This window comes from Bos mutus, chromosome 13 (genome assembly GCF_027580195.1).
Source record: "Bos mutus isolate GX-2022 chromosome 13, NWIPB_WYAK_1.1, whole genome shotgun sequence".
Lineage (NCBI taxonomy): Eukaryota > Metazoa > Chordata > Mammalia > Artiodactyla > Bovidae > Bos > Bos mutus.
Genome location: NC_091629.1, coordinates 13,548,481 through 13,620,569, shown reverse-complemented (window position 1 = coordinate 13,620,569; position 72,089 = coordinate 13,548,481). Strand labels below are relative to the sequence as shown.

General features: G+C 43.9%; 1 protein-coding gene and 1 long non-coding RNA gene across 3 annotated transcripts; one reads left to right on the top strand and one right to left on the bottom strand.

Moving 5' to 3' along the window:
* Positions 1-30,790: 30,790 nt before the first annotated feature.
* LOC138990386 (uncharacterized) lies at positions 30,791-53,782 on the top strand. Its single transcript, XR_011466446.1, has 3 exons — positions 30,791-30,926; positions 46,111-46,280; positions 53,188-53,782. It is a non-coding gene; the product is annotated as an uncharacterized lncRNA (long non-coding RNA).
* Positions 42,327-68,248, bottom strand: LOC138990385 (sickle tail protein homolog). Of its 2 annotated transcripts, none has more exons than XM_070380997.1 (3): positions 67,473-67,714; positions 56,967-57,250; positions 42,327-48,389 (listed from the first exon to the last, which is right to left on the bottom strand). In XM_070380997.1, the coding sequence occupies exons 1-3, from the start codon at positions 67,585-67,587 to the stop codon at positions 48,378-48,380; spliced, it is 411 nt and encodes a 136-aa protein (XP_070237098.1). In that variant the 5' UTR covers positions 67,588-67,714; the 3' UTR covers positions 42,327-48,377. The 2 variants fall into 2 exon arrangements, with proteins under 2 accessions (XP_070237098.1, XP_070237099.1); XM_070380998.1 differs by lacking the exon at positions 67,473-67,714 and adding an exon at positions 67,900-68,248 and having other exon boundaries at positions 42,352-48,389.
* Positions 68,249-72,089: the final 3,841 nt, after the last annotated feature.

Sequence of the window (72,089 nt, the reverse complement as noted above, 5' to 3'; positions counted from 1 at the left end):
TAAAAACAGACAAATCCTCTTAATACCAACGAAGTAAGACTATTTAACACAGTGTGAACACTTTGTAAACACTGTCATCTGATTTGAGTATCTCTTTGTTAAATTTATGTCCAAGTTTCTTAAAGTAAGCAATATTTGAATTTTCTTATCACCAAGTCCTAGAACATGTTCATTATTCCCCCAAATTACCCACTACTATTGAACCAATCTGAAAATAAGCACAATATCGGACTCAGGTCTTCCCCCTCACTCACATGTTTCTTATAATTTACATAAAATCAGTTCATATATATGTGTGCTGTTAGAACGACTCTGGTAGGATGTGGAACAGAAAACGTGACCTTATTATTTATGAGATTTCTACTGTTTTTTGTCTCCTTGTTTAAGGTACATATTTCTCACTCATTGGTACTGCACTGGAAAATCTGTGGCACTAACTGCTGGGATCCAGTAGTTGGGATCCAGATCTTCAATGCTTATGTCTGGGAGTATTATTCATGTTCTTAAATTGAGATAGGGAAGGGATGCCCCATGTCCTTCTCAAAGATAACCTGGGATTCTAATTAAGGATGAGGTGTGGGGTAGTTGCATATAAAAAGAAGCAAAAGGTCTTTTTGTGGGATCCCCACTGGGTTGGGACAGTGAGCTAGATGTGAGAGACACTGCCATGTCATTTGCTTCATGTACTCCAAAAGGGGGAACTCGGGAAAAAAAAAATCATGACACAAAAGTAACAAGGGTATATTTTGCTTCACAGAAATTTGTTAATGCCTAGCATAGACTCTTTAAGAATATCTCTAGAGAAAGGGGAACGAAGGAGAGGGTAATACTAATTTAATGTTTATTTTTCAAATGTTCCTGTTTTGCAGAAGTTAATAAGAGTTTGATCTCCTGATAGTAACCATAAGGAACTTTATCAGTTTCTAAACATAGTTCTTACTCTCTCCCCTGAGCTGGGGAAAGGAAAGAGGTGTCTCACATGGAAACTCACACTCTATTTAGTGTGGCTAAAATAACCCATAGAAAATGAAACACTTATTAATGCTTTTTTTCTTCCTAAAGGCTACTCTTCATAATAGTCAACGAGCCAGCTGTCTAAGGGGCAGAAGGGTGTGGACTTTTACACAGTGGAAGTCCCCTGACATTCCTCCCACAATCAGAGACCTCATTCTCAGAGCCCAGATTGCAGAGAAAGAATTGGGGTAGAAGATATTTCCATAATTTGCTCTTTTCATTAAGACTTTTCAAAGGACACTTTATTCTAGCATTCATTCAGAGGAAAAAGAAAGTCAAGAATTTTTTCTCCAGGCAAATAACTCATAAGAAGAAAAAAACCCTTCATTAAGATTTATTTCATAAGGATCATTAAATAATATGTGAAAACAGATTGCTGCTAAAATTTCAGGATGGCTGTTAATGGTTACCTTGAAAGAAATAAAGCGAAAATTTTCAAAGACAATTATGAAATAAATTTGTTACTATTTTCACAGCCATGTCAATTTGACTAGAAGATGGCTAAAATTTGTGTATGTACAGTCAATTCGCCTAGAATGTGACAGGCAACCTCCGTATTTTATTTTCAGCAATGAGAGTGGCTTGGTAGGGCTTCCGAGAATGTGAGTGCGGGAACTTACACTCTTCTTAATGGTCCCTCTCTAAGGACGCTTACAGCGGAAAGAAACCTCGATGTCATTTCTTCATCTATGCAACTCAAACAATTTTTCCAATAGATGAGATTATCGAAACCTTAAGACCAAGGTGACACATCGAGTTAGAATGAGGCTGGATCAGAGCCCTCCTGATTCCCGGTTGAGCCTCCATCACTAACCAGGGTCTACAGTAAGCATCCCTGTCAACCCTGACTTGTGATTTTCCTGATTGTTCCCTCTTTTCTAATTTTACTGACTAAACACATTGCCATCTGTTACAGGAATGGAACCTGACTGTGTGGTGAGAAGGGTAAAGGAGGCCCGAGGGACCTTCTAAAGTCATTGCTAGTGACATACAATGCAGGTAGAGAAATGCCAGGTTGCCTCCCCAGCCTAGAGCCCCACCCACAATATTTCTCGTTCTTCTGAGCATTTCCATGGACTTTGGTCTCTTTGGACTTCTTGGAATTACCCTAAAACAGAGTGAGTCTGCATGAACCTGACCACGAGTGCCATTTTATCTTGTATGGGGCCAGGTACTATTTTGAATGAAAAGATTTTCAAGTGAAGAGGCTGCAGGGTGAGGGATGGGGCAAAGAAAAATGTGTATCTTTAGAATGAGGTATGCGCAAGGGGAAAGTTTTTTCAAAGGCTTGTGTATGTATAATATCATTTCCCTATTCCCTACTTTCTTAGTAAAAGGCTAGTGTTCACTAGTGAAATGGCTTTTGTAAGAACTCAAATTAGCACTTTATGGTCTAGAATCTCAACCAAGTTTCTGATAGCTTGTTGGTTATACTGTGAGGTATTTCCAGTATCTACAGCCACTAAACTGCATCCCTAGGGAAGTGATTATAAAGCTCAATTTATCTGAGTTCCTTACCCCAAAATGTGTTAATATTTTCTCCTTCAGAATATGTCTTGTGTCAATCAAAATAGAAAATAATCCTAAAATGAACTGGCGTTTTAAAAAATAATGCTAATACCAAATTGGAAAAGAAAGTTTCAAGAGTGCTTTGAAAGTGGGACCAAAGTACCAATTAAAAGAAAAATTACAGGCAAATTAAGAGCATGCTTTTCCATAGACACTGAACCTCAGCAATTTTCTCCACAATGACTTGAAAACCCTATAATTCTCAGGGAAATCTGGCAATTGCACCCATTTTCTTTCAGCAGAACAGAGAACTATGTGTTGTGGTTTGTAGTTCAAAGAAATATTACTTTACAGTGGAAACGGCAGGGGGATGGGCACAGGGAGGAGGCCAGCACTACTCTTAAGTATCATCAAAAAGAAGAAATCTAAGCTTCACTTCACCGCCATGTAGTAGCTTACCTCATCACCTTTATTTTTCATGCTAGCTAATTGGTAAAAAGATTAAAAAAAAAAACAAAAAGGATGTATATTTCATGTAATTTAATGACAGTGTACTCTATTTCAACAGAGCATGTGCAAGAATTGCCTTTACAACGATGGAGGGATGCTCTGTAAGTTTTTTATCTAATACCCTCCTATAGCCAAAAGAGGAACATCCTGAGACCCAGTTGAGGGGATGAGCGTGAGCTGCCTAGGACAGAAGTCATACGAGTGTCATGACGCTGTAAGTGAGAGTGCTCTGTGACCGAACTTAAACTTACTCTTTACATCAATTGACAATCCTGGGTATTGGTCCAGGATCATCGTTCAAAATGTGAAAGATTTACCAACAGAGAGGAAGAAAATTGATTGCTCTCCTTTAGAAATCAAAGATCATATTGAGGATTTTCCATTGCCAACACCGTCCTTCTAAAGTTAGGGAAACAGGGGGACTTCCTCGGCGGTCTAGTGGTTAAGGCTTCACCTTCCAATGCAGGGTGTGTGGGTTCAATCCCTAACCAGGAAGTTAAGATCCCATGTGCCTCAAGGCCAAAATACCAAAACATAAAACAGAAGTAATATTGTAACAAATTCAATAAAGACTTTAAAAATGGCCCATATCAAAAAAAAAATCTTTGAGAAATAAAGTTAGGGAAACAGACCAGCTCAGTGACTTGGATTGACCCCAGAACTCAGCAATCTGGTTTGGGTTCTGGTTCCATTACCCACTGCTCTCTCCTGTGGTGGAGAAGACCCTTCCATATCTGTGCGGATTTAAGCATGAGCCTATGGCAGATGACATGTTGACAAGAGACGAGGGCCCTCTTCAAAACCACGGAATTGAGGTTTATTTAGGATTTTACATAGCATAGTGAGGGGGATCATTTGATACTTTACTATTTCTGAAAGTGCCCCTTGATAAGTATCTGCATTGTTTGAACATTATCACAGAATCAAACCTATTGTCTGGTGGCGGACTGTATTGAACAGAGACCAACGACTCTCTGTCCCAAAGCAACATTCCTTTGGGAGAAAACCAACCCCACTCCTTCTACCTTCAATGTGATAACCTGAGTGAGTGGCTGGTCAGATCCAAACATTAGCTTTCGTGTTGCTGCCGGAACACAATTTGCTCTAAGCTTCTTGATGACTGCTTAAAGCAATTATGTTTAAAATGGATAAATCTTACCAGGAGGTTAGCAAGTCAATTAAGGTGCAAGGAGAAAGCATGGTACAGTTTTACACCTCATTTTAAAGAGGAATTTCAAATATAACAGGTTGTTGACATTCTGGATACGGGAGACTGTTAGTTCACCCAGTTTTATGAAAATCCAATATAAGAAAACTGACCTTTCTACCCCAAAAAACTAGGGAGCAAAAGATTTGCACCAGAATCCTTTCCTGTTCACTGACAGTTTTTTGTTTTTGTTTTTTTTAAATAGCATCACCCCTAGTAACTTACTGTTAGTGTCAGGACACTGATGATTAAGTGCTGGAGTAGGGAGCTTTAGGGTAAGAAAACAGAGTTAAAGAGATAGCTACCACTGCCAATTACAGGGTAACCAGAAAGCACACCATCTCTTTAATTAAATGTAAGATAATTGGAAAAGCAATTTGATTTATGAAAATTCAACCCACACCCAAATTTCAGGCTCTGTTTATTGTGCAACGTCAGGCAAACCCTGCAGCAGTGAGCAAAACATGAAGTTGTTTCTAGACTAATACATGCCAAGTGTGACACCTAGATGAAAAGAAAACAGATTTGTTCAATTGGTGCTTTTTCTCTCTTTAAAGCATTATTACTCATATTAAGCCTTAACTACAAAAATAATTCGACTCTTTAAAAATGCCTGGCTAGCTGTATTAACAGGCTATGATTCTTTTTAAGATCAATTCAAATACCTCCTTCTCTCTGAAGTCCTTCCAAGTTCCCTCACCTGGGGAGAACTTTTTCATCCTCTGGGTTCCTCTAATGTCTTACTCATGTTCTCCACAGAAGATTTATTCCATCGGTTCTATAGATATGAGTCTCTGCCACCAGACTGAAGATCCTTGAGGACACAAATCATCTTTATTAATCTTTATGTTCCCACCAGCTACATGAATTCTTGGCTCTTAATGGATGCTTGATGAAAATGCATTTCATCATATTTATGGAGAAGAAGACAAACATAAAGTTATAAATAACTCAGTCTCATTGTAATCAAAGCCGACAAATTTCTACTCTACATTCTACACTTCACCCCCAGTGACGGCTAGTCACATGATCTTAGTAGCACACTGGCAGATTTGGGGGGAGGATAGGATTCCTGTCATCTACTCTCAGAGGACATTGTTGTTGACCAGCACAGTGATCAAAAGAAGTGTTATCTGAGAAAGAAACGATGAAGTATCTGGCAAACCAATACAAGTTTTCTAAGCTGCACAGACTTGGAAACTGAATACAATGTAGCCTCCAATGTTCTGTATTTAAAAAACAGCATTTGGGGGGAATTCCCTGGTGATCCAGTAGTTGCTGCTGCTAAGTCGCTTCAGTCGTGTCCGACTCTGTGCGACCCCATAGACGGCAGACCACCAGGCTCCACCGTCCTTGGGATTCTCCAGGCAAGAACACTGGAGTGGGTTGCCATTTCCTTCTCCAATGAATTAAAGTGAAAAGTGAAAGGGAAGTCGCTCAGTCGTGTCGGACTCTTAGCGACCCCATGGACTACAGCCCACCAGGCTCCTCCGTCCATGGGATTCTCCAGGCAAGAGTACTGGAGTGGGGTGCCATTGCCTTCTCCAGATCCAGTAGTTAAGACTCCCCTATCTCACCAAAGGGCCTGGGTTCGATCCCTGGTCCAGGAACTAAAATCCTATAAGCTGTGGAGTGCAACCAAAAAAAGAAAAGAAGAGAAAGTACCTTTTACCCTTTTCTTTCGAAATTGTACTGCTTTCTCCTTCCTCTCCTGTAAAGATAAATTTTAGAGGTCTTTGATTTCCTCTCTGGCTCGACTTATTCAGAGTTCCCCAACTCCCTGATCCCACTCACAGATGTGTCAGTCCCCTCATTTGACATTCCTTCCTTTAAACACTCACCGTCTTTATGTTATTTTTTGTCACGTGGCATGTGGATCGAACCCTCATCCCCTAGATTGGAAGCACAGAGTCTTAACCACTGGACAAACTGGGAAGTCCGTATTTAATGCTTTAATCCCTGCTAAGAAGAGGGAAATTTTGTCCATCTTGCTTGCTGAGTTATGACCACTGCGTAGCACAGCACCCAGTCCAAAATGGATACTCAATCTCTTTATTCAGCGAGCAGAGGATAAACAAGAGGAAAGAGAAAGAAGAACCTTCACAGAAATAGGGTTGCAAGACCTTAAGACAACAAACAGATAGTGACAGGGGGATGGCCAGTGTTTCTTCACTGTCTACTGAACTACTTCAGGAAAGAAGAGTCTTTGTTCAGATACTGTCTCGGAATGAAGACAAGAGCTTAGGAAAGAAAGTTAAGAGGAAGGCTGGATATGGGACAGGGCATGCTGCTGTGGGATTAAGGAGTGTGAACTAATACAAAGATGAAAGTCAATGTTGTCAGTTACAAAAGATGTTTTAATATTTTCTTTTCCTTTTGCCCACAGGCTCCTCTGTTCATGGAATTCTCCAGGGAAGAACACTGGAGTAGGTTGCCATTCCCTGACTCAGGGATCAAACCTAGGTCTCCTGCATTGCTAGCAGATTCTTTACTGCCTAAGCCACCAGGCAGGTGCTTTTAAAAGGCATCTCTCTCATCCCTCTCCATGCCTCGAAAATATCACCAAAATAGTTAATGACTGAATTTCAAGCAGCCTAACACTGTTCTGACCTTTATGTTTTACACAGCCTGCTTGCCTCAGAGCAGAGAAAGAAAAACCACCCTGCATGTCTGTGGATTTGAGGTGTCTAACGGACAGAGTGGATTCCCAGGTAGCTCAAGGGGTAAAGAATCTGCCTGCCAATGCAGGAAACGCAGGAGACACGGGTTTGATCCCTGGGTTGTGAAGATCCCCTGGAGAAGGGAATGGCAACCCACTCCAGCATTCTTGCTTGGAGAATCCCATGGACAGCAGAGCCTAGCAGGCTACAGTACAGGGGATTGCAAAGAGTCGGACACAACTGAGTGACTGAGCACACACGCATGCACAGACAGGGTACATCAACCATGAAATCTATGATTACCCTGCACAACCTTAAATACTCCTCCAAAACCTACTCCTCAATACATTTTTAAAAATTATTTTCATAATAAAAAATGTTAGAGGCTCTTCACAGAATTGTTAACATAATTCCACTTGGTTGGATAAGGCCAGTCAGGAACAATGCTTCGCAGAAAGAAAGAGCCCCTCAAACCTAAAAGACTAAATGCTTAGTGGTTGGTCTGCCAGACACACATGGGAAACAGTTAAGTTATCTTTGGAAAACAAGGTATAAAGAGGTTCCAATGCCTTTTGAAAGTCAAGAGGAGCCAGTGGTGGCAGAAGGAAGTGGCAGAAGGGGAAGCCCATCCTGGCCTTCTAGAGTCCGGAGGCCCTTTTGTAAGACATTAAAGGTGTGGTTCAGACCCTGCTGCAGAGGGCGCGGACCCAGGCAGGGGATAAAACAGAGGAGTGAGTGAGCAAAAGTTGTGCCTGACTCTTTGTGACCCTCATGGACTGTAGCCCACCAGGCACCTCTGTCCATGGAATTCTCCTGGCCAGAATACTGGAGTGGGTAGCCATTCCCTTCTCCAGGGGATCTTCCCAACCCAGGGATCAAACCCAGGTCTCCCACATTGCAGGCGGATTCTTTACCAGCTGAGTCACCAGGGTCACGGGATTCCCACACGGGCTCAGCACAGCAGACTGACGCAAGTCTTTCAAGTCTTTTTTTCTCCCTCAAATGGCCAAACACTTTGCACTTTTTCAGTTCAAAGCCACCTTCATGCAGACACCTGCCTTACAGTCACCAAACAGGGGGTGGCAGTGAATTTTTTTTTTTTGGCCATGAGGCACGTGGATCTTAGTTCCCCAATTGGGAATCGAACCCCTGCCTCCTGCAATGGGAAGCATGGAATCTTAACCACTGGACCACCACAGGGGAAGTCCCAGTGAATTACTAGGGAAGTCCAAGTAGAAAATGTATAAATAGATGATAATCTTCAGGACATTTACATACACAGAGAGAGGGGGGAGAGCAGGAAGGATGGAGAGAAGAGAGAAAGACGGAGGGTGGGTGAGTGTGCCAGGCTCTGCGTGAGGCCTGGGCACGCACATGTATCAGCAGCATGTGGGACACAGACACAGGGAGACTGACTGGGTGACTTCAGCTCAAAAAGCGCCAAGACACAGAGAAAGGAGCCTTCCCCCCGGGAGCACTCCACACGTGCGGGGAGCTTGACCCCTATCCACAATAAAGTTACAAGTGCCTCCTTAAATGACTGTATTTTATCTTTAAGGACATTCCAAGAAGAACTCCCACTTCCCCAAACCCCTTACACCGGGAATCCCACGAGTAGTTGCTCTTTAAGACAGATGATCCGGAGAAAATCATAATTCAAAAAGATACATGCACCCCATTGTTTATTGCAGCACAATTCACAATAGCCAAGACATGGAAACAATCTAAATGTCCATCAAGAGATAAATGGATAAAGAAAAGGTGGTGTGTATCTGTGTGTGTATATATACATAGAGAGAGATTAAGACACACACATACACACACCCAATGGAATATTACTCAGCCATAAAAAAGAACAAAATAATGCCATTTGCAGCAACACGGATGGACCTAGAGATTAGCACCCGAAGTGAAGTAAGTCAGAGAGAGTAAGACAAACATGACACAGTATCACTCACATGCGGAATCTAATTTTTAAAAATGACACAGATGAACTTATTTACAAATCAGAAACAGATGCACAGATATTGGGAAAAAAACAACTTATGGTTACTAAAGGGGAAATGTGGGGAGGAGAGATAAATCAGGAGCCTGGGATTAACATATATCACTGCATAAAACAGAAAACCAGCAAGGATCTATTGAACAGCACAGGGAACTCTACTCAATATTCTGTAAAATCCTGTATGAGAAAAAATCTGAGAAAGAATGAATATATGTGTATGTTTAACTGAATCAGTTTGCTGTACACCTGAAACTAACAACACTGTAACTCAACTACACTCCAATAAAACTTTTTTTAAAAGATAATCATCCAGACTTAAACCAGCAACAGCCCACCTACCTAACTGGTAACACAGGCCAGTGTTTTGTCACGGCGACTTGTCCAACTGGGTCAATGAATATTTTGCTTTAAAGCCTTTTTCTCCTTGTGTGGCTCTCTCTAGACTGTTGAAATGATGTCTGAATCCTCTCCAGGGCAATCCTTCTTATCCTCCCAGACAACAAACACATCACTGGCAGCGTTCTCTTCAATAACAACCCCATTCCTTTGTCATTTGTCACCTTTCCCTCTCTGAATCCTCTGTGATAACTCAAATGGGCTGAAGGCTGTGGTGTGGATCCCAGACACTGCAATGATCCTGTGTGTCCGTTTTTTTTTCCCCACACATACACAGAGTCAGGGAGCTTTGTTCTTCTGTGAAACTGGATCCTTGTAGGTCAAAAACTTGATTTTTCAAAGGCCAAACCATTTTGTCTACTGTGTCTTGGCTCAGCTGCTGGAAAGAACTAAGGTGTCTAAATTTAGATTTTTCCCATGGCTTAACTCAGGCAAATGTACTTTCCATGCAACATGCATGGCAGCAGGCCCCGCAGCTCTCCCCGGCGGTCAAGTGCCCCCAGTCTCCTCTCACGGCCCCGGTTACAGGTAACCAAGCTGACACTGCACCCCCAACCTCCACCAGCCCCGCCCATCCCTCTTCACAGGTGGAGTCTGCTCCCCTCGCCCACTACCCGTCCTGAGACGAAACTTCAGAAGCTGCTTCTTCCCGCTCCAGCACAAAGCCCAAGAGGCTCTCACCAACAAGAGTCCCGCCACCCCCAGCACAAGGGATTGGCTCCCCACTCTCATACCAACACTCCCCCTCTCAATTCCCACCACCACCACTGCCCTCCCTTACCCAACACCTCACAGCTAAGGAAAGAAGAGCTTGCTAACCTGAGTACAAAATTACAACTCGGGACCCATTTATCACAAAAACAACAGAAAACCCAGAGCACCAAAGACCAGCTCATTTGCAAACTAAGTGCACATCTATATGGAAGGCAGGTGCCACACAACCAGATTAGAAGATAAATCTTTCATGGCCATAAACAGTCAAACGGGGAACGACCCAGGTATCGGACAAGGGCAGACAGGTCCTGGTACAGTTTCTGTGGCTTCGAGAATGAGCACCCAGAACTGACGCACTGAATGGTGATTCTGTCACGCAGCTCGGTAACGAGGTCTCTTTGATGAAGAATCATTTTGAGCCTCCACCTCCAATACTGTGAATCTACTGTTACTTCACTTTTCCTCTGGGCTGCTGCTGCTGCTGCTGCTAAGTCACTTCAGTCGTGTCCGACTCTGTGCAACCCCATAGATGGCAGTCCACCAGGCTCCCCCGTCCCTGGGATTCTCTAGGCAAGAACACTGGAGTGGGTTGCCATTTCCTTCTCCAATGCATCAAAGTGAAAAGTGAAAGTGAAGTCGCTCAGTCGTGTCTGACTCTTAGCGACCCCATGGACTGCAACCTACCAGGCTCCTCCGTCCATGGGATTTTCCACGCAGGAGTACTGGAGTGGGGTGCCATTGCCTTCTCTGTTTCCTCTGGGCAGACTAAGGTAAAGAAGAGCCACTTCCGTCCACAGATAGAAGAGGTGAGGCGAGACCGTGTCACTTTGCAGGATTTAATTACTCCTGTCAAGTCTAGGCAAGAGGTGGTAGTTGGATAAAGCTGAGAGTTTTACATCTCAACATTGTCTTTTTAAAAATGCTTGTGCCTTTTGGGACTTCCCTTGCGGTCCAGCGGTTAAGACTCCATGCTTTCACTGCAGGGGACACAGATTCGATCCTTGGTTGGGGAACTTTGATCTCACCTGCTGCACGGCCCATACACACACACACACACACACACACACACACACTCACACACACTCACACATACACAAGTGTTTTCACAATTCAAATGTTGACTGTGGCACAAATGAATACAGCAAATACTTTGTTTTCCCTGGTATCTGCCTCGTGAGAGGCTTCACTATCCATTTGGAGAGAGCCCTTCTAAGGAATATACATGAAAACATGCTGCCAGAAGCATAACTGCTCTTTTGCTGCATCTCCTTGCTGATCCATCTAAGAGGTCTGACCCCGTCTTCGTCTCTCCAGCCGGCACTGCACACACAGAAATCCGGGTTTATGCCTCTACAATGTGAGCAGTTTGATTCTCATGATCTTTCCTTCCCACTCAAGGTTTCCTAATGAAGCCTTAACCTTTCTGATTTCTTTACAGGGTGAGAAAAACAAACCCAAGGAAGCCCCGCCCCCCCCCACCCCGGTTTCCTGCAGGAGGACAGATCTGTAGGACTGAATTGTAAAGCCATGGGAAAATGTCGGATTTCGACACCTAAGCTTGTTAGAACAACTGAGCCAAACACAGATGAATGGTCTGGCCCTTCAGAATCCAGTGTCACAGGAGGAACAATCTCAACCTTGGGATGGGGGTGTGTGTGTGTGTGGGTGTGTGGATGTGCTGGGGGTGGGGCCTAGGGGCAGGGATTAAAGTAGAAGTCTGTTTGGGTTTCCTCTCACACCCTGCTTTCTCTAGAGGAGAAAGGGTGAGGGGCGTTGGAAGCCCAAGATAGAGCATTCTCCCTCATGCCTGGGACAGACCCCTTCTGCAGGGCAGTCTGCAGGGCACCCCCAGGCTCCCCTGTGAGTCTGACACCTTCAGGGGTGCCCAGGCTAGAGTGCAGCTCCAGAATTCAGGACTTTCCAAAAGGGACTCCCCCAAAATAGGGCCCATTTTTAATGCCAAGTATTTTGACAAAGTTCCCATTAGGGTAATTCCAAGTGACCTGGAAAGACTATGAGAAACTGCCCCATTTAATCTGGGAAAAATCTGTGCTCTCATTTTCCTACTGAAAGAAAGGCTAGGACTTCCTTGGTAGTCCAGTGGTTAGGACTCCACACTTCCACTGCAGGGGGCTTAGGTTCAATCCTTGGATGGGGAACTAAGATCCCACATGCCTTGTGGTGAAGCCAGAAAAAAATGAAAAGAGAAACACTCACAAACACCAACACACAGAAAGATATATCTGCTTAAAAAAAAAAAAAAAAACAGCAGAGTTCCTTGCAAACACCGTCCCCTGATGACTTGAGCTGGAATTCCATCACAATTGAACAGGGCAGAAGTAGCTTAACTTATGCCCACACGTGTCTGCTAGAATCAGACAGGGCTTCATCTTCCAAGAGCTGCCCCGGAGCCCAGGGCTTTGAGGGAAAATCGCCTGCTGGAGAAAGCGATCACCCTTGTGATGACACAACACTGATTGGTGTCTACAGGCTCATTAAACCGTAAGCCCCCCGGATGACAGAGATTTTCTGAGTGCTCTTTGCACCTGGGCTGGCTCTGTGTTTAGTCCCCATAATGCTCCTCTTTAATAACAGACTGCAGTCCGAGTCACAGGTCCCCATTCTCAGCTTGGATCTTTCACAAACGTATCCCCTTTATTCAGTTTAACGTGAGTATACTATTTTTATTTTACTTAAATTTCACCGTTCAACACTGAACCTAAGTTTATACTGGCCCTATGTTCAGATTTTTGGAGTTAAGATAGCAGGCAGACAGCTTTCAGGGTGTAATGTATTAAACACAGCCTATAGATGAAACAATTAGTGGAAACCTAGGGGTGGTATAACTATGTACTTTTACACATTGAGTGGCCCAAGCAGAGGGACAATTGGAGGAAAAACCTGCTGAAGAACTGAAAGGTCCTTGCAAATAGCCTCAGATTCTCTTTTTTTTAAGATTTTTTTTTTTTGGTGTGGCTAGTTTTTTAAGTGTTCACTGAATTTGTTATAATATTGTTTGCTTTATGTCTTGGTTTCTCAGCCTTGAGAGGTATGTAGGATTTTAGTTCTCCTACCAGAGTTCGAACCCACATCCTGTGCTTTCGAAGTCTCAACCCCTGGACCCCCGGGTAAGTCCCAACCTCAGATTTTCAAAGCCAGTCAGGATTTCAAACACTCCATGACACTGTGTGTGTGCAAGTGTTCACACACTCACTCATTTGGGCTGTGGATAATACAATAAAAAGCTAAGTATATAATAGTTTCCCTTTCTACCTACAATCATTTTCCTTTCCTGTGTGGCATACACTTGTCACAGAGGGTACGCACAGAGTTGTTCACAGAGATGCATGAGCCTGGGGCAGAATGCTTCATGGGCAGAACCACCATCCAGCTTCTTAGGGTACCCTGAGCGGTCCACTGAAGGAAGAGCCAGAGGAGGAGTCAGGAGGCAGGGCCTGAATCAGGTCAAGGGGCATCAAAAGGCAGGACACTGGGGCCCAGGGGAGCCATCGGGATGTGTGCCGAAGCCACCTGGGACTCCTAAGACGCCCTGCCTTATCCATAGCCTTCTGCCCTTCCTCAAGAAGGGTCAGGACTTCCCTGGCGGTGCAGTTGTTGAGAATTCACCTGCCAATGCAGGGGACACGTGTTGGATCCCTGGTCTGAAAAGATTCCACATGCTCTGGGCCAACTAAGCCTGTGCATCACAACTACTGAAGCCCATGCACCCGAGAACCCAGGCTCTGCGGCAAGAGAAGTCACCTCAGTGAGAAGCCTGCTCACTGCAACTAGAGAAAGCCCCTACGCAGCAACAAAAACCCAGCACAGCCAAAAATAAATAAATTTTTTAAAGTTAAAAAAAGGGTTAAATTCTCACAAGACTCAGGAAGGCTGAGCTGTGACCCTGAGTAAGTCCCCTAAGCTTTCTGGCTTCAGTGACCTCTGTCACCTGGGGATGGCTGGATATAACTTTCAGCTGCTGTGTTCTCTGACTCTCTGAGTTGGAATTTGCTCTGAGTTAGTTTTGACTCTCAGATCAAGAAGAAGACTTAACTAGGCGAGAACAGGGTCTTGGAGCTGCATGAGGGAATCAGGGTCCAGCTGGACGCAGGTTCGAGTCAGTCTTGGGGAACTGGGGATGTGGTTCCAAGGCCCACCCCATCCTCCATCAAGAATATGGCTGGCACTTCTGGCTGGTCAATTCTAATGATGGCTTCCTTTGCATTTCCTCATAGACTCAAGTTTTAAAAAGCCATTAGAAAGCCAGGTAGGAGAATTCCTTGGTAGTCCAGTGACCAGAACCGTGGCCCAGGAACTAACACCACAAGCCATGCAGCACAACCCCCCCACCCCGCCCAAAAAAAAGGAAGAGAAAGAAAACCAGGTAGAAACGAAACGGTCCTCTCTAAAATGAGAAGCTCTTGAATGCTCCGTTCTGAAAGGGGGCACAACTCATTACCTTTCTTTATCAGACCAGCAGTACGATGACTGTGAATTCCCTGACCTCACTCCACTCATATCTTCTTTGAAAAAAGTTGTTTCTGACCGTTTTTCTGCTGCTGCTGCTAAGTCGCTTCAGTCGTGTCCGACTCTGTGCAACCCCATAGACGGCAGCCCACCAGGCTTCCCTGTCCCTGGGATTCTCCAAGCAAGACACTGGAGTGGGTTGCCATTTCCTTCTCTATTGCATCAAAGTGAAAAGTGAAAGTGAAGTCGCCCAGTCGTGTCCGACTCAGCAACCCCATGGACTGCAGCCTCCCAGGCTCCTCTGTCCATGGGATTTTCCAGGCAAGAGTACTGGAGTGGGGTGCCATTGCCTTCTCCATCTGACCATCTTGGCTGAATACATTTATAGGTACTCAAGCTCTTTTGCTCTGTCTAGTCCAAATTTTATGGTCCTTAGTCCCTGGGCCTCTCTCTCTTCATGTCAAAGACTAGCATCTTCTTCCTCCTGCCCATGACCTTTCTGTGTTTTATCCTGCTATTATTCCCCATGGATCTCCAGTTCTGCTGCTGCCAGCTCGGTATTCAGTTGCTCAGTCGTGTCCGACTCTTTGTGACCCCATGGACCGCAGCACGCCAGGCTTCCCTGTCCATCACCAAGTCCAGGAGCTTGCTCAAACTCATGTCCCTCAAGTTGGTGATGCCATACAGCCATCTCATCCTCTGTTGTCCTCTTCTCCTGCCTTCAATCTTTCCCAGTATCAGGGTCTTTTCCAATGAGTCAGCTCTTAGCATCAGGCAGCCAAACCTGGGTATTAATTAGCTCAGCCCAAAGACAACTAAACAAGGCACTCTGGGCCAGGGAACCAACCTCCATGACTGAGAAGGTGGCAGAAAAAACTCATTCACACGCACACACAAACAGACACACACACACACACACACACACACACACACACACACCCCAAACCCTCATGTTGCCAAACGTTTCTAATACAACTTAAAACTCAAGTTTCTAAAACCACAGGTGGTCACAGTTCCTTCAAGAAAACTCACCTCTTCCCTTCATCCTAGCCCTACATCGAATTTGGTAACCATGACTCATTTCCTAAAGCTCTTTTTCAGAACACCTTGATTCTGGCAGTGGAAAGCCAGGCACATGAAATGACAGACTCATCCAATGAATTCCTGTTTTAGGGCTTTTCATTCTTGAAATTTTTCTTTTCCTTTTTTTTAAACGTCAGCTGCAGCCAAAGTCTCTTTGCTGCCTCTGTGGCCCCAAAGCGTCTTCCTCGTGGGAAGAGAGCTGGTCAACTTCCGGGGCAGCAAGGAGAGGTAAGGTCTCCACTGTCCACACTCTGCGGGCTCCCATAGGAGCTCGGCACTGCCTGTGTGTACGGATTAAGTGAGGAGGGAACAAGATGGCACACGCCAGACCTCACGCTTTGAAAAGGCAATCCAGACCAGTTCAGAAGCAGTTGCTCAGGTTTGAGTCTCTTAACCAAACTCAACAATTCTGAACCAAAGCAGGAGGAGGAAGGAAGAAAAAGCAGCTGAGAAAATTCTTAACCAAAAGCACTTGGTTTTCTACTCTTTGTGGCATTTCCAAATCCAGACTCATTATTTCAGGGTTCAGCGTGGTGAAGATGGATTACATCTTACCTGGGGACGTTCTGTATAATCACAGAAAAATGCTTCCTGCCTTTTGTACAGAAAATGAAGGGATTTTTCAGAGTAAAGAAAAGCAATCTAATTACCATTAAACAAGGTTGAACTGCTGTGGGCAGTTATCCTCAGCCCCGAAACATAATTTAACTTAAAAGAAATCACAGTGACCCATGGCCCCCTCTGGCTCTCCCCCAGCACCAAGTGGCCAGGAAGAACTCAGGCCTCAGGTGAGATGCCCAGGAAGTCAGGAAGGCATGACACAGCAAAGGAGAGACCCCCAGGGAGGGGCAGCAACCCCCAGAATCAGGCCACTTCTGTACCTTGTTCTTGTCTGCTGCACGGCAGGGCCCCCGACAGCAGAAACTCAGGAAGCCTCCGTCCGTGTCTGGCCTTTTGACAGAAGGGCACGCAGATGGCTCCATGTCCAGATCCAAAAGCAGACATCAGCAGTAACCCGGCGGATCCCCTGGCAGCGGGCGGGACCTGCCCCCTCTGCACTCCGCGGCCTTCAGCCGTGCCCACCCTTCCCGGAAGCTGGCCTGCCGCACCCCTGACAGAGGGAGGCCCAGGATTTGGGGTGTGATTCATGGGTAGAAAATACCGGTTTTTCATAGCTATGCATATGCCACTTGGGAGGGGTTTAGGTAAATCTGGATGTGGACGCCAAAAAGGAGGGCAGACGGTGCCTCTCTTACGTATATTTCACCTGGCCAAATGGGCTCGGCCTGCCCACCACTCATTAAAGAAAATTCAAGGACTTCCCTGGTGGCCCAGATACTAAAAATCTGCCTGCCAATGCAGGGGACACAGGTTAGATCCCTGGTCCAAGAAGATCCCACATGCCTCGGGGCAACTAAGCCCGTGTGCCACAACTACTGAAGCCCATGCGCCCCAGAGCCTGTGCTCTGCAACCAGAGAAGACACTGCAAGGAGAAGCCCGCTCACCGAAACGAAGAGTAGCCCCCGCTCTCTGCAACTAGAGAAAGCCTGAGCACAGCAATGAAGACCTGGCACAGCCAACAATTAATTAATTAATTTTTAAAAAGCTTTAAGAGAATTTGAGTCGGATGGAGCGGGCAGTCCATCAGCGCAGCCGGGCAGTGCACGTTCACGGGCCGTTTCAGGTCTTAGCTCACACCACAACATATTTATCCTGTCTCCATCCCCATGAACCAAATCTCAAATTGCCAACGGCCTCCATCCACCTCAGTGGTTGGTCAAACTGCCTCATCGTCCAAGGCAGTGCAGTCAAGGTTGGCCACATCTGCCTCAAAACACACCAGGTGGAACTTCTAGAGTAGAATCAACAGGTGGGGAGGCTCCGACACCCAAAAGTTGAAATCTACCCAAAGAACATGTCTCAGATTTCCAGATGGCAGGACCTGTGCCACCCTCCACGCCAGCTGTTGGTTCTCAGAACGTGGTCTCCAAAACACACAAGCTGGTGTGCAAGGGGTCACTCGGAGTCCGAAGTCTGAATACCCCAAAGGGTGAGGTCAACTCAACTCACATCACCTCTCTAAGGCTGTTTCTTTACCTGTAAGATGAGGCATTGAATGCTATCTACTCATTTTTTCAGTACTTCCATAATTTTTACAAACACACCCAAGGTGAACAATGCCCAGTGTTAATGGTGCCAGAGGGACTCACACGCTCTACACCGCACAGTTCTGCCAGCCTTCTCTGGGTACCACCTTGTGGATTCCACAGGGGAGCTGGTGGTTTCCACTCTTGTCAACTGTTTAGTCTCAAAAGTCAGGTCCAACTCTTTTGCAACCCCATGAACAGTTGCTCACCAGGCTCCTCTGCCCATGGGATTTCCCAGGCAAGGATACTGGAGTGGGTTGCCATTTCCTTCTTCAGGGGATCTTCCTGGTCCAGGGATCGAACCCATATCTCCTGCCCTGGCAGGGGGATTCTTTACCACTGAGCCACCTAGGAAGCTCACTGTTAACAATATTTTACCTCAAATCAACTATCACAAAACAAAAAAACTGAGTTGGACTGAAATATAAGTAAGTGATTTTTTTTAGTTGAGAGCAGATGAGGGGAAGGCTAAGGTTTGATGTATCACAAGGTCATTGGAAAAACCCAAACTCAGGGACGCATGACGCATGTATCCTGTTTCAGACAGTTGCTGCATCGACTTACAATTATTCTGTGGTCGAGGGGAAATGATTTAGTGATCTAAGTGTGCACACAGTACATGAGGCCAGTGGAAGTGTTGAGAATTATGAAAAATGCAGACAAAAAAAGAAGTACCCGCCTTTGACCTCTGGGTTAATGACAAGAATACTGGATCATGTTTCTGGACACCAGGCGAGGGGTCCTGGGGGACAAATCACAGACCCTCAAGACTCTGTAACTGCCTGCACTGGGGCCAAACTGTGGGTTATGAGGGGCTGTGGGGACCCAAAACACCTCTATGGAGACATCCCAGAGATGGAGGGAGCAGAGACTGGCTTGGTTATAACCCTCCCCCACCCTCAAGGGACTTCTGCATTAAGTAACACCTGAACAAAAGCTAACACTACTCTACACTCTTCTGATTACAACCAGTTGTGCTACACAAGGGATAAAGCCCAGAGACTCCCCTGGTGGTCCAGTGGTTAAGAGTCTGCCTTCCAATGCAGGGGGCAAGGTGTTCAATCCCTGCTTGGTGAACTATGATCCCACACGCTGCTTGATAACTAAGCCTGTATGCAACTTGAGAGCCTGTGTACCGCAACCAAGACCCGACACAGCCAAATAAATGAAATAACAAATATTTTAAAAAGACACAGCCAAATAAATGAAATAATAAACAAATATTTTAAAAAGACAAATAAAGCCCAAACTCCTTTGGGCTGACAAGGACCCCAGTCACCTCTCCCAAGTCAGCTGGTTCTTCAAACCAACAGAGCCCTTCCTGTCATCAGGACCCCCGCTTACTGCACCTCTTCAAGGCCTTGCCCCGCTGCCTGCACAATGGGATCCACTCACACACACACACAGCCCTCTTTATTTCTTTCGCATTTTTTTCTCAATCTGAATTTATTATCCCTGTTATGTCTTCTCCTCTGCCTCTCCCTCCCACCCCCTCTTTAAGAGTCCAAGCTCCCTGAAGGCAGTGGCCTTGTCAGGACTGCTATAATCCCAGGACTGGTCCAACCTAGAGACTCAGCCCACACTGATGAATGAGTGAATGACAGGACAGCAGTTCATTCTTTCTAAATCCGAAGATCCTGAGTCACTGTGTCATCTGCGTACTAATCAAAACTAAGATCCCCTGGAGACGGGAAAGGCTACCTTACTTTGTTGCTGCTGTTCAGTTGCTAAGTCGTGTCCAACTCTCTACAACTCCATGAACGACAGTGTGACGGGCTTCCCCATCCTTTACTATCTCCCAGAGTTTGCTCAAACTCATGTCCATTGAGTCCCATTGAGTCTCTAATGCTATCCAACCGTCTCATCCTCTGTCTCCCCTCTTCTCCTCCTGCCCTCAATCTTTCCCAGCATCAGGGTCTTTTCCAATGAGTCGGCTCTTCAATTCAGGAGGCCAAAGTATTCTCACACTTAGTAATTCAAGAGGCACTTTCACACAGTCCCTAAAACCACACTCCAGGGCCTTTTTGAGAGTCGCAGAAAGTCACTGGCTCTGTACCAGTTTTGCTTGGAAGAAACAGTAACGTCGGACCGGCCAATGCCCAGCTTCAAGTCCTCCAAAAAATCAGGATGTTCTGTGCAGTGGCTCTAGGCAGCCTCCCACCTTGAACAACCAATGAGTACTTAAGACTTTGATGGGTAGACATTGGTCCCTTCTCATAAAATGCTTTGTCAGTGGACTTCCCTGGTGGTCCAGTGGCTAAGACTCCAACCTCCCAGTGCAAGGGGCCCAGGGTTCGATACCTGGTTAGAGAACTAGATCCCATATGCCACAAATAAAGATCCTGTGTGCTACATTTTTGACCGGGTGCAGCCAAATAAATAAGAAAATATTTAAACAAAGTGCTTTGGGAGATGTTTCCAGCTCACAGTTTCTACTGTTTCTGGGAATCGAACATCGGCCCCCTGCCAGGGACTGGGGTAAGTATTCTCACACTCTGCCTCTGATCCGTGTACCACCTGGCTGGGCTAGAGGTCTTAGCCCTTTTTTTATGGATGCAGAAATAGAAACTTCCTCAGATTAAGGGACTTGCCCAAGACCACACAAATAGCAACTGGCAGAACCAGTTCCCAAACCTAAGTCTGTCCAACAACAAAGGCCAGATTCCTCCCACCTCCCAACAGTGCCTCACAGGAACAAGCATACACAGAATGAAAACAGCAGGGGCCATCCACCGTGGGAGCCAGGCAGGTTAGGGAGACAGGTGGGGGATGGAAAATAGGGAGCTGTGATGACTCCAGGGATTTGTACCCCCATCTTAATGGGGGCAGCTGCAACACAGTGCTAGCAGAAAATATCATAAAGGAATCTGAGCTCAGTGTTTACCGATCATCTGACTTTTTTCACCGTCTTAATTTAAGAAATTTGATTCAGAAGTAAAAACTCCTAATTCTACCAAGTTTTGGTGGCTTGTCACAATCTGTAGAAGTCCTTGCCCAGGCCTGTCTGGAGAACGTGGCCCCAGGCCTGATGCGTGGGACCCACACTTATTCTGCCCGGTACCAGGAATTTACCTGTGAAAGTTGCCCAGTTTGTCCCTTCTAGTCCAGTGAGAACTTTTGCAATCACTTGTAAAAATATTGGCAACAGGACAGAGCATGTTTGCAGGATATTATGCAAAGGGTTAGGAGCCACACCGTTTTGTGAATGTTCGTGTCTGAGAACCACTAGGCACTATTTTTCCACTGCGGTGAGTTCTAAAGGTGTGTACATGGAGCGCAGGTTTCAAAGGAAGAGATGTGATGGATGTAGGAGGCTTTCTTCCTCTAAGGCCAGGAGGAAGGCTGCTTTCTAAGTGCATTCCTGACGCACCAGCTCCAGGTTTGTCTTCAGAAAAACTGCTAACAAGTAGCCAAACGTGGATTACTTACTCCAAAGCCCGCAAGTTCGCCCTGGCCAACCCTTTAAAAGTAATGTTGAAATGGCAAAGAAGGTCGGAGGTGCAAAAGAGGAGGTGAGCCTACAGAGGCAAGAGGTAAACCATGCCCTGTGTGATTAGGATTCCCTGTTTGGAAATTCACCCTCGTGAAATGAACAGTACTTTTCATAGAGAACACCTTGCGATCCCAGGAAAATGCTGTAGGTTTGCGTCAGAAATGCTGGGTTCAAATCTCAGTTCAGTTGCCTAAAGAATTAACTAGGAGTTTGGGATTAACATATACACACTACTATATATAAAATGGATAACCAGGACTTCCCTGGTGGTCCAGTGGTTAGGACTTTGCCTTCCAATAAAGGGGGTTCGGGTGCAATCCCTGGTTGGGGAATTAAGATCCTACATACCGCAGGGTCAAAAAAGCAAAACAAAAAACCGACGCAATACTGTAACAAATTCAGTAAAGATTTTATATATGGTCCACATCAAAAAAATCTAAAAACATAAAATAGATAACCAACGAGGACCTAGTGTATAGCACAGGGAACTCTACTCAATACTCTGTAATAACCTATATGGGAAAAGAATCTGAAAAAAATGGACTATGTACAACTGATTCACTTTGCTATACACATGAAACTAACACAAGAACCCGCCTGCGATGCAGGAGACCCAGGCCGGCTCCCTGGGTGGGGCAGACCCCTGGAGGAGGAAACAGCAACCTGTTCCAGTATTCTTGCCTGGAAAATCCCGTGGACAGAGGAGCCTGGTGGGCTACAGTCCGTCGGGTCGCAGAGTCGGATACAACCTACTGACTAAACCACCACATATTCCAATATAAAATAAAAATTAAATTAAAGAGAATCAACTGTCTAGATTCTTCTGAGCCTTGGTTTCCTTATTTACATGGACGTTTATATGTAGGTTGGTAGGGTTTTTGAGAAGATTGTGAGATACCTTGTGTGAAAGTTTCAGCATAGAGTAGTAATTGTGAGCGTTGTTGATATTCTGTTGCTAAGTGTGTCTGACTAACACGCCAGGCTCCTCTGTTCTCCACTATCTCCCAGAGTTTGCACAAATTCATGTCCATTGAGTTGGTGATGCTATCTAACCATTAGATGCTATCTAATAATTGTGGGCATTACAATGTACTTACTTGCAGTGGTTTGAATACATACAGGGAAAATTTTTATTGTGTTATGTTGGCATGCATAAAGGCATTTTAGATTTGGATGTACATGTCTTAAAAAGCCAGTGGTATTTAAAACTTGGAAGAAGAAAATTTTGTATTTACCCCACGATACCAAAGTTCATTCCATTTCTCCAATGATACAGAAAAAGTTCAATTAGGCTTAAAAGTGACCTGCCACCACACTGAGGCTACAGTAATTATATTCTCTTTAATGGAATTGCTTAAATTACAGCTTTCCTTGTTTTGCACATCACAGCCACTATCCCACCCTTTTCTCTGTAAGCAGTAGTTCCTCATTATGTCTTAGGTTAACCAACTAGCGCCAGGCACACAGTTCTTCACAAACTACCACGTGAAGAGGCACTTACTTTATACTGGTTCCCTTTTGCAAATATTTGTACTTTGCAGCAGAACTGTGATATTTTAAGAAGCCAAAAAAGAATATATCCAGGAAAGAAGGTAAAGTTTCAAAAGAAGCTTTTGAGAAGGAGAAAGGTAGAAAAGTCTATTGATAATTACAGTGGAGATCTCTACTGATTTGTGTGAAAGGAACGAATACATCACTTGCGGGTTTTAATGAACTCCAGGCATCTGAATTAAAAAGGAGCTGGAGTTTAAAATAATGACTCAAGCTTTCTTCAGTGATTTGGGAGCATAAAGAAATGTTATTTCTTTTCTTTTCAAAGGCAACCTCTGACAGGATGTCTTCTGTTCTCAACTTGTAAAACAAAAATCTTTTCAAATCTAGATATTCCGGATATTAAAACACGGATTTTTTTTTCCACCCTCACTGAGGAAACGGAATCACAGTTGTATAGTTACAGACTTAACAAAGCCTAAGCACCTTTTATCCCAAAAGGATCCCCCACTAACTGGAAAGGGGTGAAGGTTGGTTGTAAAGTACTTCCATGTGAATGTGAAGTGAATGTTTTATATAATGGGTCAGATGATGACGTGATCAAGGGAAGGTGAACTTACTGCTGTTGTATGACAAGTTCAGGCAGCTTAAACATGTTGAATCCAAACACACCTGAGGTTCAGAACCCCAAAGAGCGTTTATTTAGGAAAGTGGGACCATGACCAGAATAAAACAGTTCAGGGAAGTGTCTGCTGGGAATAAGACTTAGCCCTCCATCTTCAAGGGACAATGCCATCAAAGTGCAAATCTTCTCCTGGGCTGGCACACGAGATGGAGAAAGTCACTTCCCAGCCCACCTGGAATGGCTGGCTGCTCTGGAAGAACATGGGCTAGGCTCCAGGGGAGTACTATGTCCTCAGTAAAAATACAAACAGTGGAGAAGTCTAGAAGTTAAAAATAAAAGCTTACATCTTCACCAGCCCATGTGTCCTTCTTTCTGATACAGGTATCATTCTAGAAATGTTTAATGGAATGATAAGTACACAGAAAATAAACAAGGTTTTGGATCAGGCCTTTTAAAAATAAATAGGATCCCACTGTCTACATTGCTCTGTGCATAATATTGCTTACTTAATGTAATAAATTGTATTGCTCACTTAACATGGCTTGGTTACATGTCCACACCTGCACATCCAGTCTATTTCATTTACTGGCGTGACTGCAGAGAACTGTATTATCTGAATGTACCGTAACTGACTCCCAAGCACTCATGTTGACAGAATAAATTGATTAGTCTTTTTGAGGGAAAATTGGGCAATACTTTTCAATATGAGTAAGCCCTGTAAAAGAACAGTAGAAAACTAGTAATCTGACATCTAGGAATTTGTGTTTCAGATTTACTGACACCTGCACAGCAGCACAGAAAGTCACAGCAGTGCTGTTCATAACAGGGAAAGAAAAGAGAAATTATCGAAACAGCAATTAGAAAGGGTCAAGTGAATAGACTATAGGGTCACTACTTTAATTGCTCTGAGGAGAGACTAGCTCTAAATCAGTTTGGGTTCTTCTCACCATTATAAACACAAACATACATTCCCCAAAGAAGAAATTTAAAATGGTCCTTTATGAAAAACCTAGACAGCATATTAAAAAGCAAAGACATCACTTTACCAACAGAGGTCCATACAGTCAAAGCTATGGTTTTTCCAGTAGTCACGTACAGATCTGAGGGTTGGACCCTAAAGAGGCCTGAGTGCCAAAGAATTGATGCTTTCAAACTGTGGTGCTCGAGTAGACTCTGAAAGTCCCTTGGACAGCAAGGAGATCAAACCAGTCAATCATAAAGGAAATCAACCCTGAATATTTATTGGAAGGACTGATGCTGAAGCTGAAGCTCCAATACTCTGGCCAAGAGTACTGATACAGAGCCGACTTACTAGAAAAGACCCTAATGCTGGAAAAGACTGAGGGCAGGAGGAGAAAAGACGACAGAGGACAAGATGGTTGGATGGCATCACTGATTCAATGGACATGAGTCTGAGCAAACTCCAGGAGTTAGTGAAGGACAGGGAAGCCTGGTGGGCTGCAGTTCCTGGAGTCGCAAAAAGTAGGACACAGCTAAGAGACTGAACAACAACAAGTCCACTGGCTAGAATTGCTATCTCCTGCAGTCTTAACACATACCTGAACATGGACTCAAATAAAGTTACAGTCAAAGTGAAGGAAGCCCACGTAACCTTTCCTGCTACAAAATTCAAAAAAACAATGAAAAAAAAAGTCCCTGTGCACCAGCAGGATGGAGGCACATTTACCTGACTAATGACGCCTGCGATGTGACACTCATGTGACATTCTCAGGGGTGTTTACAAACATTCTTAATGTCAAAGGCAGGAAATTACCAAGGGTCCCTCCGAACCCATTTCCCCAGCTATTCCAAAAAGTGTATGTGGCCGAACCCTACTTTCCTTCTGAGTGGTAGGTAGTAATGCTGAAGAAAGGCCCTTCTAGAAAGTTCACAGTGCTCACTGTGGATCAATAAAAGCACCTCTCAATGGGGTCTTGGCTGTCCATCCTGTGCATCTGAGCAGAGTGCAGAGCAGGGCAGACAGGCAGGGAGGGACCACGGCTCGGAGGACAGCATCACCGTCGAGTTTATGGAAACTGACATGAGCATCTGCATTTGTGAACACCAGTAAAAATGCTGGTGGGAACTCCATTATCACTTCTGTTGCTTAATCTATTATATTAATTTTCTTTTGTTTTTTAATTCATTGATTAATAGTTTTTAACACAAACTTCTTTGTTTATATATTTATTTATTGGCTGTGCCATGAGCCACATGGGATCTTAGTTCCCCAACCATTTTGGGGGTAATTCTTCTCACCATTGTAAACATATGCACATACTCTCTCCCCAAAAGAAGAAACTGAAAATGGTCCTCTATAACTGGACCATGCTTTGGCAGCTCAGAATCTTAACCACTGCATCACCAGGGAAGTTCGCCTCTGTTACTTAATCTTGAGCAGCTGGGCAGGGGTGGAAGTGAAGAGAAGCATGTGTGAGGGGAAGCCTCAAGCTAGAATTCTAGGGCTCTAAGAGGCCACAGAAGCTACCACCTACCCTTAACCTCGGACAGACTGTACTCATGTCAGCACATAAAGTCATGCTCCTTTCTGTAAGATCTCTAGAAAAAGATTTCTCCAAACATGTAATAGTTTACATTTACTCTTGTTCACACAAAGGAGCAGCTCAGAACTGTTCCTGCTGCCTATGAAAGGATGCAAACGCAGCAGAACTTCCTGTCACTGGGATAAAGCTCACCCCAGTCTCCACCTTTTGCTCTTCTCTGGTCCCTCCCTAAGGTCCTCCAGAATTCCTTTTTTTTTTTTTAACTTTTTATTTTGCACTGGAGTATGCTGTTGAGTTGCTAAGTTGTGTCCAACCAACTCTTTGCAGCTGCAAGGACTATGGCTCGAGGGCTCCTCTGTCCATGGGATTTCCCAGGCAAGAATACTAGAGTGGGTTGCCATGCCCTCCTCCAGGCAGTCTTCCTGACTGCATTTCTTACATCTCCCGCACTGGTAAGTGGGTTCTTAACCACTCCTGCCACCTGGGAAGCCCACATGCTGTGGGGCAACCAGGCCTCTATGCTGCAACTGCTGAGCCCGGGAGCCCCAACTAGAGAGTAACCCTAACTTGAGAGAAGCCCTTGTACCTAAATTAAGACCTAAAGCAGCCACGAATAAATAAACATTAAAAAAAAAAAAAAATCCTGAACTCGAGTTCCTGAGGAATGTTTGCTTTCACCAAATTATGCTTCTCCAGCTTAAAAAAAGTTAAGGAAAGAAAACTGGGAGGCAGGAAGGCCCTGCCCAGTCCACCTGCTGGTCCCTTCTCAGCCTCACATTGACGAGAAAAGCAACATCTCCTCGGGTACCGCCATTTTCCAGGATGACTTTTTTTTTTTTAAATAAACAGATTTTTGCAAACAACTTCCCATCCGGTTCAAAACAGGAGTGTTTCCGACAAACTGAAGTCGATGAATTGCAAGGACCCGGGTCTGAGCCTAAGCAGCTTATGGAAAACATCTTCCTTCTTATTTAGAAGAGCTTCACGCACGCCTCCCCCAAAGAAAGTCCTAGTTCCACATCCTGAACTGCTAGATTGCAGTGCCTTTCTTTCCGAAGAAACAATTCTCAAAATCTTTTTTAAAAGAGAAAACTACAACCCAGTTGACCTCTGAACAACATGAGTTTGAACTGGGTCGGTCCACTTATATGCGGAATTTTTTCAATAAATACTGTATATGTACTGTAAATGTGGGGCTTCCCTGTGGCTCATTGGGTAAAGAATCTACCTCCGATGCATTAGACACAGGAGACGTAGGTTCGATCCCTGGGATGGGAAGATTCCCTGGAGAAGGAAATGGCAACCCACTCTAGTATTCTTGCCAGGAGAATCCCATGGACAGAGAAGCTTGGCGGTCTACAGTCCATAGGGCTGCAAAGAGTTGGACACGACTGAACCGACTGAGCACGCATTCACTGTAAATGTACTTTCTCTTCCTTATGATTTTTTCCTCCAGTTCATTTGATTGTAAGATACACTTATAAATAAATATAACATACAAAACGTGTTAATCGACTGTTTATGTCACCTGTAAGGCTTCCAGTCACCTGGAACTAGCAGTAGTAGTAGCCCTACTACTAGTAGGCTGCTACTGCTGCTAAGTCGCTTCAGTCGTGTCTGACTCTGTGCGACCCCAGAGACGGCAGCCCACCAGGCTCCCCTGTCCCTGGGATTCTCCAGGCAAGAACACTGGAGTGGCTTGCCATTTCCTTCTCCAATGCATGAAAGTGAAAAGTCAAAGTGAAGTCGCTCAGTCGTGTCCAACTCAGTAGTAAATGAATTTTAGGAGAATCGAAAGTTATATGTGGATTTTATACCTGCACTGTTCAAGGGTCAACTGTAATGAAAGATCACAACTCCTTGTCCTAAGAGGCTTTTAAAATTCAGACATTACATCTTATTTGTAATATGCATCAGAGAAGGCAATGGCACCCCACTCCAGTACTCTTGCCTGGAAAATCCCATGGACGGAGGAGCCTGATGGGCTGCAGTCCATGGGGTCTCGAAGACTCGGACACGACTGAGCGACCTTTCACTTTTCACTTTCATGAATTAGAGAAGGAAATGGCAACCTACTCCAGTGTTCTTGCCTGGAGAATCCCAGGGACGGGGGAGCCTGGTGGGCTGCCGTCTATGGGGTCACACAGAGTCGGACACGACTGACTTAGCAGCAGCAGCTATGTTCTTCAATAGGAAATCTCGCTACTACTAGTAAGTGATGGAGGCAAGATTTGCATCCAGGCAACCTGGGCCTTGAGTCCCTGTGTTCAGTTCCTGTGATTCAATAAATCTTTACTAAACCCTGATGGGTGCAAAACATGTTTCTAGATGCAATCACTACTTATGAGTCAGCAGATAATCTCTGAGCAATACAACAATTAAGTGCAACAAAAAGCTTAATGGACTTCTAAAACAGGGTCTGTGGGTCAAATAAAAGAAAATTAGAATATTCATTAGTGACTCGGAACCTACGTGGAATTTCGGCACCCTGTGGCTGTTTGATTTCATGACTGGTTTCTACTTTAAACCTGCAGCACGGTGGTTCATATTTGGAATCGAAACTTTGAATGAAATCCATCTTTGCCTGCAGACTCTGCCCTTGAGATAATCAGAGCTTTGCCCCGGGTCCCAAACTAGAGCTGGGCACCATACAGTCTGCTGCCGTTCAGATAATCACTTTTAGTGAATTATCTAGGACAGAGTAAGTTCACCCTCGGTAGCTCAGAGATCAGAATGCTTTTAGGATTCCTCTCGATGACCCTACCACCACTCCTGCTAAGAACTTTCTTCTGGGAGTAGGGAACACTAACAATTCTGAACAGCCTGAGGTGGACAACTTGGAAACATCAGAGCAATCATTAGGAAAACCCTGGAACTAAGAGAGTGTTTTCTCTGGCTGAAAACCCTGCTGTTAAAAATAACACAATGAAAAACATATTTGTCTCTGACACACAACGGATGTAGAATATAATTATGGACTGTTTTGGTCTGGGAGGGAGGTGCCAAGGTCTAGAATACAAAAGAGAAAAGACAGTGTATCCGACCCTGGCTCCCTGTGGCTGTTCCCACAACCTCCCGGTGACTTAATTTCTTGCTCAGGTAACAGCAAAACCCGACTCTTCTTGCAGGGCCCAGAAACATCGAAAGCAGGTAAGAGTCAACCCTGTAAGTCTTTGAAGGGAGAAGCTCTATCAATAGCTGCCAGGAAAAAGTAAAATAATATCACTTCTCTCTAGCCTGTCTAGAAAAAGTGCCACAAATATAATTAATGTAAAAACACGAATATCCCAGCTCCTTTGACACACTTAACATTTTGTATTTTAATTACTTTATAACAGAAGTAATAGTTGCCTCAGGCAGTCATTTCGGGAACCCATTAATGTTTTGTTTTGTTTTTTTTTAGAGATCTCTAAAAGGAGGGGAAAAAATAGCAGGAAATGTAGAAGGACAGCTTATGTTCTATATCTCAGTATCTCTCTGAGCCACGGTTTCTTCATCTGTGAAGTGGGAATTAAAAGAGTGGACTAATCTCACTGGGCTGTTACAATGATAAGATGAAGTGAAAGATGAAACCCTGTTACCAACAGTTCAGGACCACAGAAGTAGTAAATAGAAACAACCGCTAATTCGTGGAGCATGCATTCTGAGAACTGTGCTGCACGTATTTTGTCCTCACCACACCATGATTATCACTCCCATCTCAGGGAGGAGAAAACTGAGGCTTAAGGACATGAATTTACTTTCCTAAAGTGACACAGGTAGGAGACGGATTCAACACCCAGGTGTTGTGATGTTAGGGACAGAGTTCTCCGTCACTCGAACTGCTTTTCTGCAGTAACTGGGGTGGTCACCCAACAATTTAATATGGTTATCAATGCTGGAGTTAATTCACATAATTGGATGGCCAAATTTCAGGAGGCTTTCTCAAATATGCTAAATCCTGTCCACGTGCTCCTAAATAGTTTTGCTTTCAAAAGCCCAAATCCCCATTTCACAGGTATCTTTACTCTTAACGCTGTGTTTTCACCTTATGCAGTGCATGAAAGAGAAAAATAAATGATTTTCATTGCCTTTTCAGCTTGGTGTACCTAACTATTCACATGGCAGCCTGACGCCCCCAAGCTAACCCCTTTAATTCAACTTCGCAGACACACTGCTACCTTCGATTGTTATCACACCCATATCGCTGGCAAGACTGTTTACTCAGGCTTGCTAGTAACTGATGCAAACAGAAAACCTCGTACCACCAAAGTGAGGTTTCCTTCTGAAAGCACGCTTTAAAAACTAGTTTTATCAACCAATCCCCCCACCCTAGAAGCCTTTATCTGTCTTAGAATTTACAATTCCTACTTCCTTCATGCCCAGAAACCCTGATATCTCAAACAGGATATTTTTCTAGTCTTGTAAAACGTTGCTGTGAGAAAAATATACAGACACACTTAAATAAAAGTGTACAACACAACATTGTAAAGCAATTATCCTCCAATTTAAATAGAAAAAAAAAGTATAAGGTTCATAAACCTAGTTCTATATGATTCCATGGGTTGTATTTTGGGCATTTTTCAACTTGAAAATACAAAAATACACACAGTCCCAATTTCAGGTCTGTTCTAAGAGTTAAAGGAAAAAAAGAGAGCGAGAGCAAGAAACCAACATCTGGGAATAATCCACAAATATATATAATATCTCAGTTCCCAGATCGTCCTTCTAACCCTTATCTAGGCATTTTTTATAGCGTTATTTACAGGGCAGAATCAGCATAATGCATAATGCATCACTTGTTTTTCAGCTCTATTCAAAAATCTCAGTTCATTCAATAAAAAGCCCTGAAAAACACACCCCGAAGCAGGAACACTCGAACATTCGGTGTGGGAAAGCCATGCTTATTGATTCAGTGCTTCCTGCCAAGAGAACAATGCAGAGAAACAGACCTCACAATGTTTCCAGATAATTTTCTGCGAGAACTTGGAAGAAACAGAATCCAGATTTACCTGTACCTGGAGCTCCACAGGTGAAATGGCAGTTAAAGCAGAAAATCTAATTCAGCTTCTGGAAGGTTTCGTCTCTACTGGACTCCGGAGTCATCTCCTGGGCTGTCAGGTAAACCCCCCTCCATGTCTCTACGGTTTTCTTTCACAGTTTTTCCCAGTGAAACTCTTTTGTCATTTGCATAACAGCTACTTCCAGCCTATAGGACTTTTTGAGTAGCTACTTGTTAAATTGGCTGTCTTGACATGCTCTTTCAAGCATGACATCATAAATCTCCACGGAAACCCTAACCCCACCTGCCTGCGGGCCAACGTTACCTGTCGGGTGAAGACTTAAACAGTCCTCTGAAATTGTTCATTAATGAAACCTTTTTAGGGGCTTTGGATCTCTGCACGGTATAATTTGTGCTGTTGGCAGAAACCTTGCCAAGAATGATGGCTTCGTTTTTCAAAGCCTGAGCTGTTTTGCAGAAAACAATGATCAAAATTATAGGCATCCGTTAATCTGCCCCTCCCTGTCTAACAATGCTCTTAAGCAGTTGAAGAAAAGCCTACAGTGGTCCATGCGCCTCTCTCTGCAGGATAAAATTACCCTGAAAACTTAGTTTTGAAAAACCTTCTATGAATACTCCTAAGGCTTTTTCACTAGACTCTCCAGCAACCCCCTTCCTGCTTTTTACCAGCAAAACTTGCAAAACAGGTTCTTTGCTGGAATGTGAGTGTGTGTATGCGTGTGCATTTTCTCTTGGCCTCTATGTTTGTAGAGGTGGTAGGAGAAACTGTTGAGAATTTTTTTTAACTCCTTCCTAACAGACTCATAGCTTTTGTACTTTTGTCCTGGCTTATACATGTTACCACGAAAGCACTGAAATTCACGTTCCTGACTTCTCTGGGAAAGGGTCAACAGGTTGTTTGATATTTACTCCTCCTTTCTTTCATTCATTCTGCACTATCCCTGATTTTATGGAATCCCCAATGTTGGTCTAAAGCTTGGAACAAATTTCTGCCAAATTTGGTGATATTGGGCTCAGCACCCTTTCTTCTTGCTTCTAAATTTACCCCAGACACACCTCAAACCCCCAAGTCCAAAACCGATGACACTGAGGTACCAGAAAGGTTTGAGTGGGAGTTGCTCCAAAACTGTGAGACTTTACAACAATGATGTCAAACACCCAGCAAATGCCATCACGGAAAATTCTTCAGGGGGGCTGAGCAGGGAGCTGGGATGCACCTCAAGGCAGCTCCCAGCAGAATCAACTATAACACTGCGGGGTGCTGGGAGAGGCAGGGGCTGAGCGTGAAGCCTGCTCCAATTTGCCACAGATCCTGCTGCAAACTGCAACCAGCTTCAACAGATCTGTCCTCAAAGGTCAGACAGCAAGTACTAACCCCCACACCGTGCTGAAGCTGCTCAGGTTATTTGCAGAGAGGGCGGTAACAGGTAAGAACACCATCTTTGCAAACTCAGAATGGCCCTTTGCATGGAAGGAACAGTAGATGCTTGGGGTCCCAGCCCTGACTCTTCTGAGAGTTGGCACCGCCATCATTCACTGTCCATAGATGAGACACTACCTTCCAAGAGAACGGAGAACTACGCTGGTTTAATACAGCAGCCTGAGTTGGAACACTCCTTGAAGGCAGCACAATGTCAGAGATTTAATTACTGCCTCTTCGAGGTGAAAACACAGTCAGATGAAGCCCAGGCCTGTGCTTTACCCAGTGAGCAACAAACAATGCAGGAAAAAAAAATAACCATATCAAGGCTCTGTTCGGTGAGATCCAAGATGACGTGGAGGCTCTACTCAATGATGGTTATTCCTTAAAGTTCCATTAGGGAGAGGAGCATGGGCAAGTTGATACAGCAGTCAGAGGGCTTTTAAATTTGGCCAGATCTTCTCTTTGGATTATTTAGGAAATGACAATATCTCAGGTTTTACTTACCGAGTTTGAGCTTGGAAAAGAGAGGGAGAAAGTCAGAATCTGAAAGTCAAGCAAGTGGAGACAGTCCCACAAACAACTCAGATGTGGAAACAACTTGATGAATGCATTCACTGTTCACTGACCGAAGACTTCTGTAATCAACGAGGACATCATTATGATACGTGACAATCTTGAACTATATGGAGCAGGGAAAGTTTTGAGCAGTAATCCTAGCAATTAGGATAACAGATGGGAGGGCCAGGCAGAAATGCCAAGATTTGCTGAGAGATGACCAGTCTAGTACTGTTTTTTCCTACCATACCCCAAATGAGGAAACCATCAAGCAGGACCAGGTTTTAATGGCACCGCGACTTGCCTGCTTGCCTGATAGCAACTCAGCACCACACTAACCAAGTCAGAGTTCAAAATATGCATGTCTATGGGCTATTTTGTCTTTACCATCTGAGCCACCAGGGAAGCCTCTTTCACATGGGCTATTTTGTTTCTAAATTTAGCAACATTTTAGGTATCCATGATGGACATGGATGGCAAATAAATTCTTTCTCTTGAATTTCTTTCCTCTAACCTATTTTAGGGACTTCCCTGGTGGTCTACGGTGAAGGCAATGGCACCCCACTCCAGTACTCTTGCCTGGAAAACCCCATGGACGGAGGAGCCTGGTAGGCTGCAGTCCATAGGGCTGCTGAGTCGGACACGACTGAGCGACTTCACTTTCCCTTTTCACTTTCATGCATTGGAGAAGGAAATGGCAAGCCACTCCAGTGTTCTTGCCTGGAGAATCCCAGGGACAGGGGGGAGCCTGGTGGGCTGCTGTCTATGGGATTGCACAGAGTCAGACACAACTGAAGCGACTTAACATCGGCAGCTGGTGATCTAATGGCTAAGAATCCACACTCTCAATGCAGGGGGGGCCCAGGTTCGATCCCTGCTAAGGGAACTACATTCCACAGGCCACGACTAAGAGTTTGCATGCTACAACTAAAGATTCCGCATGCCACAACCAAGACTTGGTACAGCCAAAAAAATAAATTAAAAAACCTGCTTTATAACAGACGCAGAAAACTACTCATTGAAGAAGTTAATGAAATGACAGGAACAAAATAACTGGGGAAAGAGCTTGGCTTTCACCACTGATGGCCTCAACTTCTGTTTCTTCAAAACATGAGTTAGAAGTTGTCATGGAGAAAAGGAATACCACATTGAATAGGAAAAAAATAGCACTTTTATAATGAAAATAACCAACCCTTACGTCATTTAATCCTCATAACAGGAGTATGACGCAAGCATGATTAATATCTTCATGTTGCAAGAGGGAAAAGTAAGCCTCAGAGAGGTCAGGTAATTTGAGTTGTAGTTACTAAGCCTTGGAATCTCGGTTTGAATCCAGGCAGGCCCAATTTAAATCCAAAACTCATGTGCTTAACCACTAGGCACTGCTTGTAGTAGCAGTGTAGTGTTAATTGCTCAGTCGTGTCCGACTCTTTGCAACCCCAAAGGACTGTCCCACCAGGCTCCTCTGTCCATGTAAGAATACTGGTGGGAGAAGCCATCCCCTTCTCCAGGGGATCTTCCTGACCCAGGGATCGAATCCACTTCTCCTGCATTGCAGGCGGATTCTTTACCTTGTGAGCCACCAGGGAAGCCCAGGCACTATCTCTAGTTTAATACAGTTGCTTCTAATTGACATGGCACATAAAATTTCTAGAAGAGAACATGGGCAAGACGCTCTGACAAAAATTGTAGCAATATTTTCTTAGATCAGTCTCCCAAGGCAAAAGAAATAAAAGCAAAAATAAACAAACGGGAAACTTACAAGCTTTTGCACAGCAAAGGAAACCATAAACAAAACAAAAAGACAAGCTACAGATGGGGAGGAAATATTTGTATATTATGTGACCAACAAGGGCTTAATTTCCAATATATACAAAAAGCTCATACAACTCAATATCAAAAAACACACACGATTTAATAAAAAAATATGCATAAGACCTAAATAGACACTTTCCCCAAAGAAGGCATGCAGAGGTCCAACAGGCGCACAAAAAGATGCTCCATATTATTAATCCTCACACTGGTCAGAATGGCCATCATTAAAAAGTCTATAAATAACAAATGCTGGAGAGGGTGTGGAGAAAAGGAGCTGCTGGTGAAAATGTAAACTGGTGCAGACATTGTGGAAAACAGCATGGAGGTTCCTTAAATAATGAAAAACAGAGTTGCCATACAATCCAGCAATTCCACTCCTGGGCAAATATTTGGAAAAGATGAAAACTGTAATTTGAAAAGATACATGCACCCCAATGTTCATAGCAGCACTATTTACAATAGCCAAAACAAAGAAGCAATCTAAATGTCCATCGATAGATGAGTGGATAATAAAGAAGATGTGGTGTATGTACGTACACACACACACACACACACACACACACAAATATTACTCAGCCATGAAGAAGAATGAAAATTTTGCTGTCTGCAGCAACATGAATGGACCTAGAGATTATCATACCAGAGAGAGAAAGACAATTGTATGAAATTACTTATGTGTAGAATCTATACAATAACACAAATGAACTTATTTACAAAACAGAAATAGGAACTTCCCTGGTGGTCCAGAGGTTAAAAATCTGCCTTGCAATGCAAGGGACGCTAGTTTGATCCCTAGTCTGGGAACTAAGATCCCAGAGCAACTAAGCCCAAGCACTGCAACTACTGAGCCCACGGGCCACAACTAGAGAGCCCACGTGCCTCAATTAAGACCTGAGGTGGCCAAATTAATTAATTAAATATTAAAAAACAGAAACAGACTCACAGACACAGAAAACAAACTTACAATTAACAAAGAGGAAGAGGGAAGGGATAACTTAGGAGTATGAGATTAACATATTCACTACTATCTATAAAATAGATAAACAAGGTGCTACTATATAGCACAGGGAACTGTATTCATTAGCTTGTAATAACCTATAACAGAAAAGAATCTAAAATATACATATATATATGCGTGTGTGTGTGTGTGTGTAAGTAGCTCAGTCGTGTCCGACTCTGCAATCCCATGGACTGTCCATGGGATTTTCCAGGCCAGAACACTGGAGTGGGTAGCCTTTCCCTTCTCCAGGGGATCTTCCCAACGAAGGGACAGAACCCAGGTCTCCTGCATTGCAGGCGGATTCTTTACCAGCTGAGCCACAAGGGAAGCCCATATATATGTGTACTTATAACTAAATCCCTTTGCTGTACACCAGAAACTAACACAATGTTGCAAATCAACTATACTCGAATAAAACATTTGCTGGTAATTGGAGATATTAAATAGTAACTAAACTAAGCTATGCTGAAAAGATTTATTTAGCAGACAAGTCTGAAAATATATTCAGCCATCCCTTTGTATCCACCAGGGACTGGGTTCTAGGACCTCTGTAGGTATCAAAATCTGCAAATACACAAGTGCCTTCTATAAAATGGTGTAGTACAGTCAGCCTGCTATATCCACAGATGCAGAACCCACAGATACGTAATGTTAACCATATTGGATTGTAAAGGGCAACATAGACTCTCTGCACATCCTCCCATATATACCAAGTCGACAGCTGGTATGGGGGCTGGAAGAGTCTACACTGCAACACTCCATCAGCACAGCAGTGCAACACAGACTCTGCACATCCTCCCATATATACCAAGTCGACAGCTGGTATGGGGGCTGGAAGAGTCTACACTGCAACACTCCATCAGCACAGCAATGCAACACAGACTCTGCACATCCTCCCATATATACCAAGTCGACAGCTGGTATGGGGGCTGGAAGAGTCTACACTGCAACACTCCATCAGCACAGCAACATCAGTGGAGCAGCAGCATTTGTTTAGCTGTAGGCTGTGTGCAGGCAAGGACTTCACGGAGCAGGATTAACGTGTTACAGCTCATAACCCCAGGACAAACAGAACTGCTACAAGACAGATAAGGCTCAAGAAACAGCAGACTCTCAAGAAATGTCTTCCACCTGAAGTTCTGGTGTACAGAAAAACTGACAAATGTTAAAAAGAGTAAAACCAGGATACATGTTGTAAATCCAAAGCACACTATAATAAATGTCACCAAATGCATAAGAGTACTTGGGTTTTTGAATGAAAACAATGGAAACCAACTGTGCTGACTCCCTAATGCTAAGTCCTTGATCTCTAGCTCTGTTTCTGTTTGTACATGTTGTTTGCTTTAGAAGTTATCCATTCACATTCAGTCAGCTTTTTCTACAATGCCGAGGCGATGGTTAATTTTATGTGTCAACTATGACACCCAGTCATTTGGTCAAACAAGTCTAGATGTTACTGTGGTGGTATTTGGGGATGGTATTTTGGGACATTTAAGTCAGGCTTCCTTGGTGGAACAGTGGCAAAGATTCTGCCTGCAGTGCAGGAGCCACAGGAGATGTGGGTTCAATCCCTGGGTTGGGAAATCATCCAGAGGAGGATATGGCAACCCACTCCAGTATTCTTGCTTGGAGAATCCAAGGACAGAGGAACCAGTGGGCTACAGTTTATAGGGTTACAAAGAATTGGACACGACTGAAGCAACTTAGCACACACGAACACAACATTTAAGCCAGCTTGCTTTGAGTCAAGCAGATTACCCTCCACAATGTGGGTGGGCCTCATCCAATCAGTCAAAGGCCTCAGGAGCAAAGAGAGTTTCTGAAAAAGGAATCCTCTCAAGACAGTAACAGAAAAACCCTGCCTGAGTTTCCAGCCTGCAGATCTAGACTCAAGGTGGCAACATCAACTCATACCTGAATCTCCAACCTCCCGGCAGATTTCAAACTCACCACTCCCTACAAAAGTGTGAGCCAAGACCTTAGGCTGAATCAATCTCTCACTCATGCTCATTCTTGTTCTCTCTCTAACCTATGGTTCAGTTTCTCTGCAGAACCCTGACTACCAGAGCAGGTGCTGCCAATGTGCTTCTGTCCAGTCTTGTTTTCTGGCTCAGGCTCTGGTTGTCTCCTATCTCCAATTGTCTGACAGTCATTACAATTGCAAGCCAAAAAAAAAAAAAAAAAGGCAAGCTACGTTTTAGGTGGTTTCCAATACATACTCAGTATTAATAAAATTTGAAAACAGATGGCTAAAACATACCACCAGACAAATGTAAACAAATGTAAAGCAAGAGCAACAATGTTAATATTAACACACACTAAAAAAAAGTTCACACACACTAAACAGAATATGCTGCTGCTGCGTCACTTCAGTCGTGTCCGACTCTGTGCGACCCCATAGATGGCAGCCCACCAGGCTCCCCTGTCCCTGGGATTCTCCAGGCAAGAACACCGGAGTGGGTTGCCATTTCCTTCTCCAATGCATGAAAGCGAAAAGTGAAAGTGAAGTCGCTCAGTTGTGTACAACTCTATTAACCCCATGGACTGCAACCCACCAGGCTCCTCCGTCCATGGGATTTTCTAGGCAAAAGTACTGGAGTGGGTACCATTGAATATAAAAAGACATAATTTAGGGAAAAGGGCTAATCATCATAAATGTGTTTGCAACAAATACAACTAAAAATTATAAAACAAACATTTTTAGACTACAAGAACAGGATAAAAATACAATTTGAGTGAGCAACTTTATTATACTTTGTTTAAAACTGAACAGCAGTAGAATAACAAAATAAGGACTGAGAAGCAATGAGTGATACAAATAATAAACCTGACATATATATGTGCATGCACGGGTATATAAAATAAACATAAAGCAGATAATCTCCCATGAATATTTATGGCACACCTTACACTGACTGCATATTGGACTATTAAAAAAAAAAAACCTTTTAACAAGTCCATAAACAAATTTAAAAGTAGGAATCTTACAGATTGCATTCTCTGATCACATTCAATAAAATTATAAATAAATAATGATAATCTCAACTACTTGGAAAAGCAATATTCCTGGGTAATCCTTAAAAAAGACAAAAATAAAAAACGGTAATTTTTACTTTTCTTTAAAGCAATGAAACAAAATATTTCATACAAAACTGCAGGGCACAGCCCAAGCTGGTGTCAGGATATATTTGCCCTTAAGAAGAGGTGGCAAGATTACACAGAAAAACTGTACAAAAAAGATCTTCATGACCCAGATAATCACGATGGTGTGATCACTCACCTAGAGCCAGACATCCTGGAATGTGAAGTCAAGTGGGCCTTAGAAAGCATCACTACAAACAAAGCTAGTGGAGGTGATGGGATTCCAGATGAGCTATTTCAAATCCTGAAAGATGGTGCTGTGAAAGTGCTGCACTCAATATGCCAGCAAATTTGGAAAACTCAGCAGTGGTCACAGGACTGGAAAAGGTCAGTTTCATTCCAATCCCAAAGAAAGGCAATGCTAAAGAATGCTCAAACTACCGCACAACTGCACTCATCTCACACGCTAGTAAAGTAATGCTCAAAATTCTCCAAGCCAGGCTTCAGCAATACATGAACCGTGAACTTCCAGATGTTCAAGCTGGTTTTAGAAAAGGCAGAGGAACCAGAGATCAAATTGCCAACATCCACTGGATCATCGAAAAAGCAAGAGAGCTCCAGAAAAACATCTGTTTCTGCTTTATTGACTAGGCTAAAGCCTTTGACTGTGTGGATCACAATAAACTGTGGAAAATTCTGAAAGAGATGGGAATACCAGACCACCTGATCTGCCTCTTGAGAAACCTATATGCAGGTCAGGAAGCAACAGTTAGAACTGGACATGGAACAACAGACTGGTTCCAAATAGGACAAGGAGTACGTCAAGGCTGTATATTGTCACCCTGCTTATTTAACTTCTATGCAGAGTACATCATGAGAAATGCTGGACTGGAAGAAGCACAAGTGGGAATCAAGATTGCCGGGGAAAAATATCAATAACCTCAGATATGTAGATGACACCACCCTTATGGCAGAAAGTGAAGAAGAACTAAAGGGCCTCTTGATGAAAGTGAAAGAGGAGAGTGAAAAAGTTGGCTTAAGGCTCAACATTCAGAAAACAAAGATCATGGCATCCAGTCCCATTACTTCATGGCAAATAGATGGGGAAATAGTGGAAACAGTGGCTGACTTTATTTTTCTGGGCTCCAAAATCACTGCAGAGGGTGATTGCAGCCATGAAATTAAAAGACGCTTACTCCTTGGAAGGAAAGTTATGACCAACCTAGATAGCATATTAAAAAGAAGAGACATTACTTTGCCAACAAAGGTCCATCTAGTCAAGACTATGGTTTTTCCAGTGGTCATGTATGGATGTGAATGTTGGACTGTGAAGAAAGCTGAGCGCCGAAGAATTGATGCTTTTGAACTGTGGTGTTGGAGAAGACTCTTGAGAGTCCCTTGGACTGCAAGGAGATCCAACCAGTCCATCCTAAAGGAGACCAGTCCTGGGTGTTCATTGGAAGGACTGATGCTAAAGTTGAAACTCCAATACTTTGGCCACATCATGCGAAGAACTGACTCATTGGAAAAGACCCTGATGCTGGGAGGGACTGGGGGTAGGAGGAGAAGGGGATGACAGAGGATGAGATGGCTGGATGGCATCACCAACTCAATGGACATAAGTGTGGGTGAACTCCAGGAGTTGCTGATGGACAGGGAGGCCTGGCATGCTGCGATTCATGGGGTGGCAAAGAGTCAGACACGACTGAACAACTGAACTGAACTAAACTGATCTGCCTTCATTATTAAACAAGAAATACTAAAACCAAGGAAACTCAGGGAACTCCATGGCAGTCCAGCCGTTAGGATGCAGCCCTTTCATTGCTGTGCCCTGGGTTCAATCTGTGGTAGGGGAACTAAGATCCTGCAAGCCATATGGCATGGCCAAAACAAATAATAAAAAATAAGTAAATTCAGTACACATTCTAAAAAACTATAAGAAACAACAAAGAACAACAACAAAAACCCTGGGAAAAGATCATTAATTATAAAATTTGCAACAAGATAGCAAACAATAATATGGAAAAGAAAAACAAATGGAAACTCATTCTTTGAAATAATGAATAGAACAGGCAAACCCAAGAAAGAGAACAAAAATGACATTTGCTCTCTAGAAGCTTGTATGGGCACTAAAGTTCCTAGTACTTAACTAGAAGTAAAACATGTATGGAGTAGCTGGAGAAATATCAAGGAGATGGGATAAGCAGACTTGGAAGAGCAATGGTTCTCACACGTTTAATACTCAGCACTTTTGCTAATTCAGGAAATGCTAGAGACTCAGGTTCAATCCCTGGGTCAGGAAGATTCCCTGGGGAAGAAAATGGCAAGCCACCCCAGTATTCTGGCATGGGAAATCGCATGGACAGTGGAGCCTGGAGGGCTACAGTACACGGGGTTGCAAAGAGTTAGACATGACTGAGCAACGGAGCGCAGATGCACACTTTTGTACAGAATATTCTGGTCTAACCAAAATGTTTACAAACTAAAAGGGGGACTTCCCTGGTGACTCAGTGGCTAAGACTCTTCGCTCCTAATGCAGGTGGCCTGGGTTCCATCCCTGGTCAGAGAACCTGATCCTCCCGCATGCTGCAACTAAGCCTTTGAATGCTGCAACCGAAAGATCTCGAATGCTACAAATAAAGATGCCACGTGCCACAACAAAGACTGAGGATCCCTGTGCCACAACCAAGATGTGGCACAGCCAAATAAATAAACAAATATTAAAAGAAAAAATTAATAAATATTGAAGGAAAAAAAAGATAATTCTTAAAAAAAAAAAAACTAAAAGGGAAGAAGGAAGGAACAAAGGAAGGGGAAAGAAGCGATAGAGGGAGGCAGGCGAACCCAAAATATGGAATCCGTCTGTAGTGATTACTCATTCCTTTCTCACATCCATCCGCTGTCTAAAGTACTACGCCAACCACTTGCTTTCCCCTTAGCATCTCAGCATGATTGGAGAACTGCTGACTGTCCCAGTTGCGATCTCAGTAAATACTCATGAATTAAAGTCCCTGCACATTAATTAATCCCAAAATACATCTTAGGTGCAAACAAGACATGAAACAAAGCCTCCTACTTGACTGCAGCAGTAAGTTGCATCCCCCTCCACACTCTGCTGAAATCGATGCCTCCGTTCAAAGCTCCATGTGACAGCCCCACAACATTCTTGAGGCTTCCCAGTTCACTTTCATACCTGCGCAGGGTCTGAAAACCCTGGATTAGGGCAAAGGAAGGAAAAAGAGAGGGCCTGATATGACACAGATGCTGAGACAAGGATGCAAAATGAGGCTGGTGCAAAGTGGGGCCCCGAGAGGGCAAATATGAAAGCCTTTCAAAGGGAAGACACTACAGAATTTTGTCAAAAAATCCACTGAGCTCCAGACCAGATCTTTCTCCCCATAGCCCATCTCCAACAGCAGATCTCAAGAGTTAACACTCGTGTCCTTCCCCCTCCCTGCCCCACCCCCCCCTCTCGTGACTGTGGCCATAACCTTCCGTGGTACTTCTCTAGTTCTTCAGGGGGTCACACAATATGGACGGATGACATAGGAGCTTAGTGACTTGCTCAATAAACTGGCACAGCTAGGACCTCAGTGGAAACCAGAATCTAGGTCTCTGGGGGGCGGGAGGGTGGGGTGGGGAGGGCACTGGGTATTCCTGCCTTCTCTGCTACACCATCTGCAGTTTTTCATACCTTCATCCTTCTCTGTTGAGTCACCGAGTCATTCTCATTTTTTCATTCGCGTATCTGATGTGTCGTCATCCTTTCATTCTGGCTGAGCTCCATGCCCGCTCCACGACACTGGACCTTATCACTGCCTCCTGGACATGGCAACCACTTCCAGGCAAGCACCCAGGCTTTCCACGCGGTCCCTTCTAGGTAGCACTAAAAAGCTAACCTTTGAACTTTGCTTTTCATTCCAGTCGTGGAACGAAAGCAAAGTGCCCTGTGTCTGCCATTCCAAGCTTTCTGCCGGATGTTCAAGGTCCAGCACAATCTGACTCCCCTTTGCTTAACCCCACTGCCCTCCCCCTTCTCCAAACAGCACCCCCACCTCACTCAGACTGGCTTATCCACTGACTCACCAGGGAGCCACCTCCATTCCTGTTGCATCACTGCCTCTCCTGGCCACCCTCCTCCATCAGAATGCCTCCATGCCTTCATCAAATCATTCAAATCATAATCTGTCAATATCCTTGCCATAGATATTTGTTGAATATCTACTGTGATCTGGACATTGAGGGAACAGATAATTAGGGCAAGTTTACTGTCTCCAGGAGCCCTGAATCATTCCAAGAGACCACACTTAACTTCTGGTCTCCTGTACAAAATTTCCCTCTCTGAAATCTCCCACCGCTCTGAATATAAGCTTTTGCATGACATTCCACCATTTCTGAATGTGTCTCACAAGACAAAAGTCCCCCCACCAAACAATAATTCTTCAGCAAATAGGGTTTGGAAATACTGCCCATTTCATTCCTCACCCACCTATTTCCAAATCTCCAACCTGAGATTCACAAAGTCGTTCAGCATATTAAAAGATCTGACCAGTCCTGCAATGTAGAAATTCACTTTGGTTAACTAAGAATGTCCTCAAATTAGTAACTTTCTCCCCATACAGCTATTAACAGCCTGGGGAGCTAGGATTCTGTAGAACATACCTTTACGAAACACTGCTCTCGATCATTGCTATTGAGGACGCACACTGTGCCGCCCTAATGGTACTGGCCTTGACTTTCCCACCAGAATGCTCTCCTTGATAAGAATGCATTAAACTGCTACAGTAGAGATATATTATCTCATCTATCAGCACCCCAACACTATTATCTGTCTCAATTCTATGGTTAAGAAAAAGCCTCAGGGAAATGGACTGACTTGCCTCCTGTCACACAGCTGGGTGTCCTGTGTGTGTTAATTCACTCATACTGGGCCCAAACATTGGTACTCTGTCCACTAACATGACATATGCTAGGCAGGGCAGGTTCTGTGTTTTGTATTTTTTGATATATTATTTCGTGTTTTTTATATGAATCCGAACTCACAGTGTGGGACCATGATAAGTAACCATTTGACTGAATTAATCCAAGAAAACGCTGCAGGGGAAGGGTGAATAATGATGAAGAATTAAGCCTGATGACTGAGGAGATTCGGGACAATTCAGACGACTGCAATTTAAGTTCGCATTGATGTGCTGGACTAAATCACACCGGTCTCTTTTGGGATTTTTTGCTTGCTTTTTAGAACTAATAAAGACTTTATCTATTATTTATTGTTTTGGCTATGTGGAACTTCCCCAACCAAGGACTGAACCTGAGCCCCCTGCACTGGAAGCACAGTCCTAACCACGGAACCACCAGGGAAGTCCCACCAGTCTTTTGCGGATTCCTCAACGCCAGAATCTCGATCTAATTGCAATGGCAGTCTTCTCTCGGCTTGACTGAATGCACTTTCCAGGTGTTTCCTGCCACTACAGTTCTGCTTTGCTTTTTGACTTCCCTCACCTTCCCCACCTACTCCCAGGTACCCATCAACAGATTTTCCAGCAGAATCTTATTTTGATTCCTTTTTTGTTTTTTGGCAGAGCCCTTTTTAATATAGCACTGTTCTCAAAACATGTTCTCCTGCTCTTCGGCGCAACACTAATTAAAATGAAAGCTAATGCAGGGGTTGGTGGCACCCAATTAAACACTCACAGCCATGAGCTGTGAGTGATCTCCACTCAGGATCTTCCTCTTTTTCTGTATCCTATATGATCAATGTCAAGTTTGCAAGGGAAGACTGCACCCCCTGGAATCTAGTCTTTCTTTACTGAGACCCCACAATGTGTCCTACGATGCAATATCCCAAATCTGCTGAAATGCACCCCCACCCCACCCTCTAAGCCACAGTGCAAATTATCAGTCTTCTGGGAAATATTTCTAGGCCAGTCCCTTCATCTGCTCCCTGGAGAAGCATCATCTGTTAAGTATTAGACTGCTCTATTTTATTTTTTTTTTACTGTTGTTTTCCATCACGCTCAAATTTAGATGACTATTGTTTGTTTCCCTTTGATATATCCAGTATTATTTGAAATTTCTGAGAATGAGAAATTTTTTTTATACTATGCTTTCAATCCTATCATATTCTTTATTCACAGGCCTCTGGTAGGTTATTAAACACACACTCACATATACACTGATAGACAAATAATATATCCTTTAAATACAACACGTAATTTGTTATGACACATGCTCCTGTCAATCGGCAGGGTTGCTCCACCAAAAATTACATTTTCTCAATTTTTATCTTTCTCAGATATACATCACTTTTCTTCCCCGCAAATTTCTTTTCTTCCACAAATTATTAAAGGCTGATCTAATCAGGAGGCTGGCATTTCAGCCAATATGGTGTGTGTGCATGCTCAGTCATGTCCGTCTCTTTTGTGACTCCATGGACTACAGCCTGCCAGGCTCCACTGCCCATGGAGTGGAACACTGGAGTGAGTTGCCATTTCCTCCTCCAGGCAATCTTTCCAACCCAGGGATCAAACCTGCATCTCCTACATTGGCAAGTGGGTTCTTAACCACTTTGCCACCTGGGACTCAGCCAGTATGCGATGACTACTACATTTCTTACCTATTGATGCTGGGCAACCTGGTCCCCCATTCCAATCCTTCCTTATTTTAACATTTATTTATTTATTTGGCTGTGTCAAGTTGCAGTATGTGGGCTCTGCATTATGGCTCACACACTTCTCTCTAGTTGTGGTAAGCTGGTTTAGTTGCATGGAGACATGTGCGGTCTTAGTTCACTGACCAGGGATCGAACCTGCATCCCCTGCATTGGAAGACGAATTCTTAATCACTGGACCACCAGGGAAGCCTCAGTCCTTCCTTATTTCTTTGGTGCTTTAGAGTACCTTTGGATTCCATCACCCATCAGAAAGATGAGATAATCTGGAGGTCAAGAGCAAGGGCCTCACATCCAGGTAACAAGATTAAGTCCTGGTGCTACTACTCACTTGCTGTGTCACTCTGGATGAGACCTAAAGGCTCTGTATCATTCTGTTAAGTAAAGTTCATAATAAATGTGCCTACCCCACAGGGTTCTGGGGAGGATGGAATATACTAATATGTGTAAACAGCAAGTATCACAATTTTAGTGCTGCCAATAATATGCAGTCTTTGTAGTCTTCTCCACTTTTCTACCACTGTAAATAATAGCTGAGAAAATAGTGCTAAAAAAAAAGAAAAGCTGAACATTTAACTAAGATTCTCCACCTTCATGGCAGCCTATGGAGAGGTTTCTATTTCTTCCCTCTTCCTACTGTGACTTGGTTTTATTCTTTGCTATGCATACACTGCATTAGATTTCTTTTTTAAATGTCTTTATTGAATGTTACAATATTGTTTCCATTTTATGTTTCAGTTTTTGGCCTTGAGGCCAGTGGGATCTTGGCTGCCTGACCAGGGATCTAACCCCTTGGTGGATCTAACCTCCTGCGCTGGAAGGTGAAGTCCGACCCTCTGGACCACCAGGGAAGTCCCTGCATTCGATTTCTTAAGTGCCAAGATGTTTCCTTTTTCCTTAAGGCTGAGGTAAGAAATTGGTCTGTAAACCCTGAATCAGTCGTTAGTTCAAATAGCTAAATATGTTTCTGCTGCTAAACATGGCTATTCCACCAGCATTTTCCACTTTGGATTAGAATAAATTAATAGTGCTAAAGAGGAAGTTCTTAGCTGGGGGTTTATTTCCTTTACTATAACTTATAAGCTTTTCATTTTTGTATTGATTTATTTACAAAACATAGGTAAGGTAGTGGAGGACAGAGAAGCCTGGCATGCTGCAATACACGGGGTTGCAAAGAGTCAGACACAATTCAGCAACTGAACAACGAAACAAAACTGTGTAAGATCTATCCCTCCACGACACGAACCTTTCACCAGATCTTCACTGTGGCCCAAGGCCTCCATTAACTGCACGGTCTATGGTCTTAGCGCATCTCTAGTTCCAACCAGCCTACCTTCCAGGCTTTGCTGATACACTGATCCATGAATATCAATGCATGTTTGTGAATTTCCAACACTTTCACATATCTAGGTTGATTAGGGTTAAGATAAAGATGACAGACAAAAATTTGATAAATTTGGGGTTTTCCATACATGACAAAGGGACTACTTGTATTCTCCAAGGTCTAGACTGATCCCCTGAAATCTATGGCATCAGGCATGATCCAATGTGATGGAAGTTCTTCTATGACACTTAATCAAAAATAAGTCAAAAGATGTCATTACCTGGGGATTAGGAAGTACAAATCATTATGGTTAAAATGAGCTACACAGATATACTGTACAACCCAGGGAATGCAGCCAATGTTATAATAACTAAAAATGGCATATATAACCTTTAAAAATTGTGAATCACTACCTCTTATACCTGTAAAACATATTATTGTACATCAGGACTTTCCTGGCAGAGTGGTTAGGACTCCTCATGCTTTCAGTGCAGAGGGCATAGGTTCAATCCCTAGTCAAGGAACTAAGATCCCACAAGTCATATGGTGTGACCAAAAATACACATATATATATGGTCTTGCCTTGTGGCTCAGCTGGTAAAGAATATGCCTGCGATGTGGGAGACCTGGGTTTGATCTCTGGGCTGGGAATATCACCTGGAGAAGGGAAAGGATATCCACTCCAGTATTCTGGCCTGGAGAATTCCATGGACTATATAGTCCACCGGGTTGCAGTGAGTCGGACTGAATGACTTTCACTTTCATATACATACATAGAGAGAGTACATCATGTATATTTTTTAAAAAGATGCCGTTACATGTAGATGTAAATATATGTTCAGTTCAGTTCAGTTGCTCAGTCGTGTCCGACTCTTTGTGACCCCATGAATCGCAGCACGCCAGGCCTCCCTGTCCATCACCAACTCCCGGAGTTCACTCAGACTCACGTCCATCGAGTCAGTGATGCCATCCAGCCATCTCATCCTCTGTCGTCCCCTTCTCCTCTTGCCCCCAATCCCTCCCAGCATCAGAGTCTTTTCCAATGAGTCAACTCTTTGCATGAGGTGGCCAAAGTACTGGAGTTTCAGCTTTAGCATCATTCCTTCCAAAGAAATCCCAGGGCTGATCTCCTTCACAATGGACTGGTTGGATCTCCTTGTGGTCCAAGGGACTCTCAACAGTCTTCTCCAACACAGTTCAAAAGCATCAATTCTTTGGTGCTCAGCCTTCTTCACAGTCCAACATTCACATCCATACATGACCACAGGAAAAACCATAGCCTTGACTAGACGGACCTTTGTTGGCAAAGTAATGTCTCTGCTTTTCAATATGCTTTCTAGGGTGGTCATAACTTTCCTTCCAAGGAGTAAAGGTCTTTTAATTTCATGGCTGCAGTCATCTGCAGTGATTTTGGAGCCCAGAAAAATAAAGTCTGACACTGTTTCCACTGTTTCCCCATCTACTTGCCATGAAGTAATGGGACCAGATGCCATGATCTTTGTTTTCTGAATGTTGAGCTTTAAGCCAACTTTTTCACTCTCCTCTTTCACTTTCATCAAGAGGCTTTTTAGTTCCTCTTCACTTTCTGCCATAAGGGTGGTGTCATCTGCATATCTGAGGTTATTGATATTTCTCCCGGCCATCTTGATTCCAGCCTGTGTTTCTTCCAGTCCAGCGTTTCTCATGATGTACTCTGCATATAAGTTAAATAAGCAGGGTGACAATATACAGCCTTGACGTACTCCTTGTCCTATTTGGAACCAGTCTGTTGTTCCATTTCCAGTTCTAACTGCTGCTTCCTGACCTGCATACAGGTTTCTCAAGAGGCAGGTCAGGTGGTCTGGTATTCCCATCTCTTTTTATGTTAATACATTTAAATTACACATAAAGGTATAAAGTGCTATGTATCAATCCAACAAAGTTGATAAAAACCACTCACTACATCTGGGAAAGCTGATATAAGGAAATGGGAGGGATTTCTCTCTTAAACTAGACTCCACAGCCAAAATCTGGATAAACCAAACATCCCTGTAGGTGCCTGATTCAAGATGCTACAGTGAAGGGAAATGACAGATGCTACGTCTGGGCCAACATATGTAAGAGCTGTGAGGAACCATTAGCTCTTTCTTCCCCTGTCATGACGACTTGGAATCCACATGTTATGATGGCATCACCACACCATGAATGTGGCCTAAATCATAAAGTCATCGCAAACAACAGACTTTGTATGCATGAGAAATAAAACATTTTTGTGTCATGTCACAAAAAAACCTACAGGGTTTTCTTGTTATGTAGCATAATCAAGACCATCCTGATTAATCCATGAGTTGTAAGGTATACGTCTCCTATTGGCTCCTTTCTCATTATAACTCCCATTTGAATGGGGCCAGCCAGCTACTGTAAAGCTAGCGTGCAGAGGGGAGAAGTCAACAGAGGCACCCTTGTCTGTGATCTGTGACATCAAATGCTTTCCCCACAATAATATGTTGCTTGCTTTGCCCTAAAATCATGTTACCCTCACTCTTCAGTCTGTGGCATCAACATCTGAGAGGCACACAGCACTGCCTTTTAAATCACAGGCCTTCTGCAAGTGGAAGTGTTCTGACCTGGTAACATTGCCTCCTCTCACCTATGAATTTTGCTTTTCATTCAAAAAACTTCCTCTGTTGAGGGTAAGGTCAAGATTATACAAACTGTTGGTAGCATACTTTCCTTTTTTTTTTGCAAAATGGAATTTTCTTCCCCTCTCTCTTCCCATTGTTAGTATCCATAACTGTTCTCAGTGAGTTATGAAGGAAGCGAGTAAAAATGCCTTCATTCTACTGCCTGGAAGTAGTGCTCACTTCTTAAGACCTGCTCCTCTGATTCAAGCACAGTTAATACTCCTCTTGTCTTCCAGATTTAACTGTAATGGAATTTTCCATGATTCTTAACAAAATCAATTATATACCATCTGAAAAGGAGATATCAGTCAAAGGGATATTTTTAACTTACATATAGTTGATTTACAATATTGTGTTAATATAAGTGTATAGCAAAGTGATTCAGTTGTATATTTTTTCTTTTATTTTCCATTATAGGTTATTACAAGATATTGAATATAATTCTCTGTGCTATAAAGTAAATCTCTGTTGCTTATCTACTTTACATATAGTACCTTTTGTATGTTAATCCCATACTCCTAACTTATCCCTTCCCTCTTTCCTTGGTAACCAAAAGTTTGTTCTCTATGTCTGTGGGTCTGTTTCTGTCTTGTATATAGAATTGTTTGCATTATTTTTTATATATCACACATAAGTGATATTATATGATATCTGCCTTTCTTTGACTTACTTCATTCATTATGATAATCTCGAGGTCCATTCAAGTTGCCGCAATCAGCATTATTTCATTCTTTTTTATGGCTGAGGACACGACTGAGTGACTGATCTGATCTGAACATTCTATTGTATATCTCTACCACATCTTCTTAAACCAGTCACCTATTGATGAGCTTGGTAGGCTGCAGTCCATGGGGTTGCTAAGAGTTGGACTTCACTTTCACTTTTCACTTTCATGCATTGGAGAAGGAAATGGCAACCCACTCCAGTGCTCTTGCCTGGAGAATCCCAGGGACGGGGGAGCCTGGTGGGCTGCCGTCTATGGGGTCGCACAGAGTCGGACACGACTGAAGCGACTTAGCAGCAGCAGCAGCATTGATGAGCACTTTGGTTGTTTCCACGTCTTAGTTCCTATAAACAGTGTTGCTATGAATACTGGGGTGCACTACCTTTGCAAATTAGGAGTTTTCATCTTTTCAAGATGTATGCCCAGGAATGGGACTGCTGGGTCACGTGGTAACTCTACTTTTAGTTTTTTAAGGAACTTCCATATTATTTTCCATAGTGGAGGAATGAATAACATTGTGCTTGAACCAAAGTCTGTAGTTTCAGGTTCCACAGTACAACTCCTCATCAATGAATAAAGTTCTTTAGAGGTACTTAAAAAAAAAAAAAAAAAATTGGCTAGAATGAACCAGAACTTGAAATGTTTATGAGTAAACAGGGTGACAGATATTTTCTTTTTCTTCACTTCCATTGTTGGCAGCGTAGTTACATTCAGGCTCCAGACACACTGGACTACAGCAGACACTGGTAAGCAGCACCAGACTCCCTGGGTACTGAGAACACAGCTCTAGGGCCACTTCCATGCAGACACTACAGACACTAGTGAGGCTTGTTTAGCTGCTCAGTCGTGTCTGACTCTTTGCGACCCCACGGACTGCAGCATGCCAGCCTTCCCTGTCCATCACCATCTCCCGGAGTTTGCTCAAATTTATGTCCATTGAGTTAGTGATGCCATCCAGCCATCTCATCCTCTGTCGTCCCCTTCTCCCCCTGCCTTCGGTCTTTAGTGAGATCTCAGGGACACTCAGAGAGCAACAGGCCAGACAAAATGCTTCCCGCTATTAAGGACCCCATTTCAGATAGTCTCACTGTTCATGTTCTTATCTCCTTATTTTAACTCTCCACAATGCTCATGTTAAAAGAAAATAACCTTTATAGCTTGCTCACTCTTTATTCCAAATGGAAGAACACAACAGACTTAGGTTAAAATGTACAATAGTCCCTCATAGCCATGGGGATTGTTTCTAGGACTCCCTGGGATACCAGAATCCAAGGATGCTCAAGTCTCTTATATAAAAAGGGGTACTTAGGACATAATCCATGCACACCCTCCATACACTGTGAATCATCTCTAGGTCACTTGCAATACCAATACAATAGACATGCTATATAAAAAGTTTTAAATACGAAGGAAAGGCTATATAAATAGTTGCCGGAACTCAGCAAATTTAAGTTTTCCTTTCTTGGAATATTTCTTTTCCTAATATTTTCTATCTTGGTTGAATCCAAGGATGCAAAACTCCTAAATAAGGAGGGCCAACTGTGTTCCTCTTTTCTCCTAAGATTTGATCACGTTAGATATAAGAATACACAAACTAATCTTAACCACAGAGCAGGTACTCTTTACCCAGTTAGTGAAATAGAAATTCTGTGGGTAACTGAAAATAAGGGCAAAAAACTATTTTCAGAATGGTTTCTGAGACTAGGAGTGGACAGCCAGATTCTGCAAGTGTGAGGCCAGTTGGATATCTGTTTCTTCACTAGAAAAGACATGAAAGAAGAGCATTTCCAAACTGTAGACTGACACAGTGATCATGACCATGAGGAATGGCTAAACTACAGACCTTTCTGAACTCAGAGCTATTTTGAAAAAGTAACTTTCCTTCCAGGTAAAATATGTACAGGAATCTATTTTCTGTGGTTATCTCATATGCTCGGGGATTGAATACAATTTATTTTTTAAAAGAAATGGCAATGGAATGTCTCTATTACCTGATCCACTGTGAGCTACATAAGTTGTTATCAAAATTTTAGAAAAATTACAGGCAGAGGGAGAAAACACCAAGGTCAATAACAAATGAAGAGCTCACAGACTTGAGAAATTCTGACCCTGCTTGACCTGCTGGCTTCTTGACTGGAGGGAAATTACTTAGCCTTCCTTTAGCTTCTTAGCCTCAATCCCTTCTGATTTCAAACTGCCATCAATCTCTTAAGCCTTGGATTCCCCATTCCTCTCTCTGTTTACCAAACAAATGGTACCTATCACATTCCGATTGTATTAGAAATATTCACCTTATTTATTTAACAAAAATGGATCGTGCCTAATTTGGGTTGTGCACTCCCTTAAATGCTGACTTTGCAAAGGTGATTCAGACAAGGCTCTTCAAAAGCATACTGTAGATGGGAGAACAAAACATAAAGAAAAGTACAATGAAGGTATGATTAGATGCTACAATACAGGTACTGCAGGATGCTATGAGCAGCCCAGCAGGTGTGACACTGGGCTGGATTTGGAAGGATTAATCTCTGTCCATGAATGCCTTATTTCTTTTGCTGACTTGGAGGCAGGGGCCAAGCCTCATCATCTGTATTTCTCACAATGCCTTTTCCATGGTAGGTGCCAAATAAATTATATATGGGATGAACAAGTGAAAGAAATCCAAATTTGAAGCTCTTGATAAAGGAAAAATACATTCAGGTTTCAGAAATATAATAAAATTGTGTTCTGACAAATGGGAAAAATTACTTCAAGTACTCAAATATGTGTTGATAAAAAAGTGAAATGACTTTAAACACGAATTTGAAAATAAGAGCCCCTGAGCCTCTTCTTTTGGTCACCAGGAACCAGAATATTGTAATGATGGGCCTTCTCTGGTGGTCCGCTGGCTAAGACACCGTGCTCCCAATGCGGGGGGCCTGGGTTTGATCCCTGATCAGGGAACCAGATCTCACAAGCTGCAATTAAAGATCCCTCGTGCCACAACTAAGACCCAGCATAGCTAAAAAAGTAAATAAAAATATTTTTAAAAAGAATACTGTAATGCTAAGAGTTGCCACTGAAACAGGAAGAAAATTCATTTCCTTTTTCAAAACTCCATGATACAGGTATTATCTTTTCCTTGACTGGAACAGGAAGATTAAGTCATTAGCTTCAAATCTTTTAACCAGCTTTTGGTGAAGACTAGATTCTGACCCAGTCCTGCCTGATCCCCAGAGCCACGCCCTTAGCTGCCAGGTGACAAGCTTCACAGCCTGGTTGCCCCCCAGGAGTGAGTCAATAAAGACTCCATTACGCAGATAAGCAGTGTGCTACAATGGTGACGTGTGCCATTTTTCGGAGATCACAGAAAAGAGGAAAGAAAACTTTTTTGCCTTTCAGTCATCCAGCCTGAAGAAAATTCTTGACTGACTTATTTTCAAAGACTCACATATAAATTTCAACCATGAATCTTCCAAGGGTTTGAATGGATATGTCAAAACATAAGGTGTCATGCTCTCCGCCTGATGCTCTGTGATGACCTAGAGCAGTGGGATGGGGGCGGGGTTTAAAGGGAGGCTCAAGAGGGAGGGGATATATGTATACCTATAGCTGATTCACATTGTTGTACAGCAGAAATTCATACACGACACTGTAAAGCAATAATTCTCCAATTAAAAAAAATAAAAACATAATGTGTGCTCTGATTCTCCTTATGTTAGATACCAAGGAGTTAGAACCTGGATTCCCTTAGCACCGAGACATTTCATGAAAAGTGCTGGATACAGAATTTTCATCCTGTTATTCTTGATTTCTTTCATTGGCCCTCTTCTCACTAAGGCCGCTTTTCTGGAAAGCAACCAAGGAAACAGACACCCCAATAGTGTGTGGTGTTTATAACCTCCATATCTGGAAAGTCCATCAGACTTGTGATATTTGCCTTTTTCCTTAAGGCTGGTAGTGTGATCTTCCTGTAAAGGAAGCCTGGAATAATCCACAGTCAGAAGATCTGGGAGGAACAAAGGGTATCTTAGAGAAGAAGATAGGAGAGAGGAAATGGGCGATAGGAGAAAAAGAATGAAAAGGAAAGAAGGTGAAGCGCTGTCTACAGGAACTTCCTAAATCATCACCTAAGCTTATCTCTAATGTTTACAATGCTGATTAAGATTCCTTTGCAACTCAGCAGCAGAAGGAAAAATATATACACAGATCTAAGCATGGAAAACTGGAGAAGGCAATGGCACCCCACTCCAGCACTCTTGCCTGGAAAATCCCATGTACGGAGGAGCCTGGTAGGCTGCAGTCCATGGGGTCGCTAAGAGTCGGGCACAACTGAGCGACTTCACTTTCATTTTTCACTTTCATACATTGGAGAAGGAAATGGCAACCCACTCCAGTGTTCTTGCCTGGAGAATCCCAAGGACTGGGGAGCCTGGTGGGCTACCGTCTATGGGGTCGCATAGAGTCGGACACGACTGAATCGACTTAGCAGCAGCAGCAGCAAGCATGGAAAACAGACGGTCAGCTTGGAAAACACAAGAATTCATCCTGAATTACCCAGCAAAGTGGCAGCTGACCATCTGAGACCAGACTACATTATGACAGAGATTCAAGAGACAGGAGGTTGGAGCCTGAGGCCACTCGGCCAAATTCAGTACTCCCTGTCTTCTGACACCATCCCATTGCCCTTTACAACCTTCTGGTTAGTTTTAGGCTCACCATGTAACAACTTTCCACAAAGCCATCATCATCATGGTAGGAGAGAGAATTATGACATCACAAATAATAATACTACAGTAATAACTGAAAATTTTTAAATGAAAAATATACCATTTTTGATAGGATAATTTCTATATTTCTCAGCAAAATAATACATTTTCATTTAAAAAATATGTATCAGCCTTCCTCACTCAACACATAACCAACTTTCTAGCCTCCTTTACCCAGGCTCCCATCCCTAAAGTCTCAGACACACATTCCCTCACCATGTCCCTTATACCGCATACACAGACCACACTGCCTGCTCTACAGGCAATGGTCTTCACCTTTTAGACCAGAGGAATAAACAAGGACTCAGACTTCACTGAAGTCAAAGTCCAGCTTTTCCTCAACAAACTGCATAACCCTAACTGCCCTGAGTTTCCTCAATCTGAACAGCACTGAATAAAGTATGATTCCTCACATATTAAGACACAGACAGAGGCACAAATCCTATTAATTAAATGGACAGTGACCCAACTATCAGTAGAAAATAGGGATGCTTTTATTTTTAATCAATTATATCTCAATAAAACTGGGGGAGGGAGGTTACATAACTGATAAACAGAAATAAAAGAAAACAGGGGCATTCTCTACATACACTTGAAATGAAGACCGCCATCCTTTTCTTAGTGAAGAATTCATCTGCTCCTCTCCATATCAACCTAGATTCTTCTTTCTTTTCTGGGCCTACTGCCTCTTGGGACGTGAACATCTCAACATACAATTCATGAGGCATATTTCACATGTTTTAGGCACTCTGATAAAGATTTCATAAAAGAGAAGGTTTCATTTAAAGGATCAAACGAACTGAGCTTAAAGCGTAAAGAATTGAGGCCGACGCCAATCACCATTTCCGTAGACGATAAAAAAATGAGTTAGACATCACTTTCGTAACTAACTTGCAAGAGAGCAAACTTAAAAACACAGAACTTGTCTCTACCTGGAATGTCAAAATCAATACCTGCCCACTCTCGTCCCTGACCACAAGGATTGCTAAATGTTCTCCACTTCCATCACCGTGGTCTCCAGCCTCAGATGGAGACGCCCATCTGTGGGCTACAAAGGAGGCCGGCCTCCCATCTCCTGTGGCCCTACACCCATGCTGTCCCCTGAAAAGTAACTGCACACCGTCAAGAAACAAAAACACCCTGAGCGAGGGATAGCTGTGGGGCTGTCAAGATAACCTGAGAAAACAGGTAGCTGCTGACAGCAGAAAGCCAAGCATGCAGAAGAAAAACATGTCTGAGAAGCAAAAAGAACAGAAAACAAGACCCTAACGTCAGCTTCTTGAGGTAAAGGGGTTTGTCACAAGACTATCCCTCTGTGTGCTCTGTTTTAGCCTGAAAATGTATTTATATTCATTCATTCATACACTCATTCTTTCACTGCGCCAAGCACTCAGTAATAAGGGGGCAGACATTAGCTGATTCCATGCTACACTCAGTTAAGATGCACTTCTGCGCTGCCTGCATTTTAGATATATTTGTGGTTGAACCTGGGACGTTCTTATAGGGGAACTGCATATCCTCTGGTCTCTCTTCTCTAACTTCCTGTTCTCTTACTGTTGTTGCTAAAGAAGGCTGAGCCTTCAGGTCAAATCTTTTCTGCAATCTGCCTCCTCTCCCCAAGCTGACAAAGAGATCTGGGACAATCCAGCAGTGGGCACAATCCACCCAGCTGTTTTTTTCCCCCTTTAACCTGAAGGTCACTGTGCTTTCCCTCATGTTCATTAAAGAATGAGCTTTGCACAGGGAAGGGGAATCAGATGAAGGCAGTCAAAAGGCACCAACTTCCAGTCAGAAATAAGTACAAGGGACATAAAGTAAGCATGACGAATATAATAGCACTGCCGTATGTCACACAGAAAGCTGTGAGGAGAGTAAATCTTAAGAGTGCTCATCACAGGAAAAAAAAGTTGTTTTTTTTTATTTCTTTCATCTTGTATCTAAATGAGATGATGGATGTTCACTAAATTTTCTGTGATAACCATTTTATGATGAATATAAATAAAATCATTATTCTGTATTCTTTATAAACATACAGTGTTGTAGGCCAATTATATCTCAATAAAATTGGGAGAAAACAGAATTAAAAAAAAAAAACGAAGAATGAGCTCGGCAGAGCGAAAATGGCAGGATACTCGTACCTGGTCTCTCAGCCTCTCCTGGTGGCCCATGATGGCGGTGGCATGATGCGGGTATTTCTGCTTCAGATGTTCCAGGAAAGCTTCTCTCTTCCGGTCCATCTCCGACGTTTGCATTCCCAGGATTTCTTTGGAACTTCGAGGCCCACCTAGAGTGTGTCTCCTCGGGATGTTTCGGGAAGATTTGGAAGCTGACACACGGCTGTTCCCATTAGAAAGGCGCTCCTTGGTTCTGCGACATTCTGCATCTTCTAAGGATGTCACCTGCAGGTTGCTCTTTCCTTGTTCTGAGAAACAGAAAAGATACAGCTCACAACTAAAGATTTCACACTAGAAATCTCATTTACAGGCCACCAAGTGCGTTTGTGGCAGCTGATAATGTATGAACGTAACTTAGCAGTGTGTGTGTGTGCGCGTGCGCGCGCATGGGCGCGTACCCACACAGCAGCAGGAAAGAGGGTAAATCAAGAACTAAAAGAAATATGAAAAACTGCACTTTAGAAATAAAGATATTGCAGCAAAAAAAAAAACCAACTCTACAATTTCTTTCCCTGAGGTTATTCAAAACCAAAGCACCTGGTCAGACCAGTTTGCAGGCAAGATCTCCTGGAGAAAGGAATGGCAACCCACTCCAGTATTCTTGCTTGGGAAATCCCATGGACAGAGGAGCCTGGCGGGCTACAGTTCATGGAGTCGCAAAGAGTCGAACAGGACTGAGTGACTAGCAGTGCAACACAACCTGGATTACCCTTCACCCTCATCTGTAACTATGGAAAAGTTAACTTAAGTGATTATGATTATTTCTTTATTTTTAAACATAGTTTCATCCTAGTAACAGCACTTCTTACAATTTTATAATCTGAAGGCAGGAATCCTGCCTTCAAGCCTAGATTAAGGACAAATGATGAGACCTCTCTCGCCTCACTGTTTTCACTAATAAATTAAGCATGGCTGAACTGGTATTAGATATGCAAATTTAAATCTTAGTTCCCTGACCAGGCATCAAACCTACAAATCTTGCAATTGAAGCATGGAGTCTCTCTTTTTTTTTTTTTTTTTTTGAAGCATGGAGTCTTAACCATTGTACTTACAGGGAAGTCTCTAGCTTTTTATTTTTAAAATATGTATTATTATAAACATACTCTAAATTTTTTTAATAAATTTCCAATTTAAGAGGGTATTTGCTAATTATTTATCTTCAAAAGTTAAGTACAGAAAACACACCCAATATTTAAGAGATCTAGAGCTGAGTCTCAGAGAACTAATTTTTTTAAGTCTTTACTGAATTTGTTATAGTATTGCTTCTGCAGTTTATGTTTTGGATTTTGGGCCATGAGGCATGTGGGGATCTTAGTTTCCCGATCAGGGATAGAACCTGTGCCCTCTGCAGTGGAAGATGAAATCCTAACCAATGGACCACCAGTGAAGTCCCAAGAACTAAAACCTGATGCCAGTGACATAAACCAACAAGTGTTCAGAGTTCATACATAAACCAGCTCCTCTAAAGGCAGTGCCGTCAACATGGTTTTTCTCTTCTTTACCTAGAAATACCTATACCTAGAACTGTAGGTACAACACCTGTTGGTTAGACACAGAAAATATTGTAAACGTGGGCTCATTTCCCTGCTGCAGTTTTTCACCCCTAGATGAGTATTCTGGGAGTAATTCTTCTTGTTTACCGTTCACTTCTCATTACATGGCTAATTATAGCTTCTCCATCAGACCATCAGACACTGATGAGGAAAGAGAAGGAAAAAACAGCCCAATTAGTTCATTCTACTATTCATTAACTTCAACAGCACCTTTAGAAGGGGGAGAAGATAGAACTATTGGTTCAAAAGATATTGAAAAAAATAAATAAAAAGGCTCTCGGAGGCAGATGTAGAGAACGAACATGTGGGCATGGTGCAGGGGAAGGAGAGGGTGGCACGAACTGGGAGATTAGCACTGACATATATATATTACCATGTGTAAAATAGACAGCTAGTGGGAAGCTACTGTATAGCCCAGGGAGTCCAGCCTGATGCTCTGCGATGACCTAGAGGGGTGGGATGGGATCGGGGAGTGGGGTAGAAAGGAGGTCCAAGAGGGAGGGAATATATGTATACACACAGCTAACTCACTTGGCTGCATAGCAGGAACTAACACAACACCGTAAAGCAATTATCCTCCAATAAAATTTTTTAAATAAGTAAAATAAAAAGTCTGTGAGAGCAGCATGAAATGAGAGAAGCCCAACTCACTTCTGAAATCATGGAACTGACATCTGGAAGAATGAGTGGAAACTGTTTCCTTTTCCTCCAAAGATGACAGGAGAAATCGTCCACTGAAAATCGCCTTGAGCAGGGGAGTCCCTCAAGGGACACACGATTGCTGAGGGAAGTCTTTCTCAGGTAGGGAACAGATGATGATCAGAATTAAAAGCCCTGAGTTCTAGCCCTCCTCCACTCTTTATTGTACATATGGTTTCAGTCAAGCCATCTACTGTCTCTCTGTCTTGATTCCCTACCTACAAAATGCAGAGCTCAATAACACTACCTGTGTTACCAATACTGAGGACCAGTAAGAAAACTGTGAGAAGTTGACTGTCACTATTATGAGCTTTCATGCATGTGTTTTCTTTTCAATGTCCCTTAGCACCCAACCCACGCTAATCATTAGTTGCTGTCTGGTCGCTAAGTCATGTCCAACTCTTTTGTGACCCCCCTGGACTGTAGCACCCCCTCCCCACCCCCCATCCCCGGCTCCTCTGTTCATGAGATTTCCCAGGCAAGAGTACTAGAGTGGGTTGCCATTTCCTTCTCCAGGGGTTTTCCTGACCCGGGCACTGAACCCTCATCTCCTGCATTGGCAGGGTTCTTTACCACTGAGCCATCAGGGAAGCCCCAAAAAATCATTAGTAAGGATCCAATAAATACCTCTGAGTTGGGGGAAAAAAAAAAGATTTGGGGAGATTAATTCCACTTATTCACTCTACCTTCTCATCACATAGGGGCTTCCCTGGTGGCTCAGTGGTATAGCATCTGTCTGCCACTGCAGGAGACGCAGGTTCAATCTCTGGGTAGGGAAGATCCCTGGAGAAGGAAATGGCAACCTACTCCTCTGGTGATGGCTACCTTGTTTGTGGTCTCTTCTCTAATGATACAGAGGTAACAGGAGCTATTGAATAAAGACAGGTGCGGAAAATGTCGCATCTCAGGTTGGGAAATACGTGGGCAATCTGCAAAGATTTAAACTTATGCTTTTGAGTGTGTGCACATGAGTTTTTCATTAGTCAAATTTTTGTCTACTTGATACAACAGAGTTGACTTCTAAATGGATTTTTACAATTACTTTTTTTTTTTTTGGCTGTGCAGCGTGACACTCAGGATCTCAGTTCCCTGATCAGGAATCAAACCTGTGCCCCCTGCAGTGGAATGGCAGAATTCTAACCACCAGGGAATTCCCTTGATTACTTGTGACATCATGCAAATGATATATTTTAAAAGTCATCCCGGACAGCTAGATTAATCGGCAAAATGGAATCTCTGAAAAGGTGATTTCTTCACGTGGACATAACACACAAATATACACATCCACCCAGGAGGACACACACTCATGTTCCTCAACTACCAACAAGGGCAGAAAGTTCTACTGGGCCTTGCTCTGCCACATGAACTCACAAGAACTGTCCTATTTCATCTCAGGATCCTCAGAGAAGGTCAAGACAGCCAGAACAGCAGTCCCTTGGAGACTGAAAAGTTTTCCACGTTCTTTGAAATAAACTGGGAAAGGAGGAGGGAGGGAGAGAGTTGGAGTGCAGGGTCATCTGTCAACATCCACCTTGGAGCAGCCCCACCTTGCTGAGCCTCCAACCACAACCCTCTTCATACTTGACACTGAGGAGGTCACGTCCATCTTAGGCTGTGTGCTAAGTTGCTCAGCTGTGTTCCTCTCTCTGCAACCACATGGTCTGTAGCCCGCCAGGCTCCTCTGTCCATGGGATTCTCCAGGCAAGAATACTAGACTGGATTGCCATTTCCTTCTCCAGGGGATCTTTCCAACCCAGGGAACAAACCCGTGTCTCTTACGTCTCCTGCACTGGCAGATAGGTTCTTTATCACTAGTGCCACCTGGGAAGCCCCCCACCTTAGGTTACTTTTCCATTTTTTACTGTCTCGTGGATTCTTCTAAAATGTCTCCAGGTGCTTAAGGAGGTTTAATGCAATGTGCAGGACAGCAGAGACAGTAAATGCACCAGTGGCTAAATGCACTGGCTTCTCATTGCCCTGGGGACCCACCACTCCCTCAGCCCCACCTGCCTGCCTGGCGGATCACTGAGCTCTGGATCCCATCTGCTTGCAGGTCACCCTGCTCCACTTTTACGGCACCCACAACAAACAAACCAATGCGGCTACCACACGAAGCTGTACAACCCAGCTGTACGACTCCTACACAAAGGGCTGTACAATCCATTCCCATTTACCATGACCCTGTAGGGGTCACTGGAGCTTTTTTCTCTATGAGACGCAGTTCTTGGAAGCGATCGACTCCCACACCCGAGGCAGAGGAGACGGCTCTCCCATTCCGGTCATCTGGGGAGAACAGGACCTTTTAGTTGAGGAGGAAACAATCAAAGGGGAGCCGCAGAGGATGTGGAGTCACAATTCCACAGCCAATGGAGTCCCACCAACTCCACTGTCCATGCGGACACACTGCCCGAGGCTTGGAAACAGAAGCTCAGTTCTGGCCCTTGTCTGGAAAGCACTTTGGTGCTAACATTTGAGCCTGGGTGTGTCGGGCTGTTTGCTATTCTGGGAATCCATGTCAAACAAATAATGAAGCTGGAGTCTGAAGACAAGGTTTCCAGTTTTCCCCTTCCTGCCCCTCCCAGCCTCTGTCGGCACAGAGTAACCTCTCCTGCAGGGCAAAGAGCAAGATGGGAGCTTCCAGGGGAGAACGGTCCCCAGCAACCTTCCCTGGAGCAGGAGTGGGGATTGAGAGGACCGAAGTACCAGAGAGAGACTCTTTCGAGTTTCAAAGGGCTTCTTGGCTGAGATGCACACTTCTGGAAAGGAGAAGTAGAAAGTGGGGGGCTGGGGAGGGGCAGGGACCAGGCAGGCAGAGGACTATGGAAGACAGGTCACCTCAAGGAAGACACCCACAGAGCAAATTATCCTGCAGGCAAGAGACCACAGGAGCTGCCGAGACTGGCTTCACGGCCCCCACTCAGGGTGCCTGGGCTGGGTCAGCTGACCTGCAACCGGGATCTGGACCTGGCATTGTTCCTGCGTTCCATGCCTGCTTGCCATTTGAGAGCCAAGAACAGGGTGGATGGCCTTCCTGAGATTTTACTCCTGGATCAGATTAGAAGGATCCTGTCCTCCTGGGGGCACTGGTGACCCACTCCAGTACTCTTGCCTGGAAACTCCCATGGACAGAGGGCCTGGTGGGCTGCAGTCCATGGGATCCCTAGAAGTCGACACGGCTGAGCGACTTCACTTTCGCTTTTGACTTTCATGCATTGGAGAAGGAAACGACAGCCCACTCCAGTGTTCTTGCCTGGAGAATCCCAGGGACGGGGGAACCTGGTGGGCTGCCGTCTATGGGGTTGCACAGAGTTGGACACGACTGACATGACTTAGAAGCAGCAGCAGTCCTCCCGGGGAAGGAATCTCCCACTGCTTCATAGTGGCTCCTGGTTAGCTGTCTCTAAGGTGTCGTTTTCTAGACTGTGTTGGGACGCTCTCTTGCATTAGAGTATCATGGGGAGCTACAGTTATGTCTGGCTGTACAACGCATTCCGATCTACTATGGCAGCAGTCACAGGTATGTCTGTGTATTTAAACCATAACATCCTTCTGTGCACACACAAGAAAATCCTGTTTTTCAGTCCCCTTCATCTAGTTGGGATCTTGTTCTAATTCCGCTCAATGCAACGTGGGAGGAAACTGCGTGGGCCACCGTTAGCCCTGGCCCCTGACCTCCTGAGTCCTCTTTCCTACCCTTTCTTCTTTCCCCTTTGGCCAGTTAAGTGCAAAAGCTCCAGCAGAAACCTCCAAGACCCTGGGGAATTGACATCATAACTAGATGTCCTTTGGGTGACTTGGGTCCCAGGGTCACCTGGAGGTAAACCACCCTGATCCACTTGGCTAGGAATGTCCACATTCCAGTGTTCAAAGCAAAAATTAACCTTGATTATGCTAAACCACAGACATTACAGCAATCAGGTCATCTGACTCCTAGGTATCACATATTCTGTTGGGACGCACAGAGTTCCTCCATTTTTTTCCAGCTCCCTTGTTAAAATCAAAAAGATCACCACCGGAGACACACTGGCACAAAAATTAACAGCTGAAACCAGTCCATTATGTTGAGTCCTCTAAAAAATCTTACACAAGTAAATAAAAGAGGTTTTTGGTAGAGATTTTACACAAAATAGGAACAGCCCCTCCCCTATCCAGAAAAGCATTCTTGTCTCAATGGTTGGTTTGCTGATTGACTGATTTACTTTTTGCAAATATTTATTGAGTGCCTGCTCTGTACACTGAAAGGACTTAGGAAGTGTAGTGAAGTGGTGATCAAAGTAGACTTAATTCCCTTCCCTCATAGGGGAGGCACATTATAATTAAGGAGGCAGACAACAAACAGATAATATGTAACATGAATGTCAAAGCTATGGTTTTTCCAGTGGTCATGTATGGATGTGAGAGTTGGACTATAAAGAAAGTTGAGCGCCAAAGAATCGATGCTTTTGAACTGTGGTGTTGGAGAAGACTCTTGAGAGTCCCTTGGACTGCAAGGAGATCAAACCAGTCCATCCTAAAGGAGATCAGTCCTGAATATTCATTGGAAGGACTGATGCTGAAGCTGAAACTCCAACTTTGGAGTTTGGCCACCTGTTGTGAAGAACTGACTCATTGGAAAAGACCCTGATTCTGGGAAAGATTAAAGGCAGGAGGAGAAGGGAACAACAGAGGATGAGATGGATGGCATCACTGACTCGATGGACATGAGTTTTAGCAAGCTCTGGGAGTTGGTGATGGACAGGGAAGCCTGGTGTGCTGCAGTCCATGGGTTTGCAAAGAGTCAGACACAACTGAGCAACTGAACTGAACTGACTGATAAGTGCTTTGAAGGTTAAAACAGGATAAGGGACAGAAACTGATGGGCAAGTTTAGAGGATGCTTTGGAGCAAAGACCAGAATGTCTGGGGACCCCCAGGGACCCCTCCACCCACCACTTCCCTTGCCAGGGCTGTACTCTGCAAGGCTGCCAATACAGTTTTTTTTCCAGCTTCACTGAGATATAACTGACATGTAATCTTATCTGATTTTAAGGTGTACAATATATTGATTTGATAGTTACATACTGTGAAATGATCACTACCACAGTGAATATAGTATCTTAAGACCCCAGTGAATCAGGGGTGGTAGGGGGTTTCAAGACATTGGGGCCAGAGTGAAAGCAGTCGCCGCAGGGCTGCTATGGGCGGGCATGGGCATCCTAAGGACCACTCTGAGGAGCCCAAGGGCCTTCAAAAGAAGCAGAATATTGGACTTCCCTGGTGCTCCAGTGGTTAGGACTCAGTGCTGCCTCTGCAGGGGGCAGAGGTTCCATCCTTGGCTGGGAAACTAAGATCTCACACGGCACACGGCGAAAAAAAAAAAAGCATGATATAGTTAGACTCAAATTCAACCACTAATTACTAAGCACCTCTCTGCAATTCACACTGTTTACTACCCAGCAGCTGACGCTTCAGCCCCGGGAACATCATCGATAAGAATTATTCTCAAGGTAACCATATGCCCAGTTGCCAAAACAGTTCTGGGTTACAACTGTTGTCCCACTGAAATTATTCATAGCGGTCCCTTTCACTCTCAAAACTGTCTCAGTTTGAACAAGTTACACGATCACCTAGAGGATCCTTATCTATCTGTAGATTGATAAACTCAAAGCCCTAGGGTGGTATAATTAGCTGTTTGTTCAGCACATATTTATTGATCGCTGTCTCATGCCTGGTGCTCTGTTAGGTTCTGGGGATGTGAAGACAAAGAAGTCATGGTCTTTGCCCTCGAATACCACACTCTCACTCTCACAATGCCAAATATGATCAAGCCCACAAGGAATCATGGGTGATGCAGCCATCAGAGGCTGGCCTCCTTTGCATGGTCCTCTTGCATATCAAAGAACTGGAGAAGAGGCCACACTCCTTCACAGCATTATTTTCACCCAGGACTCAGTGGGGATCTTAGAAATCTAACCTGAATTCTTAGCCCCCTTTCACGTGCTCCCCAGCCACCTTTCTAGCCTTCTTCTGCACACAGACCCAATCCTGGACCATCTCTAACAATCCTGGGTCCCCTCTTCTAAATTTCAGCTACAAATATCCAAATTGCAATCAACATCTCCACCTGGATCCCTGAGAAGCTTCCAGATCCTACCATAGTCAAAAGATTTTCTGCTCTCCACTTGCAAGCCACAAACAATTCCCCTTCAGGTAAATGACAACTTCCCAGAAGCACAGACCAAAATTTCTGAAGTCATCTCCAATTCCTCTGTCTCTCTTATATCCTATATCCAATCCCTTGGCCAATTCAGTTTCATCCTCAATATATATCTAAAGTCTGTCTTCTTACGACCACCTGTTCTACTCCCCTACCTGCTGATTCAAGCTAGTGACTGGTTTACTTTGGAAGCTTCCTAACTGGGCTCCCTGCTCTGCCCTCAACCCCACTCGGGTGATTCTCAGTAGAGCACCCAGGACTACCTCTGAAGAAACCTCTCAGACCCGCCAGCAGCTGCCACTTCCTTTGAAATAAAAGCCGAAGTCCTTAATATCAGAGGCCCTACTCGACAGGGCCTAGAATTCTCTCTTAACCTCTTTTCTATCCATCCTTTCCCCATGTTGTTCTTTGAAAATGCCCTTTTTCTTCCCTCCCTTAGCTCTTTCTGATGTCCCTTCAAGTATCACAGCAGTGCTTAGTCACTCAGTCGTGTCCGACTCTTTGAGACCCCATGGACTGTGGCCCACCAGGCTCCTCTGTCCATGGGGATTCTCCAAGCAAGAACCCCAGAGTGGGTTGTAACCACCTCCTCCATCATAGTAGTGAGGCCGTCTCTAACAACCCTACTACAGTTTCACCCCCACCCCTCCATACTCAATATCCGCTTTCTCTGCCTTATTTTCCCCCACAGTTTAATGAACTTACTAGATAAAACATAAGATGCCCAGTTAAATTTGAATTTCAGATAAACAATGAATAATTTTTAGCATAAGTGTATCCCAAATATTGCATGGTATATACTTATACTAAAAAAAGTTTATTTTTTACCTGAAATTCAAATTTAAATGAGCCTCTTTTATTTTTGTTTGACAAAATATGGCAACCCCACCATATAAAATGCTATTTTACTTATCTGTTTATTGTTTTTGTCCTCCACTCCCCCTCCCCCACACTTGGCCCTTAGAATATAAGGCAAGGGCTTTTCATCTATTTTGTTCATTGCTGGATCCCCAGAAGCTAAAACAGTGACTCCCACAGAACAGATGCTTGATATTTAGTGAATAAATGAAATAAGGTGATCACACTGCATCAGTCTCACCATCTCAGTCTCTGAAGGGTCTCTGAACTGCTGTGGTTGTTTGTAAATTGTTTCTTAAATCAGTTCCACTCTCTTGTTGCGCCTCTAGATTCCGAGTATTTCGTAATGCAGCAGAAGCCCAGAGGTTGAATTCCTGCTGCAGGACCCTGTCTATCAAACAGGGCAGGGGAGGGGGCCCCACTGCGTAGGGGCCCCGAAGGAGAGTCTTGTGCTTTGACAGCACACACACAGACAACAAGCTGAGGACTCTGAGTCTGGGATTCTCCAGGGTTCACTGGTCTTAAAGTTTCCTGCTTTTCACCGGGGGGAATTTCTATCTCTTCTAATTGCATTTTCTTCTGTCTGGCTTAGTTTTGCATTTTCAGTGTGGATGAGTCATGTGTGACTTCCCTTTTGCCTTTTTAAAAAACACACACCTTTTCCCTGTGCATTGTTGTTACTCCCACGCACAGCACTGCAGCCCCGCAAGCATGGCTGTTAACTGGCCCCTGGATGAACCTGGGCTAAGGTTGGGGGCGGGGAGGGTTCTGGATTGTGCTGGGTCCAAACCCGCTGCCTTCGCGATAGTGCATGCAAGGTAGGCTCCGGAGTCAGAGACGTCAGACACTGGACCGCCCAGCCGAGGAGCCCTTTCCCCACCCAACCCCACTGCATAATTTCTTTGGAACGACATATGCTTCTGGAAGTTCCCTACGGAAAAGACAAGTCTATTATAAACACAATCAAAGGGAAACTGCTCAGAGAAAATCTATCAGAACTGTCTTAACAGCTCCCAACTTTTGAATTCAAGCACTCAGAAAATTCGCACAGCTCCATCTCTCTTCTACATGGACAAGTGCTCCCCTGCTGTTCCGATCCGGAAAAAAAAAAAAAGAAAACACCCCCAAACTCTGCGATTTAACTCTCAAATACGACCAAACTTGCCTCCGACGTGCCTGTGCCTCGTGGAATCCCCCCAACCAATGAATGGAAGTGTTGCCGTCCCCGAGAGACCTTTCCAGAAAGAGCTCCTCTCTCCCGCGGCTGGAGCAGTGAGCATGGAAAGCTGCTTTGGGCGATGTATTTGTCATTGCCCGGAGATCTAGCAAGTACTGACGGCTTACAGGGCTACCAATGTAACATCACCCCGCCACTTCTTTGGCTGCTCAAGAAAATCCTGCCAGAGATTAAAAAAAAAAAAAAAAAAAAAAGTCCAGCCTACAGCTCTCCACTGAGTTGGGAAAACGCACCACCCCAAGAAATACGCCTTTTCTGTGCCAGGCGCTCGCTCTGCAGTTATAAAAAGCAGCAGCCAGCCGCGAGGCACACGCGGAACCGTAACTCCATCTTTGAATGAGAGCCTCTTACTTACCCGGCATCTGTCTGCTGTCTGCTGAGTAAGGAAGGCATGGCTCACATTTCTGGCTTTCGTTTTCTTCCATTGTCCCTGCCTCCGGCCCAGGCTCCTCTCTGGTCTTTAAACTTCAGAGCGCCGTTCTGAAAAAACGCTTCCAGAAAGCGCCTGGAAGGGGGCCCGGGGGGTGGGGAGGAGGGGACGGTGCGAAACCCCACCCCAAACTATTCTCCACTCCGGTGCAAAGTCTCTCTCGCCGGGGAAGACTGCATTCCAGCGCCCGGCCTCCCGCGTCCCTCCGCGCGCGCGCGTCCCCGGGTCCGTCCGTCTGTCCGCCCGCCGGCTCCCTGAGGAATGCGGGCTGGGCCCCGCCCGCCCCCGCGCCGCGCGCTTCCCCGAGGCCCCAACAGGTGATGCGCTGTCCTGCCCTGGACCCACGCGGGCCCCCCCGAGGCAAACTGCGGCGACTCCGCAGCTGGGGAAGGAAAACATGGCCCGGGATCGCCGGCAGGAGCCTTTGCTGGAAGCCGGTTCTCCGTCTCTTTCATCTCACAGAATCAGCCTCCCCAAATAGGCTGATATCCTGAAAAAGGAACAGCCGACTGCGGAACGTCCCAAATTTCAGTGAAATCCCTTTTAAAAGGGGCAACGAGAAGGACAGGTTTTATGCTGAAGGTTCTTACACACTTTCTTCACCAAGCGTTTAGAGCTTGATTAACAGACAGATACAGCTGACTTTGCACACAATCAGTTTGTCTCTTCAGCTGGACTTTTCAAAGTTTGTACTCCTTTGCCTACACTTTCTCAACAGTTCCTCCTCCCCAACACACATAAACACACTAACACGTTGATCACAAATCTGAAAAGTAAACTAGTAAAATCAACCTTCTGAATCTCTCCAGTTCATTAAAATAGAAAGGAAATGCTTTTCTTTGGATGGGCAGAGTTGCATCCAGCATACTCATTCTCCCTTGAAACTACCTACAAACATTTATTTTGTTCTTTACCCGGTCCTTGAAACCCTGGCCGATTTCCCAGAAAGTGAAAAGGGGAAGCATAGTGTCCACAAAAAAAAAAAAAAAAAAAAAGGTATATGATCTGTGCAATGTACATGCTGCTATTTCAGATATGGACAAATCACACACTACCTAGGAAGAGGGTGATCTTTTAATCTGTAGGAGCCCCATTATTTGGTGGGGGGAAGGAGGATGGTTAGCCTGCTGACCATAAGGCTTGGCCCAGTTTACATATCATTCAGACAAGGTTTTACATTAATTTAGATGAAGAGTGTGTGCAGAACAATGACTGGCCTACCCTCCAGATTCTGTCCTTGAGTCACCTGTGTACTTTGGCAGTGTGGGGGACATATTTTGGCCATTTCAGAGAAAAAAGATTTGGAAGCCCATGAAGAAGTCATGCCAGGAAGTCACATCAGGTCATCGTGCAAGGTCATCACATCAGGAAGGGAAGAAGAGCCCCCCTCAACTCCTAAAAGGATTTTTCTTGAAACCCAAGAAGATGTGGTGGATCTAGAAGAAAGTTAAAGCCAAGCCCAGTAGCACTGAAGGCAGGCAGTTGGGTTGACTGGGGCAGATATCTCAAGGACCTCGTGACTTTGCAACAGGCTGACCTGGTAATCTTGCTTTAAGGAGGAACTAATTATACACACTTTCTGTATTGGTGGCCTACGGCAAAGGCCAGACGAATCTCCTTTTAACCTCATTATTTCCTTGGGTTCAGAGTGTTCAGGAAGCAGGGATCTGAGTTCAGGCCCCCAGGTCCAGATTATCTGGGTCCTTGTCTAGCTGTTGAGTATTTGTCTTCAAGTTATTAATGCCAGAAAGGATGGGGGTGGGGTAGAAGGAGAGAGCACGGCAGGGCAGCTCCAGATGTTAGCCTAAACCAGATGTCCCTGGGCTTGTGGCTGTGACACCAACCCACCTTGATTTGATGTGTGGAGAGCCTGTTCCTAGCAGTTTCTGCCTGTCTCTTGACACAGTACAGAGGCAAAAACCCCAGGATGAAGGAGACGGCAAGGCACCTACAATGGCGGTCTGTCCTCAACAATCTGTAGCACCCTGGCCTACTCGGGGGTCTTCCAGACTAGCTCAATCCAGGCAAAAAAGACGCACCTTTCAATGCAGATTCTGCTTCCCTGGGGCTGTTTGGAAAGTGTAAGAGCAGATAAACTCTCTTGTCGATTTCAAATAAGCCAGATGGGGGCTCTCCCACCCATCTTGCACTCTGCTTAGTTCCCTGGCAGCCCAAGAAACCCCCTTGGGGAACTATGTGTCCCAGCCCCTGTGGCTGGAACCCTCCCCTCCCCCACAAGCGAAGCTGACTCTGGCCTCTGCAGACATTCCTTGAAGCAAGATTCTTCAGGGAGTGCACAAAAGAAAAAGGCATTTAGCAATGAAGATACTTAACATAAATCATTAAGAACCATGCAATCTAGATATAGATTTACAGTAAAACACATTCTCTTGAGTAGTCAAACTTTCTGATCGTACTATGGGGAAAAGCTTCTATCGTACTAATACTGGCCCTTTGTTCCTCCTCCTTGAGAACAGGAACTGAAAACAGTTGGAGAGGCTCTGTATTAATGCCACGGCACTATTCTCTACATTGCTCCCCAAAGCAAAGACCTCGCTGAGAACTTTTTGCTGATTGTCAGTTTCTCTGAGTGGGGTCTCTGGCAAACAGTAACCCTTTTCTGCAATCTCCATTCGTTTAATAATTCAGATCTTCATGAAACATACTATTATTGTCATTGCTATTACTGTGGGATGTTCATTCTGGAAGAAACACTCTTTGAACTAGACGTACATGAAGCTTTTCGGTTTCATTTAATGTCTGGGTTAAAAAAAATTGCTATGACAAACCAACCTGCCTACCGCCAGCCTTCGAAATTTGTTGTGAAAGGCCTAAAGAAAGCGGGAAGCACTTGAAATGTGGATTTTCCTGCAGACACATAAAGACCTACAAGAAAGTTACCATCAGGCTATATTTTCAACTCCATTTCAGTTAACCAGGAAAGGTACAAGATGATTTCTTGGTTAATGGCACCATATGTTGGCAATTCATGATTCCCAATGAGCTAAGACACAGAGAAGTGTCATTTAAAAAGGAAGACAACTCCATCAGCAGATGAATGGATAAGAAAGCTGTGGTACATATACACAATGGAGTATTACTCAGCCATTAAAAAGAATACATTTGAATCAGTTCTAATGAGGTGGATGAAACTGGAGCCTATTATACAGAGTGAAGTAAGCCAGAAGGAAAAACATAAATACAGTATACTAACGCATATATATGGAATTTAGAAAGATGGTAACAATAACCCGGTGTACGAGACAGCAAAAGAGACACTGATGTATAGAACAGTCTTATGGACTCTGTTGCAGAGGGAGAGGGTGGGAAGATTTGGGAGAATGGCAATGAAACATGTAAAATATCATGTAGGAAACGAGTTGCCAGTCCAGGTTCGATGCATGATGCTGGATGCTTGGGGCTGGTGCACTGGGACGGCCCAGAGGGATGGTATGGGGAGGGAGGAGGGAGGAGGGTTCGGGATGGGGAACACATGTATACCTGTGGCGGATTCATTTTGATATTTGGCAAAACTAATACAATTATGTAAAGTTTAAAAATAAAATAAAATTAGAGGAAAAAAAAAAAAAGGGAAGACAACTGATGAGATACTAGTGATGTAAGGAGAACTGGTGATTTTGCACCCAGAACAAACCCATGACAGAACTGAGCCATTATTGGTTGTGATAATGCAATTTCAACGGGCATTACTATGATGGACATTAATCACAAAAATCATAAATATTGTGTATGACTTCTGGGCAGGCATATTTAATTATAGGGCTGAGGAAAGCATGTCAGTTTTCTTCGTGTAAGTTTTTCAAGAAAAAAATCGCTAGAATAAGCATTCGTGGAATCATGCTGCTATGTTTCAATTTTTTTCTTTTCTGTTTTACTTAAAATCCTATTAAGAACAGGATAACTTAAAATGATATGACATTGGGACACAAGAGAAATAATTAATGCTTGCTGAAGTCATAAAATGTAATCTTCCAAGGTTTCCATAACTGTGAAAATCAAACAAAACAAAGTGAAAAACAAGCCACAATGTTTCAACCAGAGACCTCAGGTCTGTTGTGTGATGAATCTTCTCTTCTAAAGGACGTGCTGTTGTG

Excerpts from the sequence above, each read along its gene's own strand:
- LOC138990385 (XM_070380997.1), bottom strand. The coding sequence starts at position 67,587 with ATGCTCACTGCTCCAGCCGCGGGAGAGAGGAGCTCTTTCTGGAAAGGT. Across the intron at positions 57,251-67,472 it reads GAGGCACAGGCACGTCGGAG|AACAAGGAAAGAGCAACCTG; the intron begins GCAAGTTTGGTC and ends TCTGTTTCTCAG.